This window comes from Pelodiscus sinensis, chromosome 4 (assembly GCF_052426305.1).
Source record: "Pelodiscus sinensis isolate ZL-2025 chromosome 4, ASM5242630v1, whole genome shotgun sequence".
NCBI lineage: Eukaryota > Metazoa > Chordata > Testudines > Trionychidae > Pelodiscus > Pelodiscus sinensis.
The window spans coordinates 1,316,693-1,368,827 of NC_143055.1; the positions used below are offsets into that span (position 1 = coordinate 1,316,693).

General features: G+C 63.0%; 3 protein-coding genes across 15 annotated transcripts; 2 read left to right on the top strand and 1 right to left on the bottom strand.

The window, feature by feature from the left end:
• Window positions 1–5,470: 5,470 nt before the first annotated feature.
• LOC142824315 (rho-related BTB domain-containing protein 2-like) lies at window positions 5,471–16,072 on the top strand. Of its 2 annotated transcripts, XM_089777692.1 has the most exons (10): window positions 5,471–5,623; window positions 7,024–7,221; window positions 7,784–7,887; window positions 9,416–9,601; window positions 9,826–10,757; window positions 11,320–11,438; window positions 11,881–12,031; window positions 12,484–12,572; window positions 14,180–14,285; window positions 15,034–16,072. In XM_089777692.1, exons 2-10 carry the CDS (start codon window positions 7,030–7,032, stop codon window positions 15,201–15,203), a joined length of 2,049 nt encoding a protein of 682 aa, XP_089633818.1. In that variant the 5' UTR covers window positions 5,471–5,623; window positions 7,024–7,029; the 3' UTR covers window positions 15,204–16,072. The 2 variants fall into 2 exon arrangements, with proteins under 2 accessions (XP_089633818.1, XP_089633819.1); XM_089777693.1 differs by lacking the exons at window positions 5,471–5,623; window positions 7,024–7,221 and adding an exon at window positions 7,329–7,716.
• A 4,398-nt stretch (window positions 16,073–20,470) lies between these two features.
• WDR54 (WD repeat domain 54) lies at window positions 20,471–29,777 on the bottom strand. Of its 2 annotated transcripts, XM_075916101.2 has the most exons (10): window positions 29,645–29,777; window positions 27,824–28,049; window positions 26,429–26,491; window positions 25,753–25,819; window positions 25,347–25,403; window positions 24,891–25,018; window positions 23,741–23,841; window positions 23,395–23,557; window positions 22,535–22,609; window positions 20,471–21,761 (listed from the first exon to the last, which is right to left on the bottom strand). In XM_075916101.2, exons 1-10 carry the CDS (start codon window positions 29,662–29,664, stop codon window positions 21,630–21,632), a joined length of 1,032 nt encoding a protein of 343 aa, XP_075772216.1. In that variant the 5' UTR covers window positions 29,665–29,777; the 3' UTR covers window positions 20,471–21,629. The 2 variants fall into 2 exon arrangements, with proteins under 2 accessions (XP_075772216.1, XP_075772217.1); XM_075916102.2 differs by lacking the exon at window positions 26,429–26,491.
• C4H2orf81 (chromosome 4 C2orf81 homolog) lies at window positions 26,508–51,911 on the top strand. Of its 11 annotated transcripts, none has more exons than XM_075916091.2 (4): window positions 26,508–27,304; window positions 31,345–31,572; window positions 32,411–32,623; window positions 47,949–51,167. In XM_075916091.2, exons 1-4 carry the CDS (start codon window positions 27,293–27,295, stop codon window positions 48,930–48,932), a joined length of 1,437 nt encoding a protein of 478 aa, XP_075772206.2. In that variant the 5' UTR covers window positions 26,508–27,292; the 3' UTR covers window positions 48,933–51,167. The 11 variants fall into 11 exon arrangements, with proteins under 11 accessions (XP_075772206.2, XP_075772212.2, XP_075772211.2 ...); XM_075916097.2 differs by lacking the exon at window positions 26,508–27,304 and adding an exon at window positions 27,375–27,689; XM_075916096.2 differs by lacking the exon at window positions 26,508–27,304 and adding an exon at window positions 27,375–27,689 and having other exon boundaries at window positions 31,313–31,572; window positions 47,949–51,166.
• Window positions 51,912–52,135: the final 224 nt, after the last annotated feature.

Genomic DNA, 52,135 nt, shown 5'->3' on the forward strand with positions numbered 1-52,135 from the left:
GGCTGGACTATACGCCGTCCCCTAGGCTCTGGGCTGGCCGGGGTGTGGGGAGGGTCTGTCAGGGCCACCCCAGGGACTGTTTGGGGGGTTCTTTTTTCCTGCTCACTTTGGACAGCCCCCGACCGGCTTTCCTGTGGCTCCGTGGCCCCCGGCCCAAACACGGTCCCCTGGGTTAACCATTAACGGGGCGCAGCTCCCCACCTGCTGCGGGCAGGGGGCCCGTCATGGCCGGGGCTAGGCAGCCAGGTGCCCCTGCGATGCGGGAGTGGAAGGGCAGCTCACCCCCCCAAGCACTTCCGGGGGAGTCCTAGGGCCAGGGCCAGGCTGCTGTCAGAGCCTGCGGATGGCCTGGGGGCGCTGCAGGGCGGGGAGCAGGGCCAGAGCTGTCCCGTCCGTCGGGTGGTTCCGGGGGCCGCTCAGGGCGGGGAGCAGGGCCAGAGCTGTCCCGTCCGTCGGGTGGTTCTGGGGGCGCTGCAGGGCGGGGAGCACGGCCAGAGCTGTCCCGTCCGTCGGGTGGTTCCGGGGGCCGCTCAGGGCGGGGAGCACGGCCAGAGCTGTCCCGTCCGTCGGGTGGTTCTGGGGGCGCTGCAGGGCGGGGAGCAGGGCCAGAGCTGTCCCGTCCGTCGGGTGGTTCTGGGGGCGCTGCAGGGCGGGGAGCAGGGCCAGAGCTGTCCCGTCCGTCGGGTGGTTCTGGGGGCGCTGCAGGGCGGGGAGCAGGGCCAGAGCTGTCCCGTCCGTCGGGTGGTTCTGGGGGCGCTGCAGGGCGGGGAGCAGGGCCAGAGCTGTCCCGTCCGTCGGGTGGTTCTGGGGGCGCTGCAGGGCGGGGAGCAGGGCCAGAGCTGTCCCGTCCGTCGGGTGGTTCTGGGGGCCGCTCAGGGCGGGGAGCAGGGCCAGAGCTGTCCCGTCCGTCGGGTGGTTCTGGGGGCGCTGCAGGGCGGGGAGCACGGCCAGAGCTGTCCCGTCCGTCGGGTGGTTCTGGGGGCGCTGCAGGGCGGGGAGCAGGGCCAGAGCTGTCCCGTCCGTCGGGTGGTTCTGGGGGCGCTGCAGGGCGGGGAGCACGGCCAGAGCTGTCCCGTCCGTCGGGTGGTTCTGGGGGCGCTGCAGGGCGGGGAGCAGGGCCAGAGCTGTCCCGTCCGTCGGGTGGTTCTGGGGGCGCTGCAGGGCGGGGAGCAGGGCCAGAGCTGTCCCGTCCGTCGGGTGGTTCCGGGGGCCGCTCAGGGCGGGGAGCACGGCCAGAGCTGTCCCGTCCGTCGGGTGGTTCTGGGGGCGCTGCAGGGCGGGGAGCACGGCCAGAGCTGTCCCGTCCGTCGGGTGGTTCTGGGGGCCGCTCAGGGCGGGGAGCACGGCCAGAGCTGTCCCGTCCGTCGGGTGGTTCTGGGGGCGCTGCAGGGCGGGGAGCACGGCCAGAGCTGTCCCGTCCGTCGGGTGGTTCTGGGGGCGCTGCAGGGCGGGGAGCAGGGCCAGAGCTGTCCCGTCCGTCGGGTGGTTCTGGGGGCCGCTCAGGGCGGGGAGCACGGCCAGAGCTGTCCCGTCCGTCGGGTGGTTCTGGGGGCGCTGCAGGGCGGGGAGCAGGGCCAGAGCTGTCCCGTCCGTCGGGTGGTTCTGGGGGCGCTGCAGGGCGGGGAGCAGGGCCAGAGCTGTCCCGTCCGTCGGGTGGTTCTGGGGGCGCTGCAGGGCGGGGAGCACGGCCAGAGCTGTCCCGTCCGTCGGGTGGTTCCGGGGGCCGCTCAGGGCGGGGAGCACGGCCAGAGCTGTCCCGTCCGTCGGGTGGTTCCGGGGGCCGCTCAGGGCCGCAGGGCCAGCCGCCCCCCATCCTTTGGGCAGGACGGTTCCCCATATTGCTATTAGCCTGCAGGGTGGCCAGGGGGCCTGCCGCAGGGATCGGCCCCCTGCAGTCCCCACAGCGACGGGACCGCAGGAAGGGCTGGGGGGCAGCAGGCTGGAGCCAGGCGGTGGAGAGATGGCGGCACTGGGGGGAGGAGTGACGGGGGATGGAGCAGAGGAGGGGTCCCCCAGCCCTGCACTGCGTAGGGAGGGCTCTGAACCCCTTCTCCAGGCCAGCGTGATCCTGCCGGGCCAAAACTGGGCACACGGACCTGCCCTGCAGAGGCCCAAGCTGTGTCAGGAACAAGCCCTCAGCAGCTTGGTTATGGAACAAGAGGGCGGCTGCTTGGGGTGGTGGCTGCGGCAGGATGGAGCGGTAGCATTGGGGGGTTCTGAGCTGGCAGTAATGGTGCCAGGTGCTGGACATGGGGCAGGGGACCCTGGGAGAGTGCAGGGGGCGGGGCACTGGGCAGTCTGGGGGCAGGAGCAGGGGGCGGGGCACTGGGCAGCCCAGGGGCGGGAGCAGGGGGCGGGGCACTGGGCAGTCCAGGGGAGGGAGCAGGGGGCGGGGCACTGGGCAGTCCAGGGGCGGGAGCAGGGGGCGGGGCACTGGGCAGTCCAGGGGAGGGAGCAGGGGGCGGGGCACTGGGCAGTCTGGGGGCAGGAGCAGGGGGCGGGGCACTGGGCAGTCCAGGGGCGGGAGCAGGGGGCGGGGCACTGGGCAGTCCAGGGGAGGGAGCAGGGGGCGGGGCACTGGGCAGTCTGGGGGCAGGAGCAGGGGGCGGGGCACTGGGCAGTCCAGGGGCGGGAGCAGGGGGCGGGGCACTGGGCAGTCCAGGAGAGGGAGCAGGGGGCGGGGCACTGGGGGCAGGAGCAGGGGGCGGGGCACTGGGCAGTCCAGGGGCGGGAGCAGGGGGCGGGGCACTGGGCAGTCTGGGGGCAGGAGCAGGGGGCGGGGCACTGGGCAGTCTGGGGGCAGGAGCAGGGGGCGGGGCACTGGGCGGTCCAGGGGAGGGAGCAGGGGGCGGGGCACTGGGCAGTCCAGGGGCGGGAGCAGGGGGCGGGGCACTGGGCAGTCCAGGGGCGGGAGCAGGGGGCGGGGCACTGGGCAGTCCAGGGGCGGGAGCAGGGGGCGGGGCACTGGGCAGTCCAGGGGCGGGAGCAGGGGGCGGGGCACTGGGCGGTCCAGGGGAGGGAGCAGGGGGCGGGGCACTGGGCAGTCCAGGGCCGGGAGCAGGGGGCGGGGCACTGGGCAGTCCAGGGCGGGAGCAGGGGCGGGGCACTGGGTGGTCAAGGGGCGGGGTGCTGGGATGTCCGGAGGAGGGAGCAGGGGCGGGGCACTGGGCAGTCCGGGGGTGGGAGCAGGGGGCGGGGCACTGGGATGTCCGGGGTGGGGCACTGGGCAGTTGATACCAAACTGTTTAGGACAGTCAAGACAGAAGCAGACTGTGAGGGACTCCAAGAAGATCTCACCAAACTGAGTGATTGGGCAACAAAATGGCAAATGAAATTTAATGTGGCTAAGTGTAAAGTAATGCACATCGGGAAAAATAACCCCAACTATACGTACAGTATGATGGGGGCTAATTTGGCTACGACAAATCAGGACAGAGATCTTGGAGTTATCGTGGACACTTCTCTGAAAACTTCCACACAGTGTGCAGCGGCGGTCAAAAAGGCAAATAGGATGCTAGGAATTATTAGGAAAGGGATAGAAAATAAGACCCAGAATATCTTACTGCCCCTGTATAAAACAATGGTACGCCCACATCTGGAATACTGTGTACAGACGTGGTCTCCTCAACTCAAAAAAGATATTTTGGCCTTGGAAAGGGTTCAGAAAAGGGCAACTAAAATGATTAGGGGTTTGGAACAGGTCCCATATGAGGAGAGGTTAAAGCGACTGGGACTTTTCAGTTTAGAAAAGAGGAGACTGAGGGGGGATATGATAGAGGTCTATAAAATCATGAGTGGTGTGGAGAGGGCTGATAAAGAAAAGTTATTTATTAGTTCCCATAATAGAAGAGCTAGAGGACACCAAATGAAATTAATGGGTAGCAGGTTTAAAACTAATAAAAGAAAGTTCTTCTTCACACAGCGTGTTGTCAACCTGTGGAACTCCTTGCCAGAGGAGGCTGTGAAGGCTAGGACTATAATAGAGTTTAAAGAGAAGCTGGATAATTTCATGGAGGTTAGGTCCATAAAAGGCTATTAGCCAGGGGATAAAATGGTGTCCTTGGCCTCTGTTTGTCAGAGGCTGGAGAGGGATGGCAGGAGACAAATCGCTTGATCATTGTCTTCGGTCCACCCTCTCTGGGGCACCTGGTGCTGGCCACTGTCGGCAGACAGGATACTGGGCTAGATGGACCTTTGGTCTGACCCAGCACGGCCGTTCTTATGTTCTTATGGGGTTGGAGCAGGCGACGGGGCACTGGGCGATCCAGGGGCGGGAGCAGGGGGCGGGGCACCGGGCGATCCAGGGGTGGGAGCAGCAGGCGGGGCACTGGGCGGTTTGGGGGTGGGAGCAGAGGCGGGGCACTGGGCGGTTTGGGGGTGGGAGCAGGGGCGGGGCACTGGGCGGTTTGGGGGCGGGAGCAGGGGCAGGAGCACTGGGCGGTCCAGGGGCGGGAGCAGGGGCGGGGGGGGCGGGGCACTGGGCGGTTTGGGGGCGGGAGCAGGGGCAGGAGCACTGGGCGGTCCAGGGGCGGGAGCAGGGGGTGGGGCTGGGGGTGGGAGCAGGGGGCGGGGCCCTGGGCGGTTTGGGGGCGGGAGCAGGGGGCGGGGCACTGGGCGGTTTGGGGGCGGGAGCAGGGGGCGGGGCACTGGGCGGTCCAGGGGCGGGAGCAGGGGGCGGGGCACTGGGCGGTTTGGGGGCGGGAGCAGGGGGCGGGGCACTGGGCGGTTTGGGGGCGGGAGCAGGGGGCGGGGCACTGGGCGGTCCAGGGGCGGGAGCAGGGGCGGGGCACTGGGCGGTTTGGGGGCGGGAGCAGGGGGCGGGGCACTGGGCAGTCCAGGGGCGGGAGCAGGGGGCGGGGCACTGGGCGGTTTGGGGGCGGGAGCAGGGGGCGGGGCACTGGGCAGTCCAGGGGCGGGAGCAGGGGGCGGGGCACTGGGCGGTTTGGGGGCGGGAGCAGGGGGCGGGGCACTGGGCAGTCTGGGGGCGGGAGCAGGGGGCGGGGCACTGGGCGGTTTGGGGGCGGGAGCAGGGGGCGGGGCACTGGGCGGTCCAGGGGCGGGAGCAGGGGGCGGGGCCCTGGGGGGAGTGTGACCCCTCCCCTCCCGGCAGGTCGCTGTGCCCTGAGCCCGCGGCGGGTGCTGGGACCCGGGCGCTCTGCAGCTTCCCCCCCCCCCCGCGCTCGCGGCTCCCGCGCCAGGCCAGGGCGCCCGAGTTCGAGCCCGCCCCGCGGGGGGGGGGCACGAGCACTCGGGGGCGGGGCGCGGGGGGTGGGGCCCACGAGGGTCACTGGCAGCGCGGGGGTGCGCAGCGGGGGAAGGGCTGCGGCGTTGCCCCTTTAAGGGGAGCCGGCGGGTTCTGCTCCTTTGGGCGGGGCTCTGTGTCACGTGGGCCGCCGTGGGCGCGGCTTGCTCCCGGCGAGGCTCCTTTGTTCGAAGCGGGCGGGGCCGGGGGCGGGGCCTGTGGGGGCGGGCGAGGGGCTAACGGGCCGGGGCGGGGCAGTGGAACGGAGCGGCCCGGGCGGGCGCCATGGGCCCCAGGCGGCGCCGGCCGCCGCGCGCGAGACGGGCGGGCCCGGGGCTCGAGCCGGCGCCGTGAGGGGCGGGGCCGCCCCGGGACCCCCAGGTGAGGGGAGGGGAGGCCCCCCCCCCGCCCCCCCCCGGGACCCCCCCCCTCCCCCCGCGCCCCCCCGCCCCGTCCCCCCCCCCGGGACCCCGCGTCTCCCCCAGCGCCCCCCCCCGGGACCCCGAGTCTCCCCCCAGCGCCCCCCCCGGGACCCCGAGTCTCCCCCCAGCGCCCCCCCCCGGGACCCCGAGTCTCTCCCCAGCGCCCCCCCCCCGCGCCCCCCCCCGGGACCCCGAGTCTCTCCCCAGCGCCCCCCCCGCCGCGCCCCCCCCCGGGACCCCGACTCTCTCCCCAGCGCCCCCCCGCCGCGCCCCCCCGGGACCCCGAGTCTCTCCCCAGCGCCCCCCCCGGGACCCCGAGTCTCTCCCCAGCGCCCCCCCCCGGGACCCCCGAGTCTCTCCCCAGCGCCCCCCCGCGCCCCCCGACCCCGAGTCTCTCCCCAGCGCCCCCCCGGCCCCCCCGACCCCGAGTCTCTCCCCAGCGCCCCCCCCCCCGCCCCCCCCGCCCCCCGGGACCCCGAGTCTCCCCCCAGCGCCCCCCCCGCGCCCCCCGGGACCCCGAGTCTCCCCCCAGCGCCCCCCCCGGGCCCCCGGGACCCCCGAGTCTCTCCCCAGCGCCCCCCGCCGGGGACCCCGAGTCTCCCCCCAGCGCCCCCCGCCGCGCCCCCCCCCTCTCCCCGCGCCCCCCCCCTGCGCCCCCCCGGGACCCCGAGTCTCTCCCCAGCGCCCCCCCGCCGCGCCCCCCCGGGACCCCGAGTCTCTCCCCAGCGCCCCCCCCGCCGCCCCCCGGGACCCCGAGTCTCTCCCCAGCGCCCCCCCGCCGCGCCCCCCCGGGACCCCGAGTCTCCCCCCAGCGCCCCCCCCGCCGCGCCCCCCCCGGGACCCCGAGTCTCTCCCCAGCGCCCCCCCGCGGGACCCCGAGTCTCTCCCCAGCGCCCCCCCCCGGGACCCCGAGTCTCTCCCCCCCCCCCCCCCCCGCCGCGCCCCCCCCAGGACCCCGAGTCTCTCCCCAGCGCCCCCCCGCCGCGCCCCCCCGGGACCCCGAGTCTCCCTCCGTCGTGGCCCCCCGAGCTCCCCCCCGTCTTGCGTTTCCCCCACGAGCCCCCCCAGCGCCGCGCTCCCCCAAGTCCCCCTCCAGTTCCGTGCCCCCCCCCCGAGCTTGCCCCACCCCCACTAGCCCCCTCCGCCATGCCTCCCCCATGACCCCTCTGTGCCCCTCCCCCGCTACTGGCCGGGCCCCCCCCCGCCGACCCTGGAACCCCCCCAGACTGCCCCCCCCACCCCCGCTGTGGTGGCCTCACTCCGGCAAAGCCCCCGGGGCCCCGGCCCAGCTCTGGCAGAGCCCCGCTGCTGGCGGCCTCGGGGCCGGGCTCCTTCCCCAGCAGCTGCCTGTCCCTGCAGGGCCTGATGGACATCGATCTGGACTATGAGAGACCCAACGTCGAGACCATCAAGTGCGTGGTGGTGGGGGACAACGCCGTGGGCAAGACACGGCTCATCTGCGCCCGCGCCTGCAACGCCACCCTCACCCAGTACCAGCTGCTGGCCACCCACGTGCCCACGGTCTGGGCCATCGACCAGTACCGCGTGTGCCAGGAGGTGAGCCCCGCGGGCAATGCCACCCTCACCCAGTACCAGCTGCTGGCCACCCACGTGCCCACGGTCTGGGCCATCGACCAGTACCGCGTGTGCCAGGAGGTGAGCCCCGCGGGCAATGCCACCCTCACCCAGTACCAGCTGCTGGCCACCCACGTGCCCACGGTCTGGGCCATCGACCAGTACCGCGTGTGCCAGGAGGTGAGCCCCGCGGGCAATGCCACCCTCACCCAGTACCAGCTGCTGGCCACCCACGTGCCCACGGTCTGGGCCATCGACCAGTACCGCGTGTGCCAGGAGGTGAGCCCCGCGGGCAATGCCACCCTCACCCAGTACCAGCTGCTGGCCACCCACGTGCCCACGGTCTGGGCCATCGACCAGTACCGCGTGTGCCAGGAGGTGAGCCCCGCGGGCAATGCCACCCTCACCCAGTACCAGCTGCTGGCCACCCACGTGCCCACGGTCTGGGCCATCGACCAGTACCGCGTGTGCCAGGAGGTGAGCCCCGCGCGGGGCGGCGGGGGCGGCGTGGAGGGGCCTGCGCTCACTGTGCTCTCCCGGGCAGGTGCTGGAGCGCTCCCGGGACGTGGTGGACGAGGTCAGCGTCTCCCTGCGGCTCTGGGACACCTTTGGGGACCACCACAAGGACCGGCGCTTTGCCTACGGCAGGTGGGAGCTGGTGCTGCGGGCCCCCCGGGGCGCGGCGCCCGGGAAAGTGAGGGGGCCGCCCCCGGGGCGCGCCGCCCGGCAAGTGAGGGCTGTAGGGCCCTGGGCTGCCTGCCCCCCGCTGCTCGGGGTGAGGGGAGGTGCCCACCTGCTGCTTAGCTCTGCTGGAGCTGGGCATGTGGTTCCTCTTCTCCCCCCCCCCCCCCCTCCGCCCGCCCCTCCGTGCAAGCTGGACTGGCCCTGGCCCTGGCCCCCAGCCCTCCCCCCGCCCCTGGAGTGTCTGGTTTCAGCACCCCTGGGAGGGGGGGCCCTTAGGGCACAGGCGGTGTCAAGTGACAGCAGCGTGGGGGCTGGGCCTGGCCCCGTGGGGGGTCTCCTGGGGACACCCAGCGCCTGGGGGGGCCTGTAGTGCTTGGCGCTGGACGAACACGAGCCAGCTCCTGCCCCTTCACGGGGGGGGAGGCTCTTGGACCGGCCGCTCGGGGCTGGACACCCTGAGCCCCACGGCAGAGCCTGGGCATGGCCCCAGCGAGGCTGCCCGGGGCCGTCCGCCTACTGTGAAATGCCCAGCCCCTCTTGCGGGAGGATCCAGGCTGGTCCCCTCCCTGCTTGGACCTCCCCCCACCCCCCGGCCGGGGGCTGGGCCCCGCCTGGACCCCTCACTGCATGTGCAGCGGCAGCGCGGGCCTGCGCCAGGGAGGTCCCACTTGGAGCAGGCCTTTCCCTGCCTGCTGCGCAGCCCTGAGCCCTCTTGGGCCTGGGGGGCTCTGCAGCCAGCTGGCTTGGCCTCTCCAGTGCCACGTGCCGGGGCGGGGGTGGTGTGTGCCCTCTCCTTGCTGGGCTCCGCTCCTGCCTTGGCTGGCTTCCTGGGGGGCGGGCAGGAGCCGCTTGGTCTGGGAGGTGGGCGCTGATCCAAGTGTGCCTCCCAGGCACGTCTCAGGGTGGCTGGGTCCGAGTGCCTTCCCGCTGTCCTGTCTGCCCCCGCCCCACCAGCGCTCTGCTCCCCGGGACCCTGCACCTGTGGGCCTGCCCCTGCGCCGGCTGCTGTGTGCGGGGCCCTCGCCTGGCCTGAGGGTAGCCCTGCTGGACCAGTCCCCTCAAGCACCTCTCAGGCACTGCTGCCTGGCTCTGAAATGCGGCCCTCTCTGGTGTGGAGCGAGGAGCTGAAGCAGCGGGGGAAGTGGCTGAAGAGGTGCTTGCCAAGACCCCAGACTCCTGGCTTGCTGGGGGTGAGGTAGTGGGGGGCTGCTCTGCAAGCCGGGGTCGCTGTGCCATTCCCACTGACTCCCCCACGCAGGTATGGCCCAGCCTGAGCAGGTAACAAGGCTCTTCCCAGAGGCAGAGACGCCACCTGGCTGGGGGCAGGGCCTGGGGGCTGGGCAGGGCAAACCTGAAGAGAAGAGACGAAATCGAGTCCTGGGGTTCAGGAACGATGCAGCCGCCAGCCGGTGGGGCCGTGCCAGGGCGAGGTGGGGCTCACGCAGGCAGGGGCGGTGGGTGTCAGGCTGCGCTGCTCTGTGCCCGCCTGCAGGTCGGACGTGGTGGTTCTCTGCTTCTCCCTGGCCAACCCCAACTCCCTGCGCCACGTGAAGACCATGTGGTTCCCGGAGATCAAGCACTTCTGCCCACGGACGCCCATCGTGCTGGTCGGCTGCCAGCTGGACCTGCGCTATGCTGACCTGGAGGCCGTCAACCGTGCCCGGCGCCCGCTGGCCAAGTAAGGAGCCCCTGGCCGGGGCTCGGAGGAGCAGGGGCCACATGCGGCCGCTGCCCTGGCGTGACCCCGTTCCCGGGGGGGCTGTGTGGAGGGGGGGGTCCGAGACCCATCGTGTCCAGCTGAGCGTTGGCATCCCCTCCCGGGCGGTGCCCCTCGTCCCCGTGCCCAGTCCATGGGGCAGGCAGGGCCCCGTGCTGTGACCCCCTGCTCCTCTCTCTTGCTAGGCCCATCCGGCCCACAGACATTCTGCCGCCAGAGCGGGGCCACGAGGTGGCCAAGGAGCTGGGGGTGCCGTACTACGAGACGAGTGTGGTGGCCCAGTTCGGCATCAAGGATGTTTTTGACAACGCCATCCGGGCTGCCCTCATCTCCCGCCGCCACCTGCAGTTCTGGAAGTCCCACCTGAAGAAGATGCAGAAGCCCCTGCTGCAGGCGCCCTTCCTGCCCCCCAAGCCGCCCCCACCTGTCATCCACGTCCCAGAGCCCATCTCCAGCGGAGGCCAGGGCCCCGCCGCCCTCTTCTCCACCTCCCTGTGCGCCGACGTGCTCTTCCAGCTGCAGGGCGGGCACCGGGTCTTTGCCCATCGCATCTTCCTGGCCACCTCCTGCTCCAAGTTCTACGACCTCTTCAGCCTAGAGGGCTGGGCCGCCCAGGCGGGGGCGGCCAAGGAGCCGGCGGCCAGGACTAAGAGCCTGGAGATGGAGAAGGGCCTGCAGGGGGAGGGGGCCCAGGCCCTGCTCCGGACTTCACAGAGCGCCGACCCCCTGCGGCTGGTGCAGGGCGAGGGCCTGGGGGCCAGGGGCCAGGAGCTGTCGGGCTGGGGCCGGGGCTTTGTCAGCATGCAGCCGGGGCCGGTTCCGGACCCCGTGACCCAGCGGGAGAGGCAGATGACGGTGGTGCACATGGACGGCCTGGTCCAGCCGGGGCCCTTCCGGGCCGTGCTCGAGTACCTGTACACCGGCCAGCTGGACCAGGGCCGGGCAGACCTCATGCAGGTGGCCGTCATAGCGGAGCTGCTGGAGGTCTTCGACCTGCGCATGATGGTGGCCAACGTGCTCAACAAGGAGAGTTTCATGAACCAGGAGATCACCAAAGCCTTCCACGTGCGCCGGGCCAACCGCATCAAGGAGTGCCTCAGCAGGGGCGTCTTCGCGGGTAGGGGCGGGGCCTCGGCGGGGGCGTCTTCGCGGGTAGGGGCGGGGCCTCGGCGGGGGCGTCTTCGCGGGTAGGGGCGGGGCCTCGGCGGGGGCGTCTTCGCGGGTAGGGGCGGGGCCTTGGTAGGTACAGCCTGGTCTCAGAAGGGCAGGTGCTGAATAAGGGCATCTCGTAGCATCCAGTTGCTGCGGAAAGTGGGGTTGGGATCCTGAAGGGGGCGCTCCCCAGCGCTGCGGTGGCCGGGGGTGCTGTGGGGCCAGGGAGGGGCCCTGGAGGGGGTGCTCCCCGGTTCTGCGGTGGCTGGGGGCACTGTGGGGCCAGGGAGGGGCCCTGGAGGGGGCGCTCCCCGGTGCTGTGGGGCCAGGGAGGGGCCCTGGAGGGGGCGCTCCCCAGTGCTGTGGGGCCAGGGAGGGGCCCTGGAGGGGGCGCTCCCCGGTGCTGTGGGGCCAGGGAGGGGCCCTGGAGGGGGCGCTCCCCGGTGCTGTGGGGCCGTGCAGCGTGGCCCGGGCCCGTCCGCGCCGGCTTGGGGAACCCGCTGCCTGACGCCCGCTCTGCCGCGCAGACGTCGTGTTCCTGGTGGACGACGGGGCGGTACCAGCCCACAAGCCCCTGCTGGTTGCCGGCTGTGACTGGATGGTGGCCATGTTCTGCGGCCACTTCCGGGAGAGCTACAGCACGGAGGTGAGGGGCTGCTGGGCAGTGGGGAGGGGCTGCTGCCCCGCCTGCCGGGCCAGGGCCCTTGGGCAGCAGCTGGCTGGCGGGAGGGAGGGGCCCGAGCACGAGACCCACATCCCTTCCCTGCCAAGGGGCGGGCGGCTGCAGCGTGATCAGAGATAAATTGGGCGTCTCAAAAATAAAAAGGTCACGCGGGCGGCGGGGGTGGTGCAGGCGGGGGGGCTGGGCTGGGGCCAGGCCCCTGCACGTGGCTACCTCCCTCCAGCCCAGGCTGTTCCTAACCTCTCTCGGGGTGATCCCTGGGCTCTGGACCCATCGCCCCCCCGAGCTGTGACTTCCGGGTAGACTCTGCAGCTCTGCTGGGCCCTGCTGGCTTGTTCCCAGCTGGCACGGGAGCTCCCGGGCAGTAGTTGAGCCCGGTGCCTCAGTTTCCCCTTGACACCCCCAGGTCTCCCTGCCCGGCACCAAGTGTGCCTGCCTGCGCGCCGTCCTGGAGTTCCTCTACACCGGGCACTTCACCCCCACGCCCGACCTGGACGCCTCCGACCTGCTGGTCTTGACCAACCGCCTGTGCCTGCCCCGCCTGCAGGCGCTCACCGGTGAGCCTGGGGCCGGGCCCGAGCGCAGGGAACGGGGGGCTGGCGGCTGCCGCACGTCCCTAGAGAGCAGGCTGCTCTGAAGGGCCCGGGAGCAGCGCCAGACCCGCTGTGCAGTCTGGCCGGGGGCTGGGTGCGCAGGGGTGGCTTGGCTCTCCCGGGGCATGAGGCCTTGTCCCCCGTTGGACCTTGCTCTGCCCATCCAGGCTGGCGCTGTGGGGGTCCTGCCGTTCCCAGCAGCCCCAGAGCAGCCGGGATTGGGGGTGCACCAGGGCCCCCCAGAGCAGCCGGGATTGGGGGTGCGCCAGGGCCCCCCAGAGCAGCCGGGATTGGGGGTGCGCCAGGGCCCCCTGCAGCCCCTGCCCCACTCTCTGCCCCCCAGAGCAGCCGGGATTGGGGGTGCGCCAGGGCCCCCTGCAGCCCCAGCCCCGCTCACTGCCCCGCTCTGCCCCCAGAGCAGCACGCGGTGGATGAGCTGCTCCGTGCCTATGTGCAGCAGGTGGAGATTGACGAGCAGGTGATCATCTACCTGGAGATGACTCAGGTGCGTGGGGATGGGACTGGGCGGGGAGGGTGGAGCTGGCCCTGGCTATGGGCTGCAGCAGCTGAAGGATCGGGGGGGGGGGGGGGGGGGGGGGGGGGTCGCGGTGCGGAGTGCCCTGGCAGGGAGGCAGGGGGGGGGGGGGGTCGCGGTGCGGAGTGCCCTGGCAGGGAGACAGGGCGGGGGGGGGGGGGGGTCGCGCAGCGGCGTGCCCTGGCAGGGAGGTGGGGTGGGCCAGGTTGCCCTGGCAGGGAGATGGGGGGGGGGGGGGTCGCGCAGCGGCGTGCCCTGGCAGGGAGACGGGGCGGGGGGGGGGGGGGGTCGCGCAGCGGCGTGCCCTGGCAGGGAGACGGGGCGGGCCAGGTTGCCCTGGCAGGGAGATGGGGCGGGCCAGGTTGCCCTGGCAGGGAGATGGGGTGGGCCAGGTTGCCCTGGCAGGGAGATGGGGCGGGGGGGGGGGGTCGCGCAGCGGCGTGCCCTGGCAGGGAGATGGGGCGGGCCAGGTTGCCCTGGCAGGGAGGTGGGGCGGGCCAGGTTGCCCTGGCAGGGAGGTGGGGCGGGCCAGGTTGCCCTGGCAGGGAGATGGGGCGGGGGGGGTCGCGCAGCGGCGTGCCCTGGCAGGGAGATGGGGCGGGCCAGGTTGCCCTGGCAGGGAGACGGGGCGGGGGGGGTCACGCAGCGGCGTGCCCTGGCAGGGAGGTGGGGCGGGCCAGGTTGCCCTGGCAGGGAGACGGGGCGGGGGGGGTCACGCAGCGGCGTGCCCTGGCAGGGAGATGGGGTGGGCCAGGTTGCCCTGGCAGGGAGACGGGGCGGGCCAGGTTGCCCTGGCAGGGAGACGGGGCGGGGGGGGTCACGCAGCGGCGTGCCCTGGCAGGGAGATGGGGTGGGCCAGGTTGCCCTGGCAGGGAGACGGGGCGGGGGGGGTCACGCAGCGGCGTGCCCTGGCAGGGAGACGGGGCGGGCCAGGTTGCCCTGGCAGGGAGACGGGGCGGGCCAGGTTGCCCTGGCAGGGAGACGGGGCGGGCCAGGTTGCCCTGGCAGGGAGACGGGGCGGGCCAGGTTGCCCTGGCAGGGAGACGGGGCGGGCCAGGTTGCCCTGGCAGGGAGACGGGGCGGGCCAGGTTGCCCTGGCAGGGAGACGGGGCGGGCCAGGTTGCCCTGGCAGGGAGACGGGGCGGGCCAGGTTGCCCTGGCAGGGAGACGGGGCGGGCCAGGTTGCCCTGGCAGGGAGACGGGGCGGGCCAGGTTGCCCTGGCAGGGAGACGGGGCGGGGGGGGTCACGCAGCGGCGTGCCCTGGCAGGGAGACGGGGCGGGCCAGGTTGCCCTGCTGCCTGTGCCAGGTGCCTCAGCTACGCCCCCCGGGTGTCACTTGGGAGGGACAAGGCCCTGGGCTGGGGGCAGTCACCTGGCCGGTGACCCCTTGTGTCCCTGTCCAGCTGTGCCCACTGGGTTGGGGCACGCCCAGGGTGGGGCGGTGCGTGGACCCCTGGAGGGGTGAGGGGCAGAGCCTCCAGCTCCCAGCATGCTGTGCGGCTGCCTGGCTGCATTGCATGCTGGGATGTGTAGTCCCCTTGCCCAAGGGGGCTCTGAACCGGCCTGTGTCTGGCAGTTCCACAACGCCCAGCAGCTGGCGGCCTGGTGCCTGCACTTCATCTGCACCAACTACAACAGCATCTGCCGCCGCTTCCCCAGGGAGATGAAGCGCATGTCGCCAGGTAGGGGCTGAGGGGCGGCTGCCGGGGCCGGGGAAGGGGCGGGTCTAACGCGATGCTGCCCAATGGCAAACGTGGCATTTCAGCCAGCTTGGGGAGCAGGGTGTGACACCCCCTTCAGTCAGTGACCTGGTTACCCCTTAAAGGGGGGGAAGCCTGCTCGCGAGGGGCGGGGAGCCTGAGGCGGGGTCTCAGTGGGGCCGGGGGCAGGGTGCCGGGGCTCAGTGGGACCGGAGCCAGCAGGGGGGCCCAGTGGGCCAGTAGGTGGTGGGCAGGGCGCTGGGGCTCAGTGGGACCAGGGGTGGTGGTGCAGGGGCTCACTGGGGCTGGCCGGTGGGGCTGGGATGGGTCGGCGCAGGGGCCGGTGGGGGGGGGGGGGGGCGCAGGGGGCTCGCTCTGGCCGGCCGGGGGGGGCTGCAGGGGGGGGGGGCTCGCTCTGGCCGGCCGGGGGGGAGGTGGGGGAGGCGCGGGGGGGCTCGCTCTGGCCGGCCGGGGGGGAGGCCGGCGGGGGAGGCGCCGGGGGGGGGCTGGGGGAGCATGCTCTGGCCGGCTGGGGGGGAGGCGCCGGGGGGGCTCGCTCTGGCCGGCCGGGGGGGGGGGGGGGCTCGCTCTGGCCGGCCGGGGGAGGCGCCGGGGGGGGCTGTGGCCGGCCGGGGGGGCTCGCTGTGGCCGGCCGGGGGGGCTCGCTGTGGCCGGCCGGGGGGGCTCGCGGTGGCCGCCGGGGCCAGCCCTGACGCGCTCTCGCCCGCAGAGAACAAGGCGCACTGCGAGAGGCACCGCTGGCCGCCCGTGTGGTACCTGAAGGAGGAGGATCTCTACCTGCGCTCCAAGAAGGAGCGGGAGCAGGAGGAGCAGCTGGCGCGGAAGCAGCACACGTCCAGCAAGTGGTGCTTCTGGCGGCCCTCGCCCCACGTCTCCTGAGGGCCCCGCCCCCCCGCCCCGTGTGCCTTGGCTGAGGGCGGGCAGGGCTGGCCTGGGGGTGCTGGGCGGGAGCCCCTCCCTAAGGGCTACTCTGGGGGTCAGGCTGGGCAGGGCGGGGAGCTGGGAGCCTGGGCCCCCCCCGCCTGCCTGGCTCCCCCCGCTCGGCCGCGCTTACAGGCGCTCTCTGCCGCCCTGTTTACAGCGGTGCCTCCCCGCAGCTTTGCGGTGCCTTGGTCCCACGGCCCGGGCCAGACCCCACGTGCGGCAGAGCTGCGGGGGGGAGCGTGGCCCTGCTGTGCACTGGGGGCAGGGTGCCCCAGAGTGGGGCTTGGCTCAGTTGTGTGGGGGCAGCTGCCAGCAGCCCTGTGCCCCCGCAGGCCGTGGCCTTCGCCTCCGTTCCCTGGCCCAAGCTCCCCTGCGGCAGCTCAGGGCTGCGGGAGGGGGGGCTGGAGCTGTGTACATGGGCTGGGGGGAGGGGCAGGAGCTTGGGCTGAGTGGTGGTAGTTGTAGAAACTGCTCCTTTCCCCCTTTGTGCTTTGCCGGGTCCGGGCCCAGGGGCAGCCTGGGGCCCCCAACTGCCCCTCTGTGCCTTTGCCAGTACCAGCCTCTTCCCCGTCTCCCAGGAGGGGCCCCCCACGTGGTGCATTACAGGGCCTGCCCCGGGCGCCTGCCTGCGGGTTTTTACACTTTTCTAGGGCTCCCCTTTCCTGCCAGACCTCCTGGAGCAGGGGGGCTGGGCCCGGCCCCCCTCCGCCGCAAGGGCTCTTTGTATCTCCCTGCCGCGCACTGTGAGCTGCCCGGCCCCGCGCCGGTGGGCCCCGCGCAGCCCTGGACTGTTGGCCCCTTTTAATAAAGCCTTTTGTAACGGGCCTGTGCCGCTTTCTGGGCGGGTGGGGGTGTACCCGGCCCACAGGCTGCAGCCCGGCCTCCCGCGGGGCCCCCCCCCGAACTCCTGCAGAGGGCCAGGCCTTGCTCTCCCCCCGACTCCTCCCGCGGGCCAGGTCTTGTACCCCCCCCCCCGGGTTCCCTGCACTAAAGGGCTTAGGCTCGGCCCCTGCTGCTCTGAGCACGAGCCAAGCAGCTCGCTGAGCCCCCTGGAGCCGGTGAGGGCCCTGGGCCCGGCTTGTTCTCCCCAGCCCCCTCCGGCAGGGGCCAGCCCGAACCCGGTCTCTCCCCCGAGGAGCTGGCAGGCCAGGCTTGGCTCGGCTGCTGAGAGGCACCTCCCGGGTAGGTTGGGCAGCTCCCCCAGGCCCTTACCTTGGGGGCCACAAGGCTCTGGCCTGTGCCCCTCCCTGGGGGGGGCTGGAGCCATAGGGAACAGAGCACCCCAGCCCATGACTCTGCCCTAAGGGTTGTGCCACGGGGTCCTCTCCCCCTGAGGGGTGTGCCATGGGGGGCCCTGTAGCCCACCAAGCCCTGGGAGCTGGCTGGGCCAGGCACGATCCCTGCTGCTGACACCAGGGCCCTAGAGCAAGGAGTGGTGAGCCCAGGGCCTGCTCTCCTCGCACTGGGGGGGGCACAGCCTGGTGTAACGCAGCGGGGCCTGTAACGGCAGGTGCCCCATTGCAGCCTCTGCCTCCCACCGGCCGTACGGGGGGCCTCCCCCTGGCAGGGGCGCAGGGCAGCAGCTCGGGCACTGCTACAAGAGGACGGCTGCACCAGAGCTGCCCTTCCAGCGATGAGGGCACCTGCACCAGGGTTCCTGCAGCCCAGCGGCCTGGTTCCTCACGCAGGGCTCTGCTGCCACTCGCCCTGCGGCTGGCTGGGCCGGCCCCACCGTGCTCCCTCTGGCCGAGGCAGCAGGCCAGGGGTCCTACCTGTTGCTCCTGGCGGAGCCCAGTGTCCCTGGGTCTTACAGCACAGCAGCTCCACCTGCCATGGGGCTGCTGGTCGCATTCGCTCTGCCCGGCCGGGCGGCCATGCTTCACTTGGGGGCAGGCCTGGGCAGGGCCACAGCGGGACCGCCCACCCCCCCTCCAGGGCTGGGCAGGGCCAGGACAGCCCCCCTGAGCAGGGTGGGGGCACACCGTATAACCACCTAGCCAAGGGGGATGGGGCCCCATGGGGGCAGCGATTGGCTCCAGAACCGGTCACCCCTGCAGTTAACCCCTGCTCTAGGAAGTGGGGCCGGGTGGGGGTTCAGATCTCAGGTGCCTCCTGGACCCAAGGGCAGCTTGGCTCAGTGGGGGGCCAGGCCCAGCCGCTGGCTGCCAGCTGGAGCCGTGGGGTGGTGCTGCCCTGAGAGCTGAGCTGGCTCTGGTCCGAGCCCTTGGCAGTGGGTTCCCCACCCTCCGCAGAGCCCAGCCCGCGCCTGCAGCCCCCAGTGAACGAGCGCCGGCCACGGGGGAGGGTTCAAACGGATTTATTGCAGCAGCAGCTGCCCCAGGGCTCCCTAGCCATGCTAGGGTGCCTGCCCCAGGCCCTGCCCCCTCCCCCCGCTGCCCCAGGGCTCCCGAGCCATGCTAGGGTGCCTGCCCTAGGCCCTGCCCCCTCCCCCCGCTGCCCCTTGGCTCCCGAGCCATGCTAGGGTGCCTGCCCCAGGCCCTGCCCCCCCCCCCCCCCCCCCCCCCCCCCCCCGCCGCCGCAGGGCCAGGCCAGGCAGAGGGACACCAGAGCCCAGGGCCAAGCGGATACTTGGGTGCAAAGGGCTGCAGGGCTCATGTGCCAGGAAGGTCCCAGGGTTGTTTTTGGGGCAAAGCCTGGCACCAGGGCTGGGGTGGGAGGACAGCCAGCACGTTTCACGGCTCCGGCACGGGGCGTGCACTCACTAGTGAGATGCAGCCCCCAGGGGAGCAGCAGGAGCTGTTTCATGGCGCACACAGACACCTGGCAGGGAGATCTGGGGCAGTGGCCAGCAGGGCTAAGCCCCGCCCCAGCCATTCAGCACTGGCCAATGAGGGCCTCGATGCTCTGCTAAAGGCCAGCTGAGTCCCCCGCCCCCCCAGCTGGCAGGGCCCAGCCACCCTCTTGCCATCCACCAACAGTGGGGGGGGACACTGGTCACCACCAGCATTGGGGGGACACTGCGCTCTCCAGCAGCAGCAGAAGGGTGGGGACACTGCGCTCTTAGGTGGCAGCGGGGGAGGGGGAAGACACTGCGCTCTCCAGCAGCAGAAGGGGGGGACACTGCGCTCTTCAGTGGCAGTGGGGGACACGCTGCGCTCTTGGGCAGCAGCGGGGGGAGGACACACTGCGCTCTCTGGTGGCGGTGGGGGGAGGACACACTGCGCTCTCTGGTGGCGGCGGGGGGGGGACACACCGCGCTCTCTGGTGGCGGTGGGGGGAGGACACACTGCGCTCTCTGGTGGCGGCGGGGGGGGGACACACCGCGCTCTCTGGTGGCGGCGGGGAGGACACACCGCGCTCTCTGGTGGCGGCGGGGGGAGGACACACCGCGCTCTCTGGTGGCGGCGGGGGGAGGACACACCGCGCTCTCTGGTGGCGGCGGGGGGAGGACACACCGCGCTCTCTGGTGGCGGCGGGGGGAGGACACACCGCGCTCTCTGGTGGCGGCGGGGGGAGGACACACCGCGCTCTCTGGTGGCGGCGGGGGGAGGACACACCGCGCTCTCTGGTGGCGGCGGGGGGAGGACACACCGCGCTCTCTGGCGGCGGCGGGGGGAGGACACACCGCGCTCTCTGGCGGCGGCCGGGGGAGGACACACCGCGCTCTCTGGCGGCGGCCGGGGGAGGACACACCGCGCTCTCTGGCGGCGGCGGGGGGAGGACACACCGCGCTCTCTGGCGGCGGCCGGGGGAGGACACACCGCGCTCTCTGGCGGCGGCCGGGGGAGGACACACCGCGCTCTCTGGCGGCGGCGGGGGGAGGACACACCGCGCTCTCTGGCGGCGGCGGGGGAGGACACACCGCGCTCTCTGGCGGCGGCGGGGGGAGGACACACCGCGCTCTCTGGCGGCGGCGGGGGGAGGACACACCGCGCTCTCGGGCGGCGGCGGGGGAAGGACACACCGCGCTCTCGGGCGGCGGCGGGGGAAGGACACACCGCGCTCTCTGGCGGCGGCGGGGGGAGGACACACCGCGCTCTCTGGCGGCGGCGGGGGGAGGACACACCGCGCTCTCTGGCGGCGGCGGGGGGGGGACACACCGCGCTCTCTGGCGGCGGCGGGGGGAGGACACACCGCGCTCTCTGGCGGCGGCGGGGGGAGGACACACTGCGCTCTCGGGCAGCAGTAGGGGGGACACGCGCTCTCTGGTGGCAGCAGTAGGGGGGACACACTGCGCTCTCGGGCAGCAGTAGGGGGGGACACACTGCGCTCTCTGGTGGCGGCGGGGGGAGGACACACCGCGCTCTCTGGTGGCGGGGGGGGGGGGGGGGACACACTGCGCTCTCTGGTGGCGGCGGGGGGGGAGGACACACCGCGCTCTCTGGTGGCGGCGGGGGGGGGACACACTGCGCTCTCTGGTGGGGGGGGGGAGGACACACTGCGCTCTCTGGTGGCGGCGGGGGGAGGACACACTGCGCTCTCGGGCAGCAGTAGGGGGGACACACTGCGCTCTCTGGTGGCGGCCGGGGGAGGACACACCGCGCTCTCTGGTGGCGGTGGGGGGGGACACACCGCGCTCTCTGGTGGCGGCGGGGGGAGGACACACTGCGCTCTCTGGTGGCGGTGGGGGGGGGGGACACACTGCGCTCTCTGGTGGCGGCGGGGGGAGGACACACTGCGCTCTCGGGCAGCAGTAGGGGGGACACACTGCGCTCTCTGGTGGCGGCGGGGGGGGGGACACACCGCGCTCTCTGGTGGCGGCGGGGGGAGGACACACTGCGCTCTCTGGTGGCGGCGGGGGGAGGACACACTGCGCTCTCGGGCGGCGGTGGGGGGAGGACACACTGCGCTCTCGGGCAGCAGTAGGGGGGGACACACTGCGCTCTCGGGCAGCAGTAGGGGGGACACACTGCGCTCTCTGGTGGCGGCGGGGGGAGGACACACCGCGCTCTCTGGTGGCGGCGGGGGGAGGACACACTGCGCTCTCGGGCAGCAGTAGGGGAGGACACACTGCGCTCTCGGGCAGCAGTAGGGGGGGACACACTGCGCTCTCGGGCAGCAGTAGGGGGGACACACTGCGCTCTCTGGTGGCGGCGGGGGGAGGACACACCGCGCTCTCTGGTGGCGGGGGGGGGGGGACACACTGCGCTCTCTGGTGGCGGCGGGGGGGGGACACACTGCGCTCTCTGGTGGCGGCGGGGGGAGGGACACACTGCGCTCTCTGGTGGCGGTGGGGGGAGGACACACTGCGCTCTCGGGCAGCAGTAGGGGGGGACACACTGCGCTCTTGGGCGGCCACAGGATGCCAGCCCCTTGGATCGGCCAGGCAGTGTGGGCTGCAGGGATCCCTGGTTTGCTGAGCCCCTGGCCTGAGCAGCTAGCATTTCCAAGGGCCTGGGCCTCCCCCCTCTCGCGTCCCAGCCATCTGGGCAGCAGGCGGTGCAGCCTGTGCACGAAGGAGCACGTCCCCCCCGTGGAAAGGGGCTCCAGCCCCTGCCTCGCCTCAGCCGGGTCACGTAAACACCAAATCCCAGCCCCCCAGCCCCTCCCCGCCAGGCTGCAGAGGCAGCTCTCAGCACTGGACCTGGCCCCTGGCAGGGTGGCTGCAGGGACAGTTCTGGTCCGGGGGCTCTTGCACTAGGGGTGGCTGCAGGGGGGCAGAGCACAGTGGCTGTTCTCAGGCAAGTCCAGGACAGTTGGCCAAAGCGCCCTGGCAGGCCCCCACTGGACGGTGACTGAGAGGTGCCTCTTCTAGGCCGCAGCCCAAATCTATTGAGGTAACAGGAGGACGATGTGATGTGGGGCTGGCCCCGTTGCACCGGTGGGGAAACTGAGGCCCGTGGCAGTGCCATAGCCCCAGTGCAGTGCTCTAGGACACACTGGGGCCAGCTACAGCCAGTGCCCGCTGCTCTCCACGCCGGGGCAGCGCCAGCGCCGCAGCAGCAGCGGGGCCTTTGGTGCACACACAGGGCTACGCTGAGCCTACGTGGCAAAGCAGGGATGGCTGCCCAGGACAGGGCCCCAGCCCCACCGCAGGCCCCAGCGAGCCAGCTCGGCTGCCAGAGTCAGAGGCGGAAAGGAGCCGGGCGGGCCCCATGGGAGGAAGGATGGCACCGCCTCGGCTCCTGTGCCTGGGCCCCGGCTCCGGAAGAGAGGGATCTCAGCCCGCAGGCCTGGGGCGAGGGGCCAGCAGCCTGTCCCTGGGAGGAAGAGCACGGACGCGGAGGGGGGTAAGCAGGTGTGTGGCCAGGGGCCCCTGGGTTTCACGGAGCCACGGCAGCGCTGCCCCCCCACTGGCCGATCTCCCCAGGCGGAGGGGTTCCCAGCCTGTCTGACTCTTCGTCCGGCTGCTGCTGCCTGGGTCCCTGGGCACAGGAGCCAGGTGCCTCCCCGCCCCTCCCGGCCCCACGGCGGGGCAGCCTAGGCCTGGCTGTAGCGGACGATCTCACTGAGGTCGTAGCCGGTGGCTGCAAAGGACCTGCCCTCGGGGTCGCAGAAGCGGGCGCCGCAGAGCTGGGTGTCAGTCACGCACTCCGAGTGGCAGTGCTCGATCTGCAGGGCAGGAGAGAGGCCCTCGCACTGCACAGCCCTGGCAGCCAGGCCTGGCCCCGCCCCGCCCCGCCCCCAGCGACGCAGGAGATTGCCACGGGCACAGGCCTCGTGCGGGGGGCGCAGGGAGCTGGTGGGAGGAGGAGGTCGCACACAGCACTGCTGGGGCACAGCTGTAACAGTCAGGCTGGGGGGTGGGGGGGGCTGCCAGGAGAAGGGGGCAAGCTGGCCACCTGCCGCAGTAGAGCGAGTGGACTACAGGCCCCTCTGGCACCAGCACCTGGCCGAGATGTGGCGAGATGTCGGGCAGTGTGGGGGGGGGAGGGGGAGACAGCCCCCCGCCCGAGACAGAGCGCAAGTAACAGCATCGGCTGCTGTGTGGGCAGGGGATCGGGGAGCCGGATCGGACTGGGTGGAGCTGCTGAGAGTGGGGGAGGGGGTTAGAGTGGATCAAAGGGGGTCTGGACCCAAGTTGGTGGGAGCCTTGAATCAGGGCTGGGGAGGAGCTAAAAGGCCCCGGATGGATGCATGGATGAAGAGAACTAGGCAGCAGCAGGGGCTGGACTGGGGAAGTGGGGGGCCCAGGCCCCTCACCCAGTCTTGCTCCAGGCCCCTTGTTCCCCACACAGCCCCCAGCTCAGCCTCAACCCCTTGCAGCCGCAGCAGAAATCCCACAGGGGAAACCGAGGCTCGGGAGCAGTGACTGGCTAAAGGCTGCACTGAAGCCAGTGGCGGAGGAGCCCCCTGCTCTCTGCACCCAGCACTGGCCCCCTCACCTCAACGGCCCCGGTGTCGGCGCTCCGGCTCAGCTTCCACACCTGCACGTAGGAATCCTCCGCCCCCGATAGCAGCTGCAGAGGGAGGCAGAACAGAGGCAGTGAGGGCCCACGGAGGTGGGGCTCCTGGGGAGGGCGTGGGGCTCTGCCAGCCTCCGAGCTCAGGGCCTGCTCACTGTGCAGACAGCAGGTGTGGCCAGACGCTGCAAAGCTGGCGGCCGACCCACGGGGCAGCTGGCCCGGGGCTCTCTCCCTAGGTCAGTAGAACACAAGGGGGTGCCCCCGCCGGCTGGTGTGGGAGCTGCAGCTCTTCCCTCCAGAGGGGAGGAGTCAGGCAGGGTGGCTGAGAACATCTGAGTGGCCAGCCTAGGGCAGCCCAAAGGTCCCTCCGGCCCAGGCCAGGTGCTCCAAGGGGAGTGAACAGAACAGGGAATCATCCAGTGATCCCTCCTGTCACCACTGATGGACCTGTCCTCCATGAGTCTATCTAGCTCTTTTTAAAACCCTGTTAAAGTCCTGGCCTCCACCGCATCCTCTGGCGAGGAGTTCCACAGATTGACTTCCTTTGGTTTGTTTTAAACCTGCTACCTCTTCATTTCATTGCATGGCCCCTAGTTCTGATGTTATGGGAACAAGTCAACAACTTTTCCTTATTCACTTTTTCCACACCAGCCATGATTTTATGGACCTCGATCCTGTCCCCCCTTCGTCTCCTCTTTTCTAGGCTGAAAAGTCCCCGTCTTCTAATCTCCCCTCATATGGGACCAAACCCCTCATCATTTTGGTTGCCCATTTGCTGACCCTGGCTGTGTTCAGAAGGCCGGCAGGGGACTGCCCGGGAGGGGCTGGGGCAGGTTTACCTTCCCCGTCAGGGGAGCCAGGTCCAGGGCGTAGATCCAGCGAGCGTGGGCGCTGACTGTGGCACGCAGGGCCCCGCTTGTGGCCTCATACAGCCGGATCTGCCCATTGCCATAGCCAGCAGCGATGACCCCGTTCCACAGCTTCACCGAGGGGCAGGTCCACCTGGACACCGGGAGACTTGTCAGCCCCCTCGCTCCAGCCCGGGAGAAGGGCAGCTCTGGGCCCCCCCACACTGCCCCCACTGCACCAGTGAGCCCACAGCCTGCAGGCACCCCTCCCCTCTTGCTGAGGGGTCTCTGGGCTCATCCCCCTGCTCAAAACGCCATGGGAGCCTCCTGGCCCTACCCAAAGGCAGAGATTTTGGTGAGCAGGGCGAACTCCTCCTTGGCTCTCCAGACACACAGGGCCCCGGCATCATCCGCAGTCACCAGGTCCGCGGCTCCGTCCTGCAAGGGGGCAAGCAACGGAGTCAGCGCCCTGCCATGGGCCCCCTCTCGGCCAGTCAGAGCCTGGGGAGTCAGCAATTGGTAAGGATCCTACAGAGTAACCAACCACCACATAGAGTCTCACAGAAGTGCCGGAAAGTTGCTTTATAACCCATCCCCCTGGGCCAATGAGATCCCAGGGGACAGACACTGGGATGTAGTGAGCTGGTACATGTGCTTATCACTGCCCTATGCTGGGTGGACTCAGAACTGTCCAGCTGTGTGTCACCTCCCCTACACTGTTCTCAGTGGGTGGAGACTCTCTTCGGGTTGCATGGACCTGGGCTTTAGGAGTGTGAGGATCAGAGTGGTGTCTTTGTGTCTCTAAGGCCTTGCCCTCCAAACTACCCTCTGAACAGTCAATATCCTTGTCATGCTGCTCTCACGCTATGGCCCTGAAACCTCATTCTCTAAACTCCGAGTTCTCAGATGGCCAGGAAGCCCAGGAAGGAAGAGCTCTGGAGGAGGAGACCAAACCCAGGAGGATGGGAATGAGGGAACAAAGCAGAAGCGGGCTAGGCCAGTCGTGAGGCCAGGTAGCAAGAGGGCGCTGAACTGGAGCCCTGGGAAAGGCAACGAAGTAGCCCACGGACAAGAGGAGAATCGGAAGCTCCCCAAATCAAGAGAAAAAGCTGAGCCTGTGGCAGGCGCCTGCGAGAGAGGACAGCTGTGGGGAGGCCCTCTGCGCCCATGGCGAGAGGCTAAAAGGGGAGAGAGCAGGCTTCGAGCCACTTCCGGTACCCAGCCTGGGAGGGCTCAGGCAGCCCTGTCTCTGCGCTAGTTGGCTTTGGGTGGGCGCAAGGAGCCCATCCAGACCCCTGGGCTGCTGGGAAAGGTTCAGGCCTTGGGCTCATTGGTGTCCAGGCTTTGCTTCCCCACTGGGAAGCACATGGGACTCGACTGACCGCCTGGCTTCCAGTGGGCTGTAGGAATCCCCCAAGGACGAAGGGGCCAGCCAGCTGATGGGGCCGAGCCGGGACGGGGCGGTGCGCGGTGCTGGGGCTTCGTACCGGGTTCTCACCGACCTCGGCGGCGATGTCGGTGATGGAGTCGCGATGCTCCTCCAGGACCTCGCTCAGCGTGATGTTCGTTCCCTTGCTGGGGATGTCAAACACCAGCACCAGGCCCGAGGAAGTCCCTGCGAAGAAGCGGGGGAGATAGCCCCAGCAGCCAGCTACCAGGCCCCCCTCTGCTCTGGGCCCCAGTCTCCCCCCCGCGCCCCCAAAACCCAGATCCTCATGCTCCTCAACAACTCCTCCAGCAAATCCAGCAGTGCCTGAGGAGCCCTTCTTCCCTTCCCACGTGTGCCCCAGAGTTGGACTGTCCCTAGTGCCGCCCTTCCCCGCCCCCCAGCAGCTGGGTGCTGGCCTCCGCCTTCCCTGCCGCGCTGAGGGGTCTGGCTGCTGCAGCTGTGCAGAGCAGAGAGCCCATCCCTAGCACCTTGCTCCTTTCCCCAGCCTACTCACCCACACAGATGAAGCGCCCACTGGCTGCAGCAATCCCTCGAGCAAACACTGCCTGCGCTGGAAGGGAACGAAAGCCCCATGACAGCCCTCCAGCGGCTCTGGCCCCGGAGCGCAAGGAGGCCTCGGGCCAGAAGGGGATGGCTTTGAGAGGCAGGGCCACAAGGTGTGGGGGCCAGACACCCTGATTGAAGGGCAGATCACAGAGCCTTTAAACATCGTCCAACCAGGAGAGAGCCCTGGGGTGACCTGCACACCCCGGGAATTAATTCCTAAATCAATCCAAGAGCCTCCCTGGGCTGGAGGGCACCACACTGTGCCACACAGATGCCCCAGCACAGAGCCCACGCCCACAGCTCATCCCGCCCTTCCCAGAAAAGGCAGGGCCGCCCCGCTGGGCTCTCTCTACCTGGCGGTGGTTCCAAGGCGTCCAGGGCATGCCAATACACCATGATGGAGCCATCCGACTCGTACATCTGGGGAGTGAGAACAACCTGGTCAACTCACTGCAGCACCCCTCGGGCCTGGCCCCCAAGGTACCGAGACGAGGCCCTCCAGAAGGCAGGTAGCACCAGTGGCTTCTCTGCCAGGCCAAGACGCCTAGGGCTAGCCAGCCCTGCTCAACTAGTCGCTCCCCCCTTGTGCCTCTATCAGAAAGAAGAGCCAGAGAAAAGGGCAGGGAGCACAGTGTGATAGAGAGGCCATGGAAGCCAGGGCCAACTGTGCTCCTGAGCGAGGAGCTCTGCTTCCTTGCTTTCCACCTCAGCACAGTGACTTCCAGGTCACTCAGAAGGGACAGGGACAGAGCCGGGAGGCTGGGCTGAAGTTGGGCCTAAGTAGGTGGGAAAACCTTCTGTTTGGGACTCTGCTTACCCTGGAAGGGGCCTGAAGTCTGAGGGCGACCCAGCTGGAGGGCTGAGCCCTGGAAAACCCTGGTGAAGGGGCACTGAGGAAGGAAGTGCTTGCAGAGGCAGGCGTCCCCAGCAGAGGGTGCTATGGGGCAGTCCTGCCCTCTGGCATGCCGGCCTTGTACACAGAGCTCTTCACCCTAGGCCCTGCCCACTCCTGAAACAGAGCGCTCTTACCTGGATCCCTTTCTGAGAGGTCAGGACCAGGAGAACCCGGGAAGGCAGGACGCACCAGGAGGCCTGAGGGGGAAAGGTGTTGTTGTAGCCACCAAGGGGGAATTCTAGATTAGACCCTGTGCTAGCAGCTAACGCGGAACCGATCACAGCACGAAAAGCCACCAGTAGCCATGACTGGATCCTGAGGATATGGGCAAATAGAATCAAGTCCAGAGCAGTGGTTGACAAAGCTGGCGCTTGAATGGAGCCAATTTCCCAAAGCTGAAAAGGATTCTGGGCCGGACCAGCTGGAAGGAAGGCTCTCGCCAGAAAAGCATGAATGGTGATTGAGAAGAATGTAAGGGTGCCCCAAAAGCCACACCTGGGGAAGAAGGCAGCACTGGTGAAAAGGCCAAGCTGGCAGCTGTAAAATATACCAACTGGAAGAAGGGGACGGCTCTCGCTCAAAAGCAGCAATTGTAGACAGTGACACACACCCTGAGAGGACTCAGGGATATCTCTGGCCAGCAAAGCCAAGTGAATCCTGACAATGGCATTGGACTGTTACTGGATGGACAGGGCAGAATTGCCTGTACTAATGAAGACAAGGCAGACATGCTCAAGAAATATTTCCTTTCTGTATATGGGGGAATGATGCTGCAGTCCCATCACACAGCAGCAACGCTCCTTCCTTTCTGTGAATCTCTCTGGAGGGCATTAAACAGAAGCCACACAGTTCAGCCACTTTCAAACCAGCTGATTGAGAGAGCATGAATCTAAGAGTGTTACGAGAGCTGGCAAGGAGTGTGCTGGGCCACTTGTTTAAAAAAAAGCAACATAAGTCCGGGCACACGGGCAGTTCCAGAAGAAAGCGAATTTTATCCAATGTTTGAAAAGGTAAACAGGCTGACCCAGATACTTGTCAGGCTGATGGGCCTACATTGATCCCAGGCAAGATAATGGACCAACTGGTACTCTGATAAAAGAGGGTAATATCATTAATACAGTATACGGGACTCGAGATCCTGTCATGCTAACTATCGTTTTTGAGGAGACTACAAGTTCGGCTGATGACTGTAATAGTGTTGATGTAATGCGATGAGATGGCCGTAAGGTTTCGGAGTTGGCACCACTCATCATTGCAATTAAAAACTAGAATGACTTAGGGGAGGAGAAGGGTGGGGAGCAACCATGATGCAGTTCTCTCTCTCTCTCACTGACAAGGGCTGACATGAACAGTCTCTGCCTATGACTTTTACATGGGGTCAAACAAACCGATTAGGTATGTTGGTCTCTTTTGGGGGCTGAGCCCTTATAAGGCGGAGCTGTTACCAGTGCGGCTCTGCAAGGGAGGGGGAGACCGGCCGGGGAGCACAGGGCCTGGCCCGGCAGGGCAGGGTGCTGGGGAAGCCCCACCTGGGTGATGATGGAGGCGCTGACGGCCAGGCCGCCCTCCTTGGCCTGCAGCTGGCGCTGGGAGACGCTGAGCCCGTCGGCCGAGGCGCTGGCCAGGCTGACGGTGCTGCCGTGCACGGCTGCGAAGTAGGTGAGCTGCTTGTCGCGCAGGGGCAGGACGCTCAGGTTGTTGTACAGCGCCGAGCTGCTGCTCTTCAGCGGCACCCCGCGCTCCCGGCGGTACGGCCTGTGGGGGAGCGGTCAGTGCGGCGGGCTGGGCACCGGTGGGGGGGGTACGGCCTGTGGGGGAGCGGTCAGTGCGGCGGGCTGGGCACCGGTGGGGGGGGTACGGCCTGTGGGGGGGGCGGTCAGTGCGGCGGGCTGGGCACCGGTGGGGGGGGTACGGCCTGTGGGGGGGGCGGTCAGTGCGGCGGGCTGGGCACCGGTGGGGGGGGTACGGCCTGTGGGGGGGCGGTCAGTGCGGAGGGCCGGGCACCGGTGGGGGGGGTACGGCCTGTGGGGGGGGCGGTCAGTGCGGCGGGCTGGGCACCGGTGGGGGGGGTACGGCCTGTGGGGGGGCGGTCAGTGCGGCGGGCTGGGCACCGGTGGGGGGGGGGTACGGCCTGTGGGGGGGCGGTCAGTGCGGCGGGCTGGGCACCGGTGGGGGGGTACGGCCTGTGGGGGGGGCGGTCAGTGCGGCGGGCTGGGCACCGGTGGGGGGGGGGTACGGCCTGTGGGGGGGGCGGTCAGTGCGGCGGGCTGGGCACCGGTGGGGGGGGTACGGCCTGTGGGGGCGGTCAGTGCGGAGGGCCGGGCACCGGTGGGGGGGGGTACGGCCTGTGGGGGGGGCGGTCAGTGCGGCGGGCTGGGCACCGGTGGGGGGGGTACGGCCTGTGGGGGGGGCGGTCAGTGCGGCGGGCCGGGCACCGGTGGGGGGGGTACGGCCTGTGGGGGGGGCGGTCAGTGCGCCGGGCCGGGCACCGGTGGGGGGGGTACGGCCTGCGGGGGGGGCGGTCAGTGCGCCGGGCCGGGCACCGGTGGGGGGGGTACGGCCTGCGGGGGGGGCGGTCAGTGCGGCGGGCTGGGCACCGGTGGGGTGGGTACGGCCTGTGGGGGGGGCGGTCAGTGCGCCGGGCCGGGCACCGGTGGGGTGGGTACGGCCTGTGGGGGGGGCGGTCAGTGCGGCGGGCTGGGCACCGGTGGGGTGGGTACGGCCTGTGGGGGGGGCGGTCAGTGCGCCGGGCCGGGCACCGGTGGGGTGGGTACGGCCTGCGGGGGGGGCGGTCAGTGCGGCGGGCCGGGCACCGGTGGGGGGGGTACGGCCTGTGGGGGGGGCGGTCAGTGCGGAGGGCCGGGCACCGGTGGGGGGGGTACGGCCTGTGGGGGGGGCGGTCAGTGCGGCGGGCCGGGCACCGGTGGGGGGGGTACGGCCTGTGGGGGGGGCGGTCAGTGCGCCGGGCCGGGCACCGGTGGGGGGGGTACGGCCTGTGGGGGGGGCGGTCAGTGCGCCGGGCCGGGCACCGGTGGGGGGGTACGGCCTGCGGGGGGGGCGGTCAGTGCGCCGGGCCGGGCACCGGTGGGGGGGGTACGGCCTGCGGGGGGGGCGGTCAGTGCGGAGGGCTGGGCACCGGTGGGGTGGGTACGGCCTGTGGGGGGGGCGGTCAGTGCGCCGGGCCGGGCACCGGTGGGGGGGGTACGGCCTGCGGGGGGGCGGTCAGTGCGCCGGGCCGGGCACCGGTGGGGTGGGTACGGCCTGTGGGGGGGGCGGTCAGTGCGCCGGGCCGGGCACCGGTGGGGGGGGGTACGGCCTGCGGGGGGGGCGGGGGCGGGTCGCGGTCTCACCCCGGGTCCCCCGCAGCCATGGCGACGGCGCCGCGTCTAGTCAGGGCGGCGGCGCGGGGCGATGACGTCACGGCCGGGGCCGGGCTGCCGTTGCCTTGGGGACGGGGACGCAGCCAGCGGGGAGGCGGGGGCGGGGCTCCAGGCGCATCGGTGAGGGGGGAGACGGGAGGGTCCGGTAGGAGGGCAGAGCTGCGAGGGGTGCGGTGGGGGGAGGGGCGTGGCCGGGTGGCGGGGGGCAGTGGTGCGAGGGGCTGTGGTGGGGGGGAGGGGCGTGGCCGGGTGGCCGGGGGCAGAGCTGCGAGGGGTGCGGTGGGGGGAGGGGCGTGGCCGGGTGGCCGGGGGCAGAGCTGCGAGGGGGTGCGGTGGGGGGGAGGGGCGTGGCCGGGTGGCCGGGGGGCAGTGGTGCGAGGGGGTGTGGTGGGGGGGAGGGGCGTGGCCGGGTGGCGGGGGGCAGTGGTGCGAGGGGCTGTGGTGGGGGGGAGGGGCGTGGCCGGGTGGCGGGGGGCAGTGGTGCGAGGGGGTGTGGTGGGGGGGAGGGGCGTGGCCGGGTGGCGGGGGGCAGTGGTGCGAGGGGGTTTGGTGGGGGGAGGGGCGTGGCAGGGTGGCGGGGGGCAGTGGTGCGAGGGGGTGCGGTGGGGGGGCAGGGGCGTGGCCGGGGGCAGTGGTGCGAGGGGCTGTGGTGGGGGGGAGGGGCGTGGCCGGGTGGCGGGGGGCAGTGGTGCGAGGGGGTGTGGTGGGGGGGAGGGGCGTGGCCGGGTGGCCGAGGGCAGTGGTGCGAGGGGGTTTGGTGGGGGGAGGGGCGTGGCAGGGTGGCGGGGGGCAGTGGTGCGAGGGGGTGCGGTGGGGGGGCAGGGGCGTGGCCGGGGGCAGTGGTGCGAGGGGGTGCGGTGGGGGGGCAGGGGCGTGGCCGGGGTGGCGGGGAGGGCAGTGTCCGTGGGTGCTCTTAGGACCCACTGGCTCATTGCTCACCTATAGGGAGAGGCAGTGACTTGCCCCTTCCTCCCAGCGGGCTGGGATGGGGGACCAGGCCTCCTGGGTTCCATTTGTACTCTGATGTTGACTTCCTGGGTGACTATTTTCTGCCTCAGTTTCCCCTCTCAGTGGGGACATGTTAAGCTTTTGAGTAGCTGGAGCTCAGGTCCTGAGCGCTGCGGCCCGCCCTCCTCTGCTCAGTGCCAGCACCGCTCCGCTGCAGGGACTGAGCACAAAGGTGCTGGAGAGGAGGCCAGCGTCACAGGGCCCTGCCTGCAGCCTCCTCCTCCTATTGCATCACCGCTTGCTTGTCCCCACGTCCTAGCTTCACCCGTCAGCACCCCCTGTACTGTGTGACCAGAATACCGGGGGGCCTGCGCTAGAGCCCACCCCCCGGAGAACTGTCTAGCGCCGGGAGTCCCTGCTCTCACCACTAGAACGTGCTGCCTCCCAGGACAGGAAGTCCCCGAACATGCCCACAAAGCCGGATCTTGTCATCTGTCCCTGGGAGGAGCAGCACTGGGGCACCACCTCCAGAGCATAACAGTCTTCGTGGGCCTTGCCTCCATGTGACTGTTGGCTGCAGAGGGTAGTGCCAGGCGCTGCACGTGGCCTGTAAGCCACAGTGGGGCCCCCTGTTTTAGTTGTTCCCTCAGCATTCTCCCCAGCCAACGATGCCAATTTTCCGCCTTACAGGACTAAGGGGCTGGTGCTCTCTTTCCCTGTAGAGAATGACGTCCCGGGACCGTGTGCCCCTCTCCAAGTCCCGGGCAGAGAAGTTGCGGCCCCCCACAGTACCCATCCCTCAAGTGGATATTGTCCCAGGGCGCCTCTCTGAGTCAGAGTGGATCTCCCTGGTCAGCACCGAGGAAGGCGAGGATGGAGTGGGGGATATCCTGGCATGGATGCTAGACCAAGTGCTGGAGGAGTGCTATAAAGTGTACCTGGCTCGGCAGGTAAGCACGCCAGGGCCCTGCAGTCCCAGTGGTAGCGATCACCCAGCTCCTGGGTCCCAGCCTCAGGCTCAGGCTCAGGGCAGGGCTGTTCCCCGTAGGCTGCTCTCCAGGGCTTTGTTCCTGCCACAGAGCCTGGCTTCTGTGTGGTGGGGGGGAGGCACTGAGAACACTGTGAGAGCCCCCCGTGACAGCGGACGGAGTTCAGTCCGGAGGGACCATGCCATCGGGCTCAGAGCGGCTCTATGCTGATGCTTACTTCATGGAGAGGAAGGCAAGTGGAGCAGACCAAGAAAGGGGGCTCCAGGGAGGATGAGGTTCCTGTTGCAGTGACCTCTGTGTGTCCCCACCCCGGCTGAGTGTCCCTAGAACTCCAGGGGAAATCCCTCTGCTCCCGCAGATGTCCTCATGCTCCCGCTCTCAATGGCAGGCTGTCCGCTCCTGCCCTGGCCGTTGGCACTCAGATACCGGGGTGATGAGTGTGGTACGAGCCCCTCCTGGACGTCAGCTCTCCTCTCAGCTCCATCATGGAGGCAATAGCCTCTCCTCCGCTGGAGTGGAACTCCTTCAGCGCTCTGCAGAGCCCAGCTCCCTGCCACACGGGTTATTTTCCTACCGAGTTTACTGGGAAGGGGTGTTGGCACACTCTCCCTGGGCACAGGCCTCATGGGAGCTGCCAGCTTGGACTCCCTTAGAGCCAGTGGGCCAAAGTCAAGGTGGCCTGGACAGTGAGAAGTGTGATGGGCACACTGACGGGTGAAGGTGCAGCCTCCCTCCTAGCCCAAATCAGGAAGCAAGTGGGAGGTGCTGGGTTCATTGCGTCTCTGCTCTGCTTTCCCAGTGCATCCCATTCACCATCAGCCAGGCCCGGGACGCCATCCTGCAGATTGCTGAATGGCGCTTCCTGGCGCGGGATGAGGGGGAGGCCACTGTGGAGGAAGATGCCACTTGGCAGGAAGAGGAAGAGCCAGTGGCCTGTGTCACGGACTCATGGGCACAGGGCTCGGTCCCCGTCATCCAAACCAGTCTGACCCTGTTCTCGCAGGAGAGAGAGGTACTGAAGCACCGGGGCCCTGGACCCGGGGGGAGGGGAAGATGGGAAGCAGGCTCTCCTGAGTGCTTGTCCTGGCTGAGGCAATCTGGGCCTGGCAGCGCACTAGAGCTGCGACTGGAAACTGCCATCAATCTGACTCGTGCTCTAGGGCCAGAGCTCCACGCCACAGGGCACTCCATGGAGATACGGCCTAGCCCTGCCATATGAGTCCTGGCCGTCAGGCCACAGAAACAGCCTTGAGAGACAGGCTGTTGTCATGATCTCCGCCTGACTGCCTGGCCCCTGCTACTGGCTGGGGAAGGGACTGGAGCCATGTGCTAGTTTAAAGAGAAGCTAGATAATTTCATGGAGGCTAGGTCCACAAAAGGCTACTAGCCAGGGGATAGAATTGGTGTCCCTGGCCTCTGTTTGTCAGAGGTTGGAATGGGATGGCAGGAGACAAATCGCTTGATCATTGTCTTTGGTCCACCCTCTCTGGGGCACCTGGTGCTGGCCACTGTCGGCAGACAGGATACTGGGCTAGATGGACCTTTGGTCTGACCCAGCACGGCCGTTCTTATGTCCTCTGAGTCCCTTTAGAATCAGATAAATTAAAAAAAGAACACGTTAAAAATCAACCAGAAAAGTTAGATTCCTGCAAGTCACCAGGGCCTGATGAAATGTATCCTAGAATACTCAAGGAGCTGATAGAGGAGGTATCTGAGCCTCTAGCTGTCATCTTTGGAAAATCATGGGAGACAGGAGAGATTCCAGAGGACTAGAAAAGGGCAAATATAGTGCCATCAATGAAAAGGGAAATAAGAACAACCCAGGAAACTACAGACCAGTCAGTTTAACTTCTGTGCCAGGGAAGATAATGGAGCAAGTAATTAAGGAAATCATCTGTAAACACTTGGAAAGCGGAAAGGTGATAGGGAACAGCCAGCCTGGATTTGTAAAGAACAAATCATGTCAAACCAATCTGATCTCTTTCTTCTATCTAAAAGAACTCAAATGGGAAATTGCAGAATTGTTAACTGTGGTTTGTAATATATTCCTTAAATCAGCTTCTGTACCTACTGACTGGAAGATAGCTAACATGACACCAATATTTAAAAAGGGCTCTAAAGGTGATCCCAGCAATTACAGACCGATAAGTCTAATGTCAGTACCGGGTAAATTAGTCGAAACAATAGTTAAGAATAAAATTGTTAGGCATGTAGAAGAACATAATTTGTTGGGCAAAAGTCAGCATGGTTTCTGTAAAGGGTTCTATTAGAGTTCTTTGAAGGGGTTAACAAACATGCAGAAAAGGGGGATCCAGTAGTTATAGTATACTTAGGGTACGTCTAGACTACATGCCTCTGTCGCCAGAGGCATGTAGATTAGGCTACCCGACAGAGTAAAATGAAGCGGCGATTTAAATAATCGCCGCTTCATTTAAATTTACATGGCTGCCGCTTTGAGCCGACAAACAGCTGATCAGCTGTTTGTCGGCTCAGCGCGATAGTCTGGACGCTCCCCTGCCGACATCAAAGGGAGCTGTCGACAACCCAGGTATGCCTCCTGGGATGAGGCATACCTGGGTTGTCGACAGCTCCCTTTGATGTCGGCAGGGGAGCGTCCAGACTATCGCGCTGAGCCGACAAACAGCTGATCAGCTGTTTGTCGGCTCAAAGCGGCAGCCATGTAAATTTAAATGAAGCGGCGATTATTTAAATCGCCGCTTCATTTTACTCTGTCGGGTAGCCTAATCTACATGCCTCTGGCGACAGAGGCATGTAGTCTAGACGTACCCTTTGATTTTCAGAAAGCCTTTGACAAGGTCCCTCACCAAAGACTCTTGTGTAAATTACATTGTCATGGGATAAGAGGGAAGGTCCTGTCATGGATTGAGAACTGGTTAAAAGACAGGAAACAAAGGGTAGGAATAAATGGTAAATTTTCAGAATGGAGAGGGGTAACTAGTGATGTCCCCCAAGGGTCAGTCCTAGGACCAATCCTATTCAACTTACTCATAAATGATCTAGAGAAAGGGGTAAGCAGTGAGGTAGTAAAGTTTGTGGATGATACTGAACTGTTTAAGATAGTCAAGACAGAAGCAGACTGTGAAGAACTTCAAAAAGATCTCACCAAACTGAGTGATTGGGCAACAAAATGGCAAATGAAGTTTAATGTGGATAAGTGTAAAGTAATGCACATCGGGAAAAATAACCCCAACTATACCTACAGAATGATGGGGGCTAATCTGGCTACGACAAATCAGGAAAGAGATCTTGGAGTTATTGTGGACAGTTCTCTGAAACGTCCACGCAGTGTGCAGCGGCGGTCAAAAAGGCAAATAGAATGTTAGGAATTATTAAGAAAGGGATAGAAAATAAGACACAGAATATCTTACTGCCCCTGTATAAAACTATGGTACGCCCACATCTTGAGTACTGTGTACAGATGTGGTCTCCTCAACTCAAAAAAGATATTTTGACCTCGGAAAGGGTTCAGAAAAGGGCAGCTAAAATGATCAGGGGTTTGGAACAGGTTCCATATGAGGAGAGGCTAAAGCAACTGGGACTTTTCAGTTTAGAAAAGAGGAGACTGAGGGGGGATATGATAGAGGTATATAAAAGTTATTAATTAGTTCCCATAATATAAGGATTAGAGGACACCAAATGAAATTAATGGGTATCACGTTTAACACTAATAAGCGAAAGTTCTTCTTCACAGAGTGCGTAGTCAACCTGTGGAACTCCTTGCCAGAGGAGGCTGTGAAGGCTAGAACTATAACAGAGTTTAAAGAGAAGCTAGATAAATTCATGGATGTTAGGTCCATAAAAGGCTAATAGTCAGGGGGTAGGAATGGTGTCCCTGGCCTCTGTCAGAGGCTGGAGATGGATGGCACGAGACAGATCGCTTGATCATTGTCTTTGGTCCACCCCGTCCAGGGCAGCTGGTGCTGGCCACTGTCGGCAGACAGGCTACTGGGCTAGATGGAATCATAGAACCATAGAGCTGGAAGAGACCTCAGAAGGTCATCAAGTCCAGCCCCCTGCTTTAGGCAGGACCATTCCCAACTAAATCAACCCAGCCAGGGCTTTGTCAAGCCGAGACTTAAACACCTCTAGGGATGGAGACTCCACTACTTCCCTAGGGAACCCATTCCAGTGCTTTACCACCCTCCTAGTGAAATAGTTTTTCCAAATATCCAACCTGTACCTCTCCCAGCACGACTTGAGACCATTGCATCTGTCACCACTGATAACAGCCTCTCTCCATCCTCTTTGGAACCTTCCTTCAGGAAGTTGAAGGCTGCTCTCAAATCCACCCTCACTCTTCTCTTCTGCAGACTAAACAGACCCAACTCCCTCAGCCTCTCCTCATACGTCATATGCTCCAGCCCCCTAATCATTTTGGTTGCCCTCCGCTGTCCCCTCTCCAATGCATCCACATCCTTTTTGTATTGGGGGGCCCAGAACTGGCCACAATACTCCAGGTGTGGCCTCACCAAAGCCGAATAAAGGTGAATAATCACTTCTCTGGATCTGCTGGCAATGCTCCTCCTAATGCACCCTAATATGCCATTAGCCTTCTTGGCTACAAGGGCGCCCTGTTGACTCATATCCAGCTTCTCATCCACTGTAACCCCCAGGGCCTTTTCTACAGAACTACTACTTAACTGGCTGGTCCCCAGCCTGTACCAATGCTTGGGATTCCTCCGTCCCAAGTGCAGGACTCTGCACTTGGCCTTGTTGAACCTCAGATTTCTTGTGGCTGTCGAAGCAAAGGCTTCACTCAGTTTTAAGTGGCTAAACAGACAGCTTTATTGATCAGTAAAGCCAAGTGAGCCAAACATGGTCCCAGCAGAGCCAGGCCCAGTAAGTCTGGCTAATACAATCAATCCTAGTATCTTTATACCCTTAACCAAACAGTCTGATGTCAGGGCATCCAATTACAGAAATCATCAATTAAACTAGGAAAAACAAAGCCTTATCAACAAGATGGCGGACGGGTACAAGGGAGTACCTCTCCTGTCTGAACCAGCGCAATTAACACATTTCAGTAGCCCATCCTGTAGGCCTCTTCTCACACGCTGACAGAAAGTTCACTCTGATCTACGTGCGAGAGGGAAAAGCTGAAATGGTTTCTGTTATACAAGATGGCTTCTAGCTAAATATGAAATGGTTTCTACAACTCTCCCCTTTTAGCCTTTTAAAGGCTAACCTTGAAGTCCTTTCATGCCTCCATTTCCATCAAAGCTTTTATGTACATCTCTTGTTCCTTTCTTGCTCATCATATTTTAACATAAGTTTCACATTCCCTTTAGTAAGGGTCTGTCTCGTGTTTTCCAGAATACAAGAAATACAGCATTTGACTAACAAGAAACAAAAATAAACACAAAAGAATATAGCCAATACTAAAACTACACCTTGCACAATCCAAGTTCCTACATGTCCAAACCAGCCTCCCAACCAACCCCAGAGGGTCCAGTCTTCCTCCTGCCTTAGGCTTTCCACAGTTCTTTCAATCTCTGAGGCATCTTCCTCCACTTCCTTGCTGGTGTCAGTGATACACACACAGCATTCTTCTCCCACTAAGGCACAACCCCCCCTTACTAGCCAGGACGTAGTCTAGGGCCATCCTGTTCTGGAGAACCATTTGTCTCACTTCTCCTAACTCCTTATTAATGGCACGGAGAGCTTTGGTTGTGGCATTAGCTACTTTCTCGAAAGCTACTTCCAGCCTCCGAATTTCTCTTACTGCATAGGCCACACCCAGTCCTGGGAACGCAATTCCCCAAAACCGCTGTGTTTCTGTTGTGTCTCGGTAGTTTCGGATTCTACTCCCAGGGGGATGGCTAGTGATTCGAATGGCTGGGAAGGCTGCTCCAATATAGCAGGTTCCACTCCAATCCTTGGGCAGTGTTTTGTATGCCCGACGGTCACGGATGAAGTAATGGCCAACCTTTGCTGTTAAGGTTCTTTGGCATTGGGGCTTCATCATCCATTGCAAATAGTACCCAGCGATTCCGAAGTCATAAGGGCCTTTGTTATTCTCCCAGGTGTTGTTTCTGTACCATGCCCCGTTCAGGACAACATTTATCTCACACCTGCTTTTTCCCACTCAGGCTCCTGAACCATTACATGTCCAGCAGTATTCTCCAATTGGGGTCAGCGCTAGGCGGATGTACCCTGGGATAGTAAACCCTTTATCCTGCTGTGACGGCGCGTTGGGGGTTCCCCGTCTCCTGCACCCCGAAATGGCACAAACAGACTGCACCAGCCAGTGGAATTGAGGGTGGTTTATTGCTCCTCCAGCACAGCACAGCACAGTTGTAATCTGGTTACAGGAACTGGGCTAGGATGCCTCAGGCCCCCTTGAGATGGGGGAGACTGGGCCCCTAAACTCCAGCCCCTTCCCCTAGGCTCTCCTCCATGCCCTCCGACAGCCAGCAACCAACTCACTAACTTCCAGCCCTGCCCCCCAGCCAAGGCAGCATTCCACCTTCCTTTGTTCCTCTCCATGGGGGGTGTCTGGCCACTGGTTTGCATAGTGACTCATCCTGTTTTGCTGGGTCGTGGTCCCCACGGCAGCCAGTGGGGGTTCCCCCAGAGCCAGCAGCATAGAAACCAGCCAGGTACCCCCACTACGTCACACCTGCCAAGTATCATTTGGGCCCCATTCACTAAACAATGGGCCATTCATTTGAGTGTTGTTCCGTGGGACTGGGATCATTGGAATGCCTCCTTCTGAATGTACAGGACTGTGAGCACATATCCAGCAACCTGTGGAATTAAATTCCTGGGAAACTTGGTTCATTAAAAGCATAAACACATTTGAACCATCTAGGTTATAACTGCTAGGTATTAAAAACAAGATTAAGCATAAGCTCAACATGAATTGTTTGTCCAGCCTCATGCTGGCTGTTCTTCAGGACTTCGTAGTTTGCTTCACCTATCGCTGGCAGGTTCTTCTGGGCCGCAGCTGGTACCTTGGCCTCGGTCTCTCAGGATCGTCTGCTTCTGGGCCTGGATTGCCGGTACCGGGCCTGTGCTGATCCCCATCTGCTTCTGGACCTGGGTCTCTGGTACCAGGTCTGCGGTGCTCCTTGTTGGGGCCAAGCTCTGTAGTGGCTGGAACCGGTTTGCAGTGGGACGCGTGAATCCAGGTGGGCAATCCCTTGCACTTTACAGCAGTTTGGGTGGTCAGAAGGACTTGGTAGGGACTCTTTCACCTGGGTTCCAGGGCAGTCTTTCGCTGGTGAACCTGTATGCAATCCCAGTCTCCTGGTTGTAGTTTATGGCACGGCTCAGTCGGGGCCTCCTGGAAGGCGTCCTTAACCTGTGAATGATAAGACTGTACACACCTCATAAGTTCCTGACAATACTTGACTATGCTTCCTTTAACAAGTGTGACATCAGCCAGGTCAATGTCTCGGCTGCTTAACAGTCTCATAGGTCGGCCACATGCAATCTCATGTGGTCTGAGTCCAGTTGTCCGATTAGGAGTGGCTCTCATGCTCATTAGGGCAGTCGGGAGTGCTTCTACCCATGTTAAGCCAGAGTCCTCACATATTTTAGCAAGTTTGTTCTTTAAAATCCCGTTATGTCTCTCTACTGCTCCTGTGCTCTCCGGGAGTCGCGGGCAGTGCGGTGCTTGTCTGGTAGAGTAGTACTTTGCCAGTTTTTGAACAATTTGTCCAGTAAAGTGGGTACCTCTATCACTGGAGATCACAAGGGGTATTCCCCATGATGGGATGTAATGATTTAGAAGTTTCTTTGCCACTGTGATGGCATCAGCTTTCCTGCAGGGATAAGCTTCTACCCATCCCGAAAACAAGCAAACAATAACCAGCACATATTCAAAGGATTGACATTTAGGCAACTGAATAAAGCCCATCTGTAAATTCAGAAATGGTCCCAAAGGCGGAGGTCTGGTTGCCGGAACTGTCTTTACAGGTTTACCCACGTTGTGGGCTTGGCAGACAGGGCAAGCCAGACAGTAATCTTTGGCTGCTTGGGAGAATTTGGGAGCAAACCAATTTTGTTTTAAGGTTGCTACCATCCCTCCTTTGCCAACGTGCGACAATCCATGGAGCACGGAGGCAAGGTGAGGTAGCAAGACCACTGGGGCAACAATGCGGCCATCAGAGCTGCACCACAAGTGGTCTGGGTGCAAGGTGCACCCTGCCAGACTCCACTCCTGCTTTTCCGATTCTGGGGCTTGGTCCTGCAGGAGGGCCAGTTCCGACAGAGAAGGCAAAGGAGCTGGCGATGGTAGGAGAGAAGGGAAAAACAGCAGGTAGAGGAGCAGATTTCACTACATTCCAGACAGTCCAAACTGCATAGCCTGCTACTAAAACTCCACTAGAATTATAAAAGCAAAAAATCCATCTGTGTAAAGCACAAAGTTAAGATTTTTCAAGGAACTTAAATTATTCTTTCATTAAAATAACAATATTGTACACGACAATGTTTGAAATACACATATCACAATTAAGACACACACAAGACAAATCTGGACAGAACACAGAACACAAACTTATGTCATGACACAGAACCATGCTTTTTTTTGCCTTCAGTTAATTTTCAGCTGATATTAGCACTTTTTGATGATCTGAAAGACAAAGAAAACATTTCTACCCACATTGGGTTGTGCATTATATTTTAGAACACGTTTCCTTTACAGATGTTTTTGCTACTTTTTGATCAGCCTGCTGTTACCCAATGGTATGCTTTTATTTTGCACACCAGCTTCAGAGGGGTTGAGTAAATTACTTCATTGTTTAATTATCAAGTTAAAGGTGGTATGCCTCAGTTTCCCTCGTGTACTGTAGACCAGGTGTTTTTTTAAAGGTGTGAAGCTTCAAATAATTTACTGCCACAGAAACTGTTTCTTAGAGCAAGGCGCTTGCTAGTTACTATTCCAGAAAACAAAAAAGGTTTTCTTTTCCTGAAAAGAATCATACGCAATGTTACAGGCTTACTTATAGGGGACAGTGCCCCCCCACTTCCAGAACAGACAGGCAGTTTGCAGACACACACAACCTTGGATCTGAAAGCAAGCCAAAAGTGCTATCAACTCAGCCTTGAACAGAAACACCGTGAAGTTTCTGGGCTTGGATTTTTTTTAAACAATAATTAGTTTTCTTGGAAGACACATTTAACCCTTAGGGTGCAGGTTTTACAAATTTACAATGTATAGATTTTATTCTTTTATGCGGTTAACCAATTAAGTTTCAGTAGAATTCCTTATTTTCCCTTTAATAGATTTAACAAAGTGTCTGTAGCCAAATGTTTAAACTTGATTGTTTCTTTGCCTAGATGATTAAAAGAGGCTGCAAGAAACAAGGAGTAATTTTTAAAGCAGTTTTTTTTCCTCCTAACACATTACAATATTGCTTAATTTTTGTCCCCTTAGAATTTGGAGGAACACTTTCCTTAAACTGTTAAACTTATTTTAAACTTTGTGTTTTGCTTTGGATCGGGCAAGTTTGTTACAGGAGCCCATGTTTTCAAAGGGAAGAGCTAATTCCTTTCACTTATTTTTCATGTTTCCTCTCTATCTGTGTATGCGTTATGTAGAGGGGTGATGTTGTGTCGAATCCCCCACCCCCAATCTTGGTTGATACGGGTGAGCCAACTGAGAAATCTCCTCTCCCCACTTCTTGTGCATTATTTTGGCACAGAGGCGCTGCAGCAAGTTTGTAAGTTACTTATCTTACTGCAGGGCGGATTTTTGCTTTTCTGAGTTTCACTTTTATCCCTCAGGGCTTTAATTTTTCCTCTTTTCCAATTTGTTAAATGCTTACAGGTCCTTGGACCATTATGCACATACATGTAGTACAGAGGGGTGCCTTTCGGCAGAGTGTGGGGATGTTTAGACTAACCCCCACGTAAACTAACTCTACACACTCCAAAGAGTCTGCCGGGTCTAGAGTGTCAGACCTTAGCAGCTCATGAAATAAGGGGAGTTGTCACTCCCTCACATATCCGCTGAGTCTCAAGGTTCAGCTGACCCCCCCTCCTTTGCATTCAGAGCTCCCTCGTGGGAGAGCCCTGGTGCAGCTGGGATCAGCTCAAGTCTCAGACCTATGCGGTGGCATTCATACTCATTTTCCACACACACTTTTTTTTCTCTCTACAGTTTCCACATTTAGATGCATCTTTCTTTACTGTCCAGTTCCGATGGGTTTCTACTAAGTGGCGCTGCCCTAAGACATCCGACACTTAATATCAGACTTCATTAGGATCCTGTACCAGAAGGCACTTATCATAAAGGCACTGGGATTCCTGTAGACTGACCTACCCCCATTTTCTGCGCGCACTTAAAAAGATTCTGTAAGGCACCGAATCAAAAGTCCGCCTGCTTGAACTATTTTCTTCTGCGAGTCACCCAATTAAGAAGAATTCACCTGCTCGCACTGATCCCCCCCCCTTTGGTTGCGAGGCACTGGACTCAAAGTCCACCTGGCTCGCAGGGGTTTCCGGCACCCGCCCCAGCCTGGCAGAACACCACGTCCTGGCGCCTGGAGACAGCCTGGTGGAATGGGGAAATACTATGGCCTGGGGTTAGGCTCAGAGGTTAGTACTACGTCCACAAGTAACAGAGAGAGAGTCAACAAAACTTTCCCACAATTCCGTGTGCCGAGAGAGAGTGTAATGGCACCACATCAGCTTTTAGCGTCCGAACACAGAGGGTCCAGCGCATGGCTGCCTCACTAGAGACACCGGTGTGCCCTTTTGGAACTGTGACACATAAGACAGGCCTCATAGACAAAGACAGACAAAATGTTAGCCGCTCCACAAAATTGAATTCCATAGCTCCCCTTACCCCAATGGCCCGCCATCACTACAAATCCCAAGCCCTCAACCAGGAGATTTCGTAACAAGTATCCCCTTTACCTTCTATTGAGCGCTCTGAGAGGTTTGGAAGTGGAGTGCTGGTCCGTCCATACAGGCAAGTGGCGTGTTAGGAATCTCGGTGGAACCTCCAAATTGTCGAAGCAAAGGCTTCACTCAGTTTTAGGCGGCTAAACAGACAGCTTTCTTGATCAGTAAAGCCAAGTGAGCCAAACGTGGCCCCAGCAGAGCCGGGCCCAGTAAGTCTGGCTAATACAATCAATCCTAGTATCTTTATACCCCTAACCAAACAGTCTGACATCAGGGCATCCAATTACAGAAATCATCAATTAAACTAGGAAAAACAAAGCCTTATCAACAAGATGGCGGACAGGTACAAGGGAGTACCTCTCCTGTCTGAACCAGCCCAATTAACACATTTCAGTAGCCCATCCTGTAGGCCTCTTCTCACACGCTGACAGAAAGTTCACTCTGATCTACGTGCGAGAGGGAAAAGCTGAAATGGTTTCTGTTATAGAAGATGGCTTCTAGCTAAATATGAAATGGTTTCTACAGTTTCTACATGGCCCAATCCTCCAATTTGTCTCAGTCACTCTGGACCCTATCTCTGCCCTCAAGCGTATCTTCCTCTCCCCCTAGCTTAATGTCAACCACAAACTTGCTGAGGGTGCAATCCATCTCCTCATCCAGGTCATTAATAAAGATATTAAACAAAACCGGTCCTAGAACCGAATCTTGGGGCACTCCGCTAGAAACCGACCGCCATCCTGACATCGAGCCGTTGATCACGACTCGCTGGGCCCGGCCTTCCAGTCATCTTTCTATCCATCTTACCGTCCATTTATCCAATCCACATTCCCTTAACTTGCTGGCAAGAATATTGTGGGAGACTGTATCAAAAGCCTTGTTAAAGTCAAGGTCTATCACATCCACTGACTTTCCCACGTCCACAGAGCCAGTTACCTCATCATAGAAGCTGATCAGGTTGGTCAGGCACGACTTGCCCTTTGTGAATCCATGTTGACTATTCCTAATCACTCTCCTCTCTTCCAAGTGCCTCAAAATGGATTCCTTAAGGATCCCTTCCATGATGTTACCAGATTTGCCCAATACCCTGGGGTATGCTCATTTATCAGGGTTACCCTTATGGGACTGGGGGAAGGTTAACAGTTCTATCAGTTAACCTTGGGCTCTCATATGGAGCTGAATTCTCCCTGCTGCCAATTCCCCCTCCCACTGGAGCTCTCCTGCAGGAACTAGGTTCCTCAGGATGGGGTTCTTCCCACCTTAGCAACACACACAGACACTCACACCCACTAATCAGAGCACGTCTGAGAGGACTGGGTACTCAGCACTCACAAGCTGACCCCCTCATATGTCCCTGGACTCAGCTGGCTGGGTTTCACAGCAATGCCACACTGCACCCTCATGTGCCTTTGGACTCCGTGGGCTGGATTAAACAGCACTTTAAGCTGCCATCCTCATAAGCCCCCAGGTTCAGCACCCCTTATCCCCACTTTCACACCACAGTCATTCACAGGTAAAGCACACGATGAGCAAACCCCACAGGATTTTGGGCACTACAGGGAACTTTTGCTTGGGTACAAGAAGCGTTGTTGCAGAGCGAATGGGGAAGCCAAAACAACACCCCTTAAGGAAGAGTGAGCAAAAGAGAAAGAAAGAGAGAGAAGCAACCAGTTTAACAATGAAAGTGATTTATTTCTGAGTAGTGAATAGATATCAAACAGTTACAATATTAAATCTAACAATTACAATATTAAATCTAAATTGAAGCTGATTACACATGTTAGGTAACCATATAACAGTTTACACAGGGCAGGGTCAGGAGGCTATGCTTAGAGAGATAGTTGAGAGAGAGAAAGAGAGAGAGAGAGAGAGACCTCACCACTCCACGGAGCTTGCACTTGAGCGGGGTTCCCAGATGATGATGGTAGCCGGGGGTCCAGAGGGCAGGAGAAAAGCAGGACAGAGCCCCCAGCACGATCAGACAGGAGATGAAGAAGTCTCAATGGAACTGATGCAGTTTAAGTCCAGGTATCAGAACAGTTTTCTTGGGGCAAGGAGAGGAGTTTTATAGGGATAGTTCAAAGAGAAAGAGGAGAGACAATAGAGACTGATCACACCTGGTTATGGGTGATGTTCCTTGAACGAGCTCACAATGCAACTAGGCAGTGTCAGTATTTTGGATGTCAATAGGATCGTTACTAGAATTGGTCTGATAATGACTAATCTGGGTGTGAGCAGGCCTAGGTTCATTAGCATCTGGAGCAGGGATTTCCCATCAGGCAGTGCTTCTCTGCTTTCGGTGTCCCATAGTTCAGTGCGGTTCCTGCCTTGGAAGAGCTGCTCTCCATTCTGTATGCTAATGAGATGTCCCTCTGTTCCATCTTTAATGTAAATGAGGCTGGGGTGTTTCCTTAATTGTATCACCCTTGTCTGAAGCAGTTTAGGTGTGTCTTCCCTGGCCTTTTCTTTGCTTTGTCTTTGATTCTAGCAGAGGCCTGAGGGAGGGGGATGGTTTTCCATGAATGTCACTCCCTGACTCCCCAAGAGCACAAGGCTGACAGGCGACCATGTTCTGGTTCCCCAAGAATCACAGAGCTGGTGGGTAACAATGATTTTTCCAGGAACCGAGGTAAGACTGGCCAGCCTATAGTTCCCTGGATTGTCCTTCTTCCCTTTTTTGAAGATGGGCCCTACATTTTCCAATCATCCAGGATTTCTCCTGATCTCCACGACTTTTCAAAGATAATGGCCAAAGGCTCCTCAATGACATTTGCCAACTCCCTCAGTAACCTCGGATGCATTAAGTCCGGACCCATGGATTTGTGTACATTTAGCTTTTCTAAATAGTTCCTAACCTGTTCTTTACCCACCAAGGGCTGTCCATCTTCAGCCGATCTTGTGTCACTTAGCGCATTAGTCCAGGAGCCGACCTTGTCCATGAATACAGAAGCAAGGAAAGCATTGAGTACTTCAGCTTTTCCCACATCATCTGTAACTAGGTTACCTCCTTCATCCAGTATGGACCTTTGGTCTGACCCAGGTCGGCCATTCTTATGTTCTTTGATAGGATAACAAGTCTTGTGGATAAGGGAAAAGTGGTGGATGTGGTATACCTAGACTTTAGTAAGGCGTTTGATACGGTCTTGCATGATATTCTTATCAATAAACTAGGCAAATACAACTTAGATGGGGCTACTATAAGGAGGGTGCATATCTGGCTGGATAACCGTACTCAGAGAGTAGTTATTAATGGCTCACAATCCTACTGGAAAGGTATAACAAGTGGGGTTCTGCAGGGGTCTGTTTTGGGACTGGCTCTGTTCAATATCTTCATCAATGATTTAGATATTGGCATAGAAAGTATGCTTATTAAGTTTGCAGATGATACCAAGCTGGGAGGGGTTGTGACTAATCTGGAGGACAGGGTCATAATTCAAAATGATCTGGACAAACGGAGAAATGGTCTGAGGTAAACAGGATAAGGTTTAATAAAGACAAATGCAAAGTGCTCCACTTAGGAAGGAACAATCAGTTTCACACACACAGAATGGGAAGCGACTGTCTAGGAAGGAGTACGGCAGAAAGGGATCTAGGGGTTATAGTGGATCACAAGTTGAATATAAGTCAGCAGTGTGATGCTGTTGCAAAAAAAAGCAAACATGATTCTGGGATGCATTAACAGGAGTGTTGTGAGCAAGACACGAGAAGTCATTCTTCCGCTCTACTCTGCGCTGGTTAGGCCTCAGCTGGAGTACTGTGTCCAGTTCTGGGCAGCACATTTCAAGAAGGATGTGGAGAAATTGGCGAAGGTCCAGAGAAGAGCAACAAGAATGATGAAAGGTCTAGAGAACATGACCTATGAAGGAAGGCTGAAAGAATTGGGTTTGTTTAGTTTAGAAAAGAGAAGACTGAGGGGGGGCATGAGAGCAGTTTTCAGGTATCTAAAAGGGTGTCATAAGGAGGGGGGAGAAAACTTGTTCATCTTGGCCTCTGAGGATAGAACACGAAGCAATGGGCTTAAACTGCAGCAAGGCAGGTTTAGGTTGGACATTAGGAAAAAGTTCCTACCTGTCAGGGTGGTCAAACACTGGAATAAATTGCCCAGGGAGGTTGTGGAATCCCCATCTCTGGAGATATTTAAGAGCAGGTTAGATAAATGTCTATCAGGGATGGTCTAGATGGTGCTGGGTCCTGCCATGTGGGCAGGGGCTGGACTCGATGACTCTCGAGGTCCCTTCCAGTCCTAGTATTCTATGATTCTATGACTCCCCACTCCCATTGGCAGCAGCCCGGGCTGAGTTCCCCTCTCTGTGCCCAGGGCTTTGGGTAAGCAGCCGGAGGAGAGTCTGGCTGGGTTGGGGCGCTGGGCCCTATGCAAGTGCCATCCAGAATGCAGACCGTGTCTGCCTAGCCAGTGCAGGCAGCTGAGCTGAGCTGGGAGGTGCCCGAGTACTCTGCCTAGAGAGGGAGCTTTGTGTGGCTCAGGCGTTGCACGAGGCTCTGCCACATGGTCCCTACTTGCTCCGACCTGCCTTCCCATCTGTGAGTGGCACGAGAGCGTGACTGGGGCGGGGAGCAAGTGCTCTGACACTGAGGCTCACAAGCAACATGGATGAATGTAACAAACACCTGCCAGCCCATCCCCAGCTCGCAGGAACCCCTGAGGCCTGTGCAGTGCTGACATCCTGCAAGTACCGCCTTCACTAGGGAGCTGCCTGCAGAGGTGCCACGACCCAACATGCAGTGCTTCATCCTGAGCCAAGCAGCCTCAGACCTCGTCCATGGATGAGAGAGGAGTTCCAGCCAAGCCATGCTGGGCTCATCTGCCTCTCCCATGGGTGCTGGTGTGTCCCCTTTCTTTCTCAGGGAGGCAGCTCATCTGCTCCCGCCAGCCACGCCAGCGAGGCGCCCAGACATGCTGAGATTTGGGTGCCCGTCAGAGCAGGGTGACCCCTTAGTGCCCTGCCTGGACAGGACAGGCAGGCATGCGGATAGGGGTGTAAAGGCCCCCTTCCCAGCAATAGGCACTGGCCCACAGTCCTCCCTGGGATCCCATGGGCCTGCTGCCAGGATGCCGGTGAGTGAGAGGAGCGGGGTGCTCCCAGTCCGTCGCCCTGAGGTGCAGGGACAGAGCTGTGTGTACCTGGGGACCTCGCGGCAGTAGCAGGATGTCCAAGGCAGAGCCTTTCGTGGAGCTGCTTGGGCTACGGGGCGGGGCCGGCTGCAGAGCAGCTAGCCCAGCCCCAGCCTGCCAAAGCCAGTCCCTTAGGACCAGGCTGTCACCTCCCCAGCTGGCTCCCTTCTGGCACTGAGCCCCCTGCCCTGCGGCCTGGCTCTCGCCCTCCCCCCGTTTCCTGGGGTACAAGGAAGTGGCCGGAGTGGGCAGTAGCTTGTCCTGGGTCAGGTGGCTCCTCCGGCCTGCGAGGCTGAGGCTTCCTCTTTATGCTCCCGGCTATTTCCAACAGGTGTCTTTGGAGAAACTGCCCGAGGAATCCCTTTCCCCGGAGGAGACGCAGCCCTCCACAGGCCCCCCCGCGGCGCCAGCAAGCCCCCCCGCAGTGCAGCCTTCTCTGGAGAGGCGGGGCCAGCCTGCAAAGCCACTCCGGGCGCAGCATCCGCCTCCCCAGCCAGCTCCACCCCCCACGCCCAAGAGCAGAGGAGCATACAGGCCCCACCGAGGGCCCCTGCGCTCAGCTGGCCTGGAGAGCACTGCCAGGCCCCTGGCGGAGACTGGCAAGGGACAGGCCCTGCCTGAGGAATTGCCGCAGGAGGATCCTGGCAGCCTTCAGCAGCTCCTGCCCTTGTCCTGCAGCAATCTGCTGAAGATCCAGACGGGCAGGCCCCCCCACGTCCAGGGGGTGATGTACGACGAGTTTGGCACAGTCATTGCCATGCCCACGCTGGACCCGGCCCGTCTCCCCAGGCGCTGGATCAGGCCTCAGGTGGAGGTGCTGGATCCAGCTGTTGAGGCTAAGCGGCAGGAAGTTCTCAGCTTCCTCTCCGGGCGTGGCCAGCGGAGTGCGAAGTCCCACAGCTGGGCAGCACGGGGAGAGGCCGTTGGCACGCAGCGGCTCCAGGTCGTGAGGCCCACGCTGAGTGAGGGGCTGGCCCAGGCTTTCTGTCAGACAGCTCAGCCTCTGCCTGTCATGGGGAAAAGCCTTCGATCCAGCCACCATGTCTACTGGAAGCCCAGCAACCTGCTGGAGTCCATCGAGCTGGCCCCCGGGGTGGCCATCACGGACAGCAGCAGCGTGAAGCGTGGGCCCTGCCACGGCGTGCTGCACGAAGAGGGAGGGGAAGAGCTCGTCCAACGCAACCTCCAGCCCATCCGCCCCAGAGCGACACGGCCTGCGCTCGCTGTGCAGCAGCTCCTCCGGGATCACGCGCCCCAGGTCCGCCCCGCGACTCTGCTCACTTCTCTCACGGCTCCAGGGCCCCAGCGCTCGTAGGTCAAGCACGCGCCCTGCCACCGCTCCTGGGACTGGGCCGGTGTGCCGGACCATCGCCGGGCACGGGACGGAGCCCGGCGTGCGTGGCATCTCCCTGCTTGGTGGAGGTTCCCAGGCCGGCAAACGTGACTAGGGACCTGTGCTGGGATTCCCCGCAAGGGCTGATCTGCCTGGGCTGAACCCATCTTCCCCACAACAATAAATCCCAGGCACCCACAGCACGCCTCACTTGCCTGCTTCAGTTCCACTCCTGCAGGCCAGCCCCAAGAGACCCAGCATCAGCAGGGAGTACAGCCTGGGCCCCACGGCCCCTGCCCTTGGGTGCTGCTAACTTACCTGCCGTTGCCTCTTCCAGCTGCAGCAGGGGTGGTTGCTTCATGAAACGTCCCTCCCCCTCCTTTCTCAGAGTCTCCCTAGAGCGTCAGTCCCAAGGCGTCACAGCGCCCCCCGCCCCCTGCGCTCCTCACTGGAGATTGCAGGCTGGGATCCCCCTGGCCCAGCACAGGGAACGCCCCGCTTGGCATGTTATGGCTGCACACTGCAATACACTCAAGGCAGGAAATTCCAGGCCGTGCTTCCTGCCGCTGTTGGGAGGGGGAGCTGTCCCCTGGCCACCGGGAGGATGGGGGAGGTTACAAGAGGGGTAAGGAGTCTCCTGCATCCCCATAGTTAAGTGCCCTCGTGCAGAGATGCAAATATCCATTAAACAGCTACTCCAGAGGCCCAGTAACAATTTAGTAGACTTAGGCTCTGAATAGTGTTAAATGCCTCTGTCCCAGAAGTGAGACCCGTCTGGCACTCCCTAGCTCTGTCACCGGAAATTGAATGAATGGCCAGATACGTTTAAATCCAAGGTAAGTATATTGTAAATTCAGAAACACGGCAGCAACAAAACAAGCCCCAAACGCTTGATATTGAACACAACCACCCACGTCCCAAATGGATACAAAAAATAAAGAAGAACCCAATACAATAAAGAACTACTTTACAGTCAGATGGCAGACGCCTAGGACCTACAACCCTTGAGCTAACTCGCAGCTTTTGGGAAGGACCGCTAGGTAGTCCCACGCTGGTGTGATCAAGGTGCTAATAGGGCAGGAGAACAGCTCTCAATCGCGGCCTTGAGCTTTCGCTACGAGCGCTTGAGCCCATCCTCAAGGCTCCTCCTCCACTCTTCCTCGTCAGGGTCTTCACCACAAGCTTAGTCGGTAAGGTGGGAAATGCCCGAAATGGTTCTCCATGGATGGTGAGATTCAATGGGCTCTAGTTGGCGTGACTCAGATGCTTCACCCAGCCTTGGCTAGCACTAGCACCGACGAAGGCCAGGTACCCGAGTCCCTTCACCACACTGCTGAACACAAGGGACCAAGACGACCAGCGAAGAACAGGAGCCCCCAAGGAGGCAGGATTATAAAGTCTGTTTGGCGGGAAAACGGGAATGGTGCTGTGTGCAATCCTGCTTGGTGTTGTGTGCAGCGGATGACGGGTGCTGAGAGCAGCGGATGACGGGTGCTGAGTGCAGCGGATGACGGGTGGTGCTGAGAGCAGCGGATGACGGGTGGTGCTGAGAGCAGCGGATGACGGGTGGTGCTGAGTGCAGCGGATGACGGGTGCTGAGAGCAGCGGATGACGGGTGGTGCTGAGAGCAGCGGATGACGGGTGGTGCTGAGAGCAGCGGATGACGGGTGGTGCTGAGTGCAGCGGATGACGGTGGGTGCTGAGAGCAGCGGATGACGGGGGGTGCTGAGAGCAGCGGATGACGGGTGGTGCTGAGAGCAGCGGATGACGGGTGGTGCTGAGAGCAGCGGATGACGGGTGGTGCTGAGAGCAGCGGATGACGGGTGGTGCTGAGTGCAGCGGATGACGGGGGTGCTGAGAGCAGCGGATGACGGGGGGTGCTGAGAGCAGCGGATGACGGGTGCTGAGAGCAGCGGATGACGGGTGGTGCTGAGAGCAGCGGATGACGGGTGGTGCTGAGAGCAGCGGATGACGGGGGGTGCTGAGAGCAGCGGATGACGGGTGGTGCTGAGAGCAGCGGATGACGGGTGGTGCTGAGAGCAGCGGATGACGGGTGGTGCTGAGAGCAGCGGATGACGGGGGGTGCTGAGAGCAGCGGATGACGGGTGGTGCTGAGAGCAGCGGATGACGGGTGGTGCTGAGTGCAGCGGATGACGGGTGGTGCTGAGTGCAGCGGATGGCGGGTGGTGCTGAGAGCAGCGGATGACAGGTGGTGCCGAGTGCAGTGGATGACGGGTGGTGCTGAGAGCAGCGGATGACGGGTGGTGCTGAGAGCAGCGGATGACGGGTGGTGCTGAGTGCAGCGGATGACGGGTGGTGCTGAGTGCAGCGGATGACGGGTGGTGCTGAGAGCAGCGGATGACGGGTGGTGCTGAGTGCAGCGGATGACGGGTGGTGCTGAGTGCAGCGGATGACGGGTGGTGCTGAGTGCAGCGGATGACGGGTGGTGCTGAGTGCAGCGGATGACGGGTGGTGCTGAGAGCAGCGGATGACGGGTGCTGAGAGCAGCGGATGACGGGTGGTGCTGAGAGCAGCGGATGACGGGTGGTGCTGAGAGCAGCGGATGACGGGTGGTGCTGAGAGCAGCGGATGACGGGTGCTGAGAGCAGCGGATGACGGGTGGTGCTGAGAGCAGCGGATGACGGGTGGTGCTGAGAGCAGCGGATGACGGGGGTGCTGAGTGCAGCGGATGACGGGTGGTGCTGAGTGCAGCGGATGACGGGGGGTGCTGAGAGCAGCGGATGACGGGTGGTGCTGAGAGCAGGGGATGACGGGTGGTGCTGAGAGCAGCGGATGACGGGTGGTGCTGAGTGCAGCGGATGACGGGTGGTGCTGAGTGCAGCGGATGACGGGTGGTGCTGAGAGCAGCGGATGACGGGTGGTGCTGAGTGCAGCGGATGACGGGTGGTGCTGAGAGCAGCGGATGACGGGTGGTGCTGAGAGCAGCGGATGACGGGTGGTGCTGAGTGCAGCGGATGACGGGTGGTGCTGAGAGCAGCGGATGACGGGTGGTGCTGAGAGCAGCGGATGACGGGTGGTGCTGAGTGCAGCGGATGACGGGTGGTGCTGAGAGCAGCGGATGACGGGTGGTGCTGAGAGCAGCGGATGACGGGTGGTGCTGAGAGCAGCGGATGACGGGTGGTGCTGAGAGCAGCGGATGACGGGTGGTGCTGAGAGCAGCGGAT

What these genes read in the sequence shown, in the direction of transcription:
- LOC142824315 (XM_089777692.1), top strand. Translation starts at nt 7,030, where the DNA reads ATGGACATCGATCTGGACTATGAGAGACCCAACGTCGAGACCATCAAG. An exon ending in CCGCCTGCAGGCGCTCACCG is followed by an intron (nt 12,032 to 12,483) that starts GTGAGCCTGGGG and finishes CTCTGCCCCCAG; the next exon opens with AGCAGCACGCGGTGGATGAG. An exon ending in TCTACCTGGAGATGACTCAG is followed by an intron (nt 12,573 to 14,179) that starts GTGCGTGGGGAT and finishes TGTGTCTGGCAG; the next exon opens with TTCCACAACGCCCAGCAGCT.
- C4H2orf81 (XM_075916089.2), top strand. Translation starts at nt 29,663, where the DNA reads ATGGCGACGGCGCCGCGTCTAGTCAGGGCGGCGGCGCGGGGCGATGAC. An exon ending in AAGTGTACCTGGCTCGGCAG is followed by an intron (nt 31,573 to 32,410) that starts GTAAGCACGCCA and finishes CTGCTTTCCCAG; the next exon opens with TGCATCCCATTCACCATCAG. An exon ending in TGTTCTCGCAGGAGAGAGAG is followed by an intron (nt 32,624 to 47,948) that starts GTACTGAAGCAC and finishes TATTTCCAACAG; the next exon opens with GTGTCTTTGGAGAAACTGCC.
- WDR54 (XM_075916101.2), bottom strand. Translation starts at nt 29,664, where the DNA reads ATGGCTGCGGGGGACCCGGG. An exon ending in CCGAGGTCGGTGAGAACCCG is followed by an intron (nt 23,842 to 24,890) that starts GTACGAAGCCCC and finishes GCCCCCTTGCAG; the next exon opens with GACGGAGCCGCGGACCTGGT. An exon ending in TGGCTCCCCTGACGGGGAAG is followed by an intron (nt 22,610 to 23,394) that starts GTAAACCTGCCC and finishes CTCCCTCTGCAG; the next exon opens with CTGCTATCGGGGGCGGAGGA.